Source organism: Apium graveolens, chromosome 4, assembly GCF_009905375.1.
Source record: "Apium graveolens cultivar Ventura chromosome 4, ASM990537v1, whole genome shotgun sequence".
NCBI lineage: Eukaryota > Viridiplantae > Streptophyta > Magnoliopsida > Apiales > Apiaceae > Apium > Apium graveolens.
Genome location: NC_133650.1, coordinates 124,083,042 through 124,155,130, shown reverse-complemented (window position 1 = coordinate 124,155,130; position 72,089 = coordinate 124,083,042). Strand labels below are relative to the sequence as shown.

General features: G+C 38.4%; 2 protein-coding genes and 1 non-coding gene across 3 annotated transcripts; 1 reads left to right on the top strand and 2 right to left on the bottom strand.

The window, feature by feature from the left end:
• Positions 1 to 26,214: 26,214 nt before the first annotated feature.
• Positions 26,215 to 27,608, bottom strand: LOC141718948 (uncharacterized). The gene is made up of 5 exons (XM_074521321.1): positions 27,525 to 27,608; positions 27,114 to 27,317; positions 26,926 to 27,018; positions 26,663 to 26,779; positions 26,215 to 26,580 (listed from the first exon to the last, which is right to left on the bottom strand). Exons 1-5 carry the CDS (start codon positions 27,606 to 27,608, stop codon positions 26,215 to 26,217), a joined length of 864 nt encoding a protein of 287 aa, XP_074377422.1.
• A 2,402-nt stretch (positions 27,609 to 30,010) lies between these two features.
• Positions 30,011 to 31,738, top strand: LOC141718947 (uncharacterized). The gene has a single exon (XM_074521319.1). The coding sequence runs from the start codon at positions 30,011 to 30,013 to the stop codon at positions 31,736 to 31,738; it is 1,728 nt and encodes a 575-aa protein (XP_074377420.1).
• Positions 31,739 to 48,250: 16,512 nt separating this feature from the next.
• LOC141722312 (small nucleolar RNA R71) lies at positions 48,251 to 48,357 on the bottom strand. Its single transcript, XR_012575330.1, has one exon. It is a non-coding gene; the product is annotated as a small nucleolar RNA R71 (small nucleolar RNA).
• Between the last annotated feature and the right edge of the window lie 23,732 nt (positions 48,358 to 72,089).

Sequence of the window (72,089 nt, the reverse complement as noted above, 5' to 3'; positions counted from 1 at the left end):
GATTCGCTTTACTAAAACATTTTTATAAAATCGAAAAATTAATATTTTCTTAAAATTCTTTTTGAAAAGTCTTCCTTTCTGCATTATTTAATTATCATGATTTTTTCCAAATTTTCGAAATCCTTTTTAGCCTTTCAAAATTATCAAGCAAATGGCCTATGCGCAGTTGGCTTTTCGTATGAACGCTCTACACTAAAACGGTCATAACTTTTAAACCGTAAATCCCCTCGTGATGATCCACACATTTACAGAAACTAAAAATCAAGATCTACCCATTCAAGGCCAGTGACTCACAAATTTCAAATATTTACATGGTCGAATTCACTGCAGAAGGCAGACCAAGTGTAATAGGCTCCATATTCCATTTCTACTACTTGTTCTTGACACCATCACTACTTATGACCAACACAACACTTCTTACTTCTCAAGATCCACCCACATACACCTTATATATTTTATCTATCATCACATACAAGTATCACAACTCAAAAACTCAAGTACTTAGCAAGATTATGAGTAAAACAACCTTACACATACACAAACTCTTGTATCTTGACACTACATCATAAATAACTCTTAAACTCACCCTTAAAACTTTAAAGAGTTGGAAGTTATACCTTCTTGAGCACTAGGAGGATTAGTACTAAGGTGATTAGGGCTTTTTTTGCTTGAAAAATACTTAGAAGGGCTAGATCCTTAAGAAATAAAACTAAGAAACAAGTTAGAATTTTGGAGTTACTTTTCAGCACCTCATTCAAACATTTTTATAAAATTGAAAAAAACTAATTTGAGGCTGAAATTTGGAACGAAGCTTACCCATGATATATAGAATCTATGGTAAAAATTTCATGATATTTGAATCCGTACATTTTGAGTTATGAATTTTTCTTTCTCCCTTGTTCAGAAAATCCGAAGTGCTGGAATGCAAAATGGGGGAGCTTTAAGTGAGGGAAAAGGGGGTTGTTTTCTTTTGTGGCTAAAGTGTGGGAGTGTATAATGAATATATGGGAAGTATTCAGCATATTTGACAATAATTTGGCAAAGGTATAGGTTGGTTTGATTGTGTGATGAAGTGAGAAAAGGGAGAAGTATGGCTTGTGTACTTGTTTGTCTCCCATCACTATTCAACACTATTCCACTAACTATTCTAGTTAACTTCTAATCATCTAGTTACACTCCTAACTACTAGTTAGGACTTGGTTATGCATGGCCAACTTGCATGGGATTTAATTTCTCATTCGTTTATTTATCGTAAACGCAATCGTCGTTCCATTCCGATAGTTTTCACGTATAACGACTTGTTTCATAGCGATTTCTTTTATCGCTTATAATACTATAACCAATTCCATTCCTTCTCTTGATCATAGAAACACCTTGATATATTATTTATTTCACGTAGTATTCCCGGTTCTACGCCATTCTTTACGAATACGAAAACACGTAGTATAATCGTGAATCTTCGAATTCCGTCGGCTTTTACATTCACTTATTTTCCTCGATAAACAAGAATATGATCTCGGATTCTCAAAATTTTACTATTCATTTTATGATGATCCCCATACATATTACTTAATCAGCTCAAGTTACTATTCACAGAAGTTTTGAAATATTACAAAAATCAGGGTTCTTACAGTCCTCAAAGCACCCAAGGGACGAATCCCCAAGAAGTGCAGGAAAGGATCAGGGCTCATGAGGCTGAGATTCAAAGGCTGAGGCGCGACTTGGAGGCACACCAAACCACCAGACCCCAAGTACCTCCTAGGGGGAGAAATCCTCCTCCTGTCATAGACCTGGATGGTCCAGTGCAGAGAAGGGCTGTTGTCCCAAGGGCTGATCCAAGCAATCTTCTTCCCCTTGGAGATCCTGATGATCCTACTCCACCCTTCACTGAAGGAATAATGAATACCCATATCTCAAGGAAGTTCAAGATGCCAACTATCAAAGCTTATATTGGCACGGGATATGCCGCTAATCATGTTAGAACATTCTCTAATGCACTGTTGTTGCAGCCCGTAAATGAGGCTATTAAGTGTCAGGCCTTTCCTCAAACCCTGTCGGGTATGACTCAAAGGTGGTATAGTCGCTTGCCCCCAAATTCTATTGGGTCGTTCAGAGAATTAAGCCAGGCTTTTATTAAGCAATTCATCAACGGGAGAGTTCATGAGAAAAGTTCTGCATCTCTTATGAGCATTGTGCAGGGAACAAAGGAATCCTTGAGAGACTATCTGAATCGTTTCACAAAGGAAGCTTTAAAAGTCCCAGACCTTGATGATAAGGTAGCCATGATAGCACTGCAATAAAAAACTAGGGATGAGTTTTTTAAGATGTCCTTGGCCGAACGTCCCCTTGAAAGCATGTTGCAGCTCCAGGATAGGGCAGGGAAGTATATCAAAGTCGAAGAAAGCATGAGGAAGACCGTATTGAGTAATGAGCCCACTGGAGGCAAGAAGCGGAAAACTGATCTGGAGTATATCGCTAAGGATAAGTATCCTAGAACCGAGCAAAACCCTGATTCAACCCCCAAGAAGGGAGGACCTGGGAAAAAGTTCACCGAGTACGCTAAGCTGAATGCTCCTAGAAGCCAGATCTTGATGGAAATCGAGAAAGATCGAGATATTCGTTGGCCTAAGCCCCTGAAGGCTGATCCTGCCAAGTTAGACAAGAGCAAGTATTGCAGATTTCACAAAGATGTTGGTCATGACATCGATGAGTGTAGGCAGATGAAAGATGAAATTGAGTTCCTCATTCGAAAAGGAAGATTGAACAAATACACTGGAGAAGGAGGGGATATGAATAACAATGGAAGGAAGAACTTTGAAGATCGTAGGAGGAACCAAAATGATTAGGGGCGGAATCCCCAGCCTAGAGGACCGGTTTAAAACATAATTTATGGAGGTCCACGACATCGAGGGCCTGTGATAAACACAATCTTTGGAGGACCAACTGCTGCTGGATTGTCCAGGAACTCCAGAAAAGCATATACTAGAGAGGTTATGCATATTGTTGGAGAAGCCCCGAAGAGGGCCATGATAAAAGTAACATTGGCTTTTGATGATTCTGACCTAGAGGGTGTGAAATTTTCTCATGACGACCCGCTGGTCATAACACCGATAATAGGAAATAGCCCGGTTAAGAGGGTCCTTGTGGATAATGGTGCTTCAGTGGATATCTTACTCCATGACGCCTTTCTAAGGATGGGGTATAACGACTCCCAATTGACCCCAACCGACATGCCAATATATGGATTTGCGGGGGTGGAATGTCCTGTGGAAGGGATAATCAAGTTGCCAACAACCATAGGTCAGGAACCAAGGCAAGCAACACAGATGTTGGACTTTATGGTGGTAAAGGCTAGTTCAACTTTTAATGCTATCATGGGAAGAACAGGGATACATGCCTTAAAGGCAGTCCCTTCTTCCTACCATTCAGTTATGAAGTTTCCCACCTGGAACGGGATTGGAGAAGAGAGAGGAGATCAAAAAATGGCTAGAAGCTGTTATGTAGCCTCTTTGAGGGCAGATGGAGTTGGGGGGCAGGTTCTTCCTATTGAAGATATGGATGTCCGAGAAAATGATGAGAAGAGAGGAAAGCCAGCAGAAGACCTGGTGTCGTTTCCTTTAGACCCCGAGAATCCTGAGAGGATGACGTTCATTGGAGCCACATTAGAGGAGCCCCTTGGAGGGAAGTTGGTGAGATTTTTGCAAAAAAATAGTTATGTGTTTGCATGGTCAGCAGCTGATATGCCAGGCATAGACCCAGAGCTGATTACTCACAAGCTAAACGTGGACCCAAACCGGAAGACAGTAAAACAAAAGAAAAGAAACTTTGCCCCGGAAAGACAAAAGGCTATAAAACAGGAAGTAGAGAAGCTCTTAGAGGCTGGTTTTATTGAGGAGATTCAATTTCCGGAATGGTTAGCAAGCCCTGTAATGGTGAAGAAGGCCAATGGAAAGTGGAGGATGTGTATAGACTTCACTGATCTGAATGATGCATGCCCTAAAGACTGTTTTCCGTTGCCTAGAATTGATACTTTGATTGATGCCACTGCTGGGCATGAGATACTGAGCTTCATGGATGGATTTAGCGGATACAATCAGATTAAGATGCACAAGGATGACATTCCAAAGGTATGATTCATCACTGACTTTGGTGTTATTGTTATCTTGTTATGGCATTTGGTCTTAAGAATGCAGGAGCCACCTATCAAAATTTGGTAAATAAAATTTTTAAGGATCTTATTGGTAAGACTATGGAAGTCTATGTTGATGACATGTTAGTCAAGAGTCTATTAAAGACTGATCATATAACCCATTTGAGGGAAACTTTTGAGGTCCTGAGGTACCACAAGATGATGTTAAATCCTACAAAGTGTGCTTTCGGGTATGATCTGGAATTTTTTTAGGATTGATAGTCTTCAAGAGAGGGATAGAGGCTAACCCCGATAAAATAAAGGCAATCCTGGACATGGAACCACCAAAAACTGTCAAGGATGTTCAGAAGCTCACATGAAGGGTTGCTGCGCTGGGACGATTCATCTCCAAGTCAGGAGACAAGTGCTTATCATTCTTCAAGTCACTAAAGAACATTAAGGACTTTGTATGGAATGAGGAAAACCAGAAGGCATTCGAAGAATTAAAGAAGTATATGGCCCATGCCCCGTTGTTGGCCAAGTCAACTTTGAATGAAGTTTTATTCTTGTACTTAGCCATTTCAGAAAGTGCCTTGAGCGTTGTATTGGTTAAGGAGGAACTGAAAATCCAGAAACCCGTATACTATGTCAGCAAAATTCTGCATGGTGCTGAGTTGAATTATTCAACTATTGAGAAATTTGCTCTAGCCTTGGTGATGGCTTCAAGAAAGTTACGTCCCTACTTTCAGGCTCATCAGATTGAGGTGCTGACAAATCAGCCCCTGAGAAATATCATTCATAGTCCCAAGGCTAGTGGGAGGTTGATCAAGTGGGCAATAGAGTTGGGAGAGTTCGACATTAAGTACAAGCCACGGACGGCATTAAAAGCCCAGGCATTAGCTGACTTCGTGGTGGAATGTACCATAGCCAACCAAGAAGTCGGGGGGCAGGAAGATACCATACCCCAAGACAAGGAAGTTGATAATGGGGACAAAAAGAAGGGTGATAAGGAGAAAGAATATTGGGTTCTCTATTTTGATGGAGCATAAGAAACAAACTCAAGTGGAGCAGGATTGGTTTTACAAAGACCTGATGGGTTCTTGATTGAGTATGCCATGAAATTAGACTTCCCAACCACAAACAATGAGGCAGAATATGAAGCCCTGATAGCTGGCCTCGGCCTAGCAGGGACACTTAGAGTCAAAAACTTAAAAGTCCATGGAGACTCGAAGCTGGTCATATCCCAAGTAAAGGGAGAATTTGAGGCGAGGGATGATACGATGGCAAAGTATGTCCGCCTAGTAAGGGCTGTGATGACCCAATTCAATGAATGCCATGTTGAGCACATTCCAAGGGAGGGAAATGCTAAGGCAGATGCATTATCAAAGTTTGCTTCATCTGAGATAGAAGAAAGTTTATGAAGTGTGTACTTCCGCGTTTTGAAGACACGGAGCATAGATTTTAAGCTTGTAGCTCCTATGGGCTTGGGGACGTCATGGATAGACCCCATTAATGCCCACATACAAACCGGTTGGTTGCCAAATGATGCTACTGAGGCACGGAAGTTAACTGTTCGGGCACTAAGGTACTCTTTGATAGTTGGGATTCTATACAAAAGATCCTTCGTGGTTCCTTACTTAACGTGTCTCAGGCCCGATGAGGCGCGCTTGGCTCTTGAGGAAGTACATGAAGGTATTTGTGGGCAACACTTGGGGGGCATGGCCTTGGCTCATAAGATAACCCGTTTAGGCTTCTATTGGACAGAAATGATGGCCGATGCCAAAGAATATGTGAAGAAATGCGACCGCTGTCAGAAACATGCACCAGTTGTTAGACAACCCCCCGAGATGCTGATCCCTATCAACTCGCCCATCCTGTTTGCCATGTAGAGAATGGATATTCTGGGGCCTTTCCCCATGGCCATGACACAAAGGAAGTTTCTGATTGTAGCCATTGATTATTTCACCAAGTGGATTGAAGCCAAACCCTTGGCCAAGATCACAACTAAGCAGGTTGCACAATTCCTGTGGGAAAATATTATGTGCCGGTATGGAATTCCCCGTATCCTAGTCACCGACAACGGAACACAATTCAACAACGAGGAATTCAAGAAGTACTGTGAAGAAAATGAAATTGAGTTACGGTTCACCTCTATGGCTCACCCGCAAGCCAATGGGCAAGCGGAGGTAGCAAATTAAATAATCCTGGATGAACTAAAGAAGAGGCTCGAGAAATCAAGAAATAATTGGGTGGATGAGATACTTCCAATATTATGGGCCTATCGGACTACCTGTAGAGTCACGACTGGAGCAACTCCCTTCATGTTGGCATATGGGGCAGAAGCAGTTGTTCCCGTGGAGATATCACATTCCTCTCCCAGGATTCAAGCTTTTAATGCTAAGGAAAATGAGGAAGGACAAAGGTTGGCTCTGGACTTAATGGATGAAGTGCGAGATGAGGCACATGCAAAGATAGTAGAATATCAGAACATGCTTCATTCTACTACAACCTAAGGGTTAAAGAAAAGTTTTTCAAACAAGGTGACCTAGTCTTGAGGAAGATAGAAGCTTCTGGTGTAGGACAGAAAGGGAAGCTTGCCCCGAATTGGGAAGGGCCATACAAAGTCAAAAGTGTTCAAGGTAGAGGAACCTACAACCTGGAGACTATGGATGGTTTTGAAGTTCCGAGAACTTGGCATGCACAAAACCTGAAGGTTTACTATGTGTAGAACAATTGAATACGATTCTCACTTGCCAAGATGATAAGTAGGTTGAAAAGCACCTTGAAGCTTTACTTGCTTAGGATTTATATGTTCTAGTTTTATTTTTGAAGTTTATTAAAGACTCATGTAAGGGATGAATTTTAAATAATTTATGGAAATTCATGAAGTTTTCAAAATATGTTTGAATGCAAGGCAAGGAAAACCAAATGCGTGAAATGCAAGCGTAAAATCTGATAAATAAAGTAGATCAGATAAATATTACAAGAGTTTGATAAATAAAGTCTCAGAAATAAGGTAAAGTAAACAAGCCACACAGGGCTGAAAAAGTTCTAAGGAGCTGAGGTGCCCTCGGCATCCATACCATCATCCCCTCCGCTCTCGCTAGATGTCTCTGTCGTCTCGGAGGAGGAGGAAGAGCTGTCACCCTCAGCAGGTCTGGAAGAAGACTCGGGAGGAGGAAGAAGCGGGTCCTGAGGGACGTGATCCGAGATAACTACTCGAGTACGAAACCTTTGTAGCAAATCCTCGTCATCAGGGTAGACATAGTCCGCCGGGTTAATATCAGGACAAGCCTCGTTCACGGTCCCAAGGGCCGTGTCCCAACCAGTCCTAAAAAACCCGGGGAAGACTGAGTCATCCCTAATCCTCATAGACTGGGCAAACTCCTCCGAGTCCAGGTAGTTATCTATAGCTTTATCCTTCTCTGCCCGAAGTACCACCAGCTCGGCGTTAGATTCTCCGAGTTCTTCCTCCTTGCGCTTGAGCTTCTTCTCTAGAGCAGCATACTTCTTCTGCTGCTTCTTGAGGGCATTATCAGCCTTGTCAGAAGCCCGCTTCCATGACTCGGCTTGCCTCACAACGCCTTAAAAATAGGCGTTGGACTGAAATAAAACAATAAATAAAATGTAAGATAAGTAAATGTTACAAGTAAGAAAGATAAGTCCAAAAAAAAGGGAGAGGGAGGCATACCGAAATCTTTGGTCAGGGGTGGCAACCACGTCAATGAAATCTTTGGGAGTCACGCCATGATAGGACCAATCCCAAACATGTTTGGTGGATCCCACCACGGAGTCCCCTCGGTGGAATCCCCAGAGAGGCTGGAAGGCGCCTGTAGCAGCAGCAGCAGGAGCAGCAGCAGTAATAGAAGCACTGTGGCCCTCAGATCCCTCAGTTGAAGCCTCCCCCATGGGCTCCTTGTGCTTCCTCAAAAAGATAGGCTTCGTGGCCTTTCCTCGAGTGTCCAGGCCTGCAAGGCGAGCTTTTTTCATCCTAGCAGTCTCTTCAACGGGAGGTACATTGTCCTCGTTGATATCCTTAGCAGCTGCAAAACAAGACAAAAAACAAAATAAGTGGTGTTAATAATGCATGAAATGAAATAAAATTGAGAAGGGAAGAAAAATACCATGTTGAGAAACAAAGGATAGTCCCACATAAATGAGGGAGAACTCCTCTAAGAGAGTCCAGCTGGTAGTAGTGCCATCATCCCGAGTAAGCTCATTATAAATAATAGTTTCCTTAGGAGTTAAGTGAATGGATTTGAGGCTACCATTACTAACCTTCCCGAAGGAAGATCTGAAGAGTGTGCCCCAGTCGCCATTCTCCCAACGTAACCCGACAAAACTATTCCTCCAATTTTGGCGCTGTTAAAGATGTGCTTGCATTTTGGCCTTTGCTTAACATAGACCCAACCACAAATACTGGAAGAGCTGTTATAACACTGAAAGACCTTCCTAAAAATAGATACAGAAAGGGGAAAACCTTCCCTAAGGCAGCAGACCATAAAACATAAAATGTTCCTCCAAGCGTTTGGAGAAAGCTGACATAGATTGATTTGAAAATCAGCTAGAAGATGAGAAATGAAGGGATATAAAGGAAACCTAATCCTAGCATTAAGGGCATCTGTATAAATAAAAAGAGTGTCGGGTTTCCAGTGGCAAGTACGGTAACTAATCTAAGAGGAGGAAGGACATTATAACGTGCATTTAGTTTATCGAAATCAATGTTGTGCCAAGTGTTAGAATGATTAAAAGAATCGAGATGTGCAGTAGAGGGATATTCATCCCCCCTAGTGTTAATCATATCGATTAAATGAGATATACGAAGAATGAATCTCGATATCCTTACCTCATTTTGAAGCCGAGGCTATCTTGGCCGCCCTCTCGGAATTCTTGTCAGCCATTAGTAAAGCTGGGAAAAACCTGGAAACCTTGAAAGTAAAAAAGGGCTGGAAAACTAAGGAAGAAGGGTGTAGAGAGGATATAAGAGAAATGTAAAGTGGAGAGTGGTGAGTGTCAATAAAAACACACGCTCCTCCCACTCTTATATAGGAAGAGAAAAGGGGAAAATGGGCCTAGAAAAGCCATTTGGGCCCAAATTCAGGAACATTCTGGAATGCTCTACAGAATGTTGGAAGAATTTTGAAAATTTTCTAGAAAAATCCAGAAAGTTTTGGAAAAATTCCATAAAAATGTCAAAATACCAGAAGATTCTGGATATTTGGCTTAGAAAATAAAAGCCCAGCTCAGAAAAACCAAGGCCCAGTACCAAGGCCCAAAAACAAAAAGCCCTACTTGAGGCCCACTTGGATTTTAAGAAAAAAAGGGTGGAAAAAAAGCCCAGCTAAAAACAATGGGCCTGAGTTTGAACCCAAAATGTTAGCCCAAATTGAAAGCCCAGAACTAGGGGCCCAAATGAAAGGCCTGTGAAAAATAGGCCCAATAAGAAAATAAACCCAGTTGAAATGGGCCCAAGTTATAACCCATTAAAAAGTTGGCCCAGACGAATCCAATTCATGAGCCCAAATTCAGGAAGAAAGAAATTTAGCCCAGATTTAAGGGCCCAAATCCAAGTATATGCAAAATATATATATATATATATATATATATATATATATATATATATATATATATATATATATATATATATATTCCTGACCCATTCGACCAAGAAACACGAAGAAATTCTGATCGAAATCATTGAGGTCGAATAATTGTCGATCAAGGCTGAAAAACAGGCTTAATTCGACCAGAATTGAAACTCATTTGATCAGGAAACACGAAGGAATCATGATCGAAATCATTGAGGTCAAAATTTTGTCGACTTGGGCATCTGAAAGAAGGCTAATTCGGTCAAAAACATGGAATCTGTTAGTCCCTTAACAATATAGCAAGAATTACAGAAGGGGGGTTGAATGGAATTCTTGAACCTTTTTCTTGAAATAAAAATTTTCAACTCGATTATAGATATATTTGTTTTGATTAGCACAATGCGGAATGTAAACTTGAATGAATCAAAACATAAGTAATTAAAAACAAGAGTGTTTAAAAAACTTTCTGGTGGATTTAAACAATTCCACCAGAGATATATATAAATATATATATATATATAATATCGAGAGGACTCTGTGTGCAGAAATGCTCACAGCTGCTTACAAAATGGAACTACTGAGAATACAGGAAATGCTAAAGATTATGCTTACAAAGATTTCTCTGTTTTTGTGTTTCTCAGCTATCTCAGTCATTTTTCTATTTGCTACTCTCTTGGTTTATATATTACCAAGATTACAAAGTCAAAAAGACTGAACAAATATAAAATCTAACAGTCTTGATCTTTGCTGCTTTTCGTCCTCTATTACCCAGTTAATGGGCTTCCACAGTGTGTTTGTATCCAACTCGACGGCTGTGTGTCAGCTTTTACTGTTCAACTGATGTTTGAATTCTTGATATGATCATCCGTCGACTTTCAGATCATCCGTCGATGCCATGATTGATCATCCGTCGACTGCTATGTTAAACATCCGTTGATAGTCATTTGATCATCCGTCGAAGGCTTTGTTAATCATCCGTCGGTAGCTATTTTGGCACTTGACTTCATTTCACTTATACAGAATTACAAGACATTGCTTATGTACAATTAATCAACATATTCTGCATATCTAGTTAAAGTCAACATAACTTATATGCTACTACAGATTCTATACAAAGGTGCATACATCACTGTGCTACAAACTTATTATTACATAAGCTACTCACTCGATGGATAATAAGTTAATCATCTGTCGGGACTATAATTCTTATCCGTCGAGAGCTACATAATTTCACTAAGTAAAATCTACTTAGACATTTTTTTTAAGTGATCATCAAGTACACAACATATTCACAACAATCTCTCCCAATTTATGTCTACTGGAATTGTAGCCATAAATTAAGAGACACTTGATGATTACAAAACATCCTAAACATATATCTTTAAAGATAAGTAGATAAAACTAAAAGTGCTTCAATTTAAACAAAATTTACAAGGTTTGACTCACAGTCAGTTCAAGATGCTCCTCTAGCCTGAGCAGATTTTTTTCTAGTTTCTTGAAGGTCTGGATCTTCTTTCAAGCTTTTTGTTGTTTTCTTCAATTTGATTCTGGAGCTGCCTTTGGAATTCTAATTCATCAGATTCTGAGAGATCTAGCATTTCTTGCATCTCCAAGAGAGTCTCTTTGCTAGAGATACTCAGTTGGTCTTCTAGTCTGAAGAATCTTCTCACACCCTATTCATCCATGAATTCCATCAGCCAGTAGGGCCTTAGATGCACTCTTCTCCCTGTGTATGGGATGATAAGAGTCTTGGGAAGTGCATCTTTGGCTCTAACACTCCTTAGCTCTTCAATCTTCTTCAATACTAATCTTCTTGCAGTTACATTGAACCCAAAGTTTTTCTCGAAGGATGAATAGACTTTGATCAACACAGCTTGGCTTTCTTGAAGTATCCTGTGAAAAGGCCACTGAATCTCCCTTCCTCATTTGTACTTGAACACCAACCTTTCCGGTAGGTTTCCGTATGCATCAATTGCCCTTACTTCATCCAGCTCCTCCAGATAAAGGTTTAGATCTGAGAATTCTTTGATGTTACACAAGTACAAGTAGTCTCCCCTGTTGACCTTGGGTTAAGCTTTGACTACTAACTTGGATTTGAGAGGTGACAGCTTCACTTTCTTGACTGCCCTTGATTTTGTCCTTTTTGGATTAGTAAGGATTGGCAAGTTGAAATCAGGAATTGGTAATTTATCCCACTCTATTGGCTCATACTTTGGCACAATAGGCTCTCCATGTATGTTCCTGTAGGGGTCCACTACCCTTATGTCTTCAAATACCACAGAGGGCTTTGATGCTTGATTTTTAGCTTGAGTGGATTCCTTAGGAAATAGATCTTCCAATTCCTTGTCAACAACATCCAGTTTCCTTTTTGTTCTTCTAGCCAGTTCTTTCTTTCTTGGGGATTTCTTCTGTTCTTCAATCTTCTTCTTTGATTCAACAGCTTGAGATGGTTGAGAGGGAATTTGTTGAGAAGAATTCACAGCCTGTAGCTTGGCCAAGATAGCAAACTGTTTTTTCTTTTGTTTAGACTTCTTTGCATCTAGAGCAGCTTGCCTCTTTTCCTGCTTCAATCTGGCTTTTTTTTCTTTCTTTGCATGAGCAAATTGTGGATGTCCAGCTACCACACAAATTTCCTTTCCATTTCTGAATATCTTTGCAATTCTCTTTCTTGAGGCTGAATCAGCTGGATCTTTGTAGAAGACAATAGATCTTGATAGAAGCTTCTTTTCATCAGGCTTGGGTGTCTCATACACAGTATCCATAGGGTTCTTCAAAGATGACTTTGGATAGTTTGCCCTTGGTTTAAGAATTATCTCAGCCTTTGTAGTCTTGATGCAGGAAGATTTTCCTTTCTCCAGATAGTTCATGCTCATCTCATTCACACTGATTGGCTTAACATGAGAGTGATGGATGGCTGACTGAACTGGTTCCTTGACTAATTCAAACTTTTTATGTATTTCCTCATCAATCTTTTTCCAGTTGATCATAGTCAACTTTCCTTTATCAGTATCTTTCAAATTTTCTACTGCTGCATTGATAAGATCTATACTATCTGCAACTGGTGGCTTGGAGATAGTAATTGAAGGTACAATTACTTTGCTGATTTAAACTAGAAGTGTCTCCCCCTCAGTTGGTCCTTTCTCCCCCTTACTTGATTCTCTCTCCCCTTTTTTGTTATCATCAAGTGGAGGAGTTAGGACTTGTGCTTTAGCCAGTTGCATAAGAAGATTTGTCTGAGTCTGTTGATTTTGAAGAAGTAGAGCCACTGAATTCTCAATAACATGAACTCTGTTCTCCAGCTTGGCTATCTTCTTGTCAGAATCTGATTCTCTCCTTAATCTCAGTAATAGATCTTGCATGGTACCATATGGCATTACTGAATCCAGCTTCTCAGAGTTATAGGTCTTCAAGTCAGCTATATCCCTTTTTAATTCATCCACACTGAGATTATGTCTTAAGTGCTGGATATTCATTAGATGTAGAGAGTCCAGGTGAGCTTGAAGAACAGCCTTGGTACCAGCATCTGAAGTTTCCTGAAGAGCCTGTTGAATAGCTATTACTTGCTTGACCAAGGACACCTCAAATTATCCTGGTGTAGATTCCTTTGTCCATGCCCATTCAGGTAAACTTAAAGCAGAACTTGGGCCTTCAGCTCCCTCTAAGTTCATGCTTCCATCCAAGGAACTAGAGTCATCATCATCAGAATTTACTCCAAATTCTTCAGATGGCTCTCCAGCTTGAGAAGGCATCCTGTTAACAGCAGCTTTATCTCTTTGAAGAGATTCTGTGGTGTGCACTAAATTCAAAGTCTGCTCTGCCTCCACATTGCCCTGAGCAGCCAACAATTGATAGGCTGAAATAGGGTGAGTAAAAGTGTCAGCATCCAAGGAAATGTTATCAATTATAGCTTTGTAATGTTGCTGAAATTGTCTTTCCTTTTCAACATCATCCACAATCATTGACTCAGTAGCAATGGCTGGTTCCATCCTTATTTCTCCTGTACCTGCCTTTCTCTCATATTCTCTCTTTTGTTGCATCAGGATCTCACCCTGGCTCCCCACCCTCACACCCTCACCTTCACCTACTAAGGTGGGACTCCTCTCACTCACTTTTGCCAATCCTGAATGTATGGATTGCTGAGATTCACTCTTTTCCTCTCCTTTTGCCTGGGAGCAACCCAGCCTCTCACTCAATGCACTCTCCTCTCTCTGTCCTAAGGGTGATTGTATTACCACTAAGTCTTCTGCACTTGAAATTATTGAAGTTTGAAGTTGTGCAGAGGCACTCGACGGATAAGTGATATCCGTCGGTGAGTGGTAAAGCTATCCGATGGATAACTGCTGTTAAGCTTATCCGTCGGGATACAATCACTACTCGACGGATGAGCAATATCCATCGAGAGAGTAGAAGTGAATGAGGTGGGAAGAGAAACTATTGTAGACTCTGTGTTGATTGAAGTTATTTGAGGCACAGATGTCACAATAGAATCTGAAAGAATTGGCAAGTGAGCCAACAAATCATCTAAAAGATGATGCTCACTTGCGCAAGATTTTGGCTTCCCCAACGGAGTTAAAGAAGGGGAATCAGGAATTGAAGTGTTTATCATGTCCACTTCCAGTGAGTTAGTTGGTGAGTATAGTGTTTCAGTGGCTTCTATAATGAGAGATTTTGGATGTGACTCCATATTTATTGGAGCCACATCAAACTGAATTTGAGATGGTGCAGGGACTGTGTTTTTAGCACCAGTTTGCACTAAGTGTGTGCCCTGTGCATCCCCAGTTGTTTTGGATTTCTTATTTCTAGTGTAAGTTTGGGGTGAGCTTGTGTCCCTAACCCTCTTGGCATGTGCTCTTGGATGAGAGCTTTGTTCAATAGCTACATCCTTTCGGGAGGATGCAGTTAGAAGAGAGCTTTTGTCCTTTTTAAGCACTTTAGTTTGTTGGGAAACTGCAGTGTGGCTAGGCTGTGATTCACTCAACTCTCCAACCTTATCCTTGGGGTTTCTTTGATGTTCACCCCAACCCTCACCTATCTTACCCTCATTCACACTCCCCTCTTTGGCTTTGGTATATTTTTCAACTGGTACCTTTTGAGAGATACCAGAGGGGGTTTTCTTTGATTTGGATTTGGAAATTGCAGTTGTTTTGGCAGCTTTGGTAGGCAACTGTTAGGTCATTGTCACAGTTGCCATAGCTATGCCTGAAGTCAAAGAAATAGAGGAGATTGGAATAGTTGAGGGTATGGATGAACTTACCTCACTTACCTGAGGTGTCAACATTACAGGAAAATTGAACATTGGCACATCCCTGTGATGGTTGGCTCTGTTCAAGTCTGCAATGATTCTTCTCTCTTGAACCCAACAAGCCAATTTGTTGTCTGGGTTCTCAAGTACAATCTCTTGACAAAGATGATTAGCCAAAAGCATAAAAAATCTTGCATAGTAAACATTCTTTCCTCTTTTGGCTGAGTCACCTAGTTTAAAACCTAACTCATACACCACAAGGTCACTGAAATTGTAAAATTTGTCTGTAACTAGCATGTTTAGCATGTTAAGCATGGAAATGTTCATAGAATCAAAATTACTGATTTTTCCAGAGAAGACTTTAGTTACAACATCACACAAATAACTCCATTCCTTCCTAAGACCTAGTCTTCTAATCTCACTTAGCTTATTAGTAGGAAGTGCATAATGCATGAAATTAAGCATATTGATCAAATCAGTGTCAGTGTGTGGTAAAGTTACATTATCATCAGGAATCTTGAAACATGCTTTTATCACATCACTATTGATACAGAATTCATTACCTTTGATGGTCAGAGTGATGGTTTTGTCAGTAGAGTTGTAGATTGCTGTTGTCCACATCTCCTCAACAACTTCACAATAAATTGTGGGTGATTCCAGCATGGCAAAACTTAACTTACAGTTCTTCACGAAGTCCATCATCTTGTGATAGTCCTCTGATTGCTGAATACCCTTATTGACCAAATCAGTGAAGTTGTTCTTCTCATAGATGAACCCAGTATGTGACATGATCTTTACTACGGGTGCCATTGTTAGAGAAGAAACGCTTGAAGAGAAAGAGGATTTTTGCTTGAGAGAGAATGAAATAAACACAGTTGAATTTGAGAATGATAAAAGAAAAATAATTAGAATGAAATAAGCTTTTATACTTTGCACAAAAACAACGGATAAAAATAATAAAGAGAAGTAAATTATCCAATAGAAATTGCCTAAATTAGCCGTTTTAAAATAAACTATAAAAATTCCACCCATTATCCGTCGTGTAATGCTTACAAACTGTAAGTATACTCGATGGATAATGTTCAGGGAATTAACGGTTAAGATTTAGACACTTTGACGGATGAGGATAAACTGTTATCCGTCGAGTTTTAAAAGATTCCAGAAAAATAATTGATTTTATTATTTACAATTTGTATATCGACGGATGACTCAACCCAATGGATAATGGTCATCCGTCGAAATGCAAATTTTGACTTAGCCAAAATTTCATTCAAGACTAAAAATCAGCTAAATTTCTGGCTACTTTTCAACTTGCAAAATAATTCAGATAAATTCAAGAGTAATTAAGCATACCTAACTCACTTACCAACCTAGAAAAGGTGGATTCATCCAGTGGCTTGGTAAAAATATCTGCAAGTTGCTTCTCACTTGGAACAAAATGTATCTCTACAGTACCATTCATTACATGTTCCCTTATGAAATGGTACTTGATGTCTATGTGCTTTGTCCTTGAATGTTGCACTGGATTTTCAGTAATGGCAATTGTACTTGTGTTGTCACAGAAAATAGGAGTCCTTTCAACTTGCAAACCATAGTCTAGCAATTGATTTTTCATCCATAAAATCTGTGCACAGCAACTGCCAGCAGCAATATATTCAGCTTCAGCTGTAGAGTTAGAAACTGAATTTTGCTTTTTACTGAACCAGGACACAAGCTTGTCTCCTAAAAATTGACAGGTTCCTGTTGTGCTTTTTCTATCAATTCTGCAACCTGCATAATCTGCATCTGAATAACCAGTTAGATCAAAACCAGAATCTCTAGGATACCAAATGCCAAGTTTTGGTGTTCATTTGAGATATCTGAAAATTCTCTTAATAGCTATCAAGTGAGACTCTCTAGGATCAGCCTGAAATCTAGCACACAAACATGTAGCAAATATTATGTCTGGCCTACTAGCTGTTAAGTATAGAAGTGAGCCAACCATGCCTCTATAGCTTGAAATATCCACAGACTTTTCAGTAGTGTTTAGTTCAAGCTTAGTTGCAGTAGCCATGGGAGTTTTTGCAGATGTGCAATCCATTAGATCAAACTTCTTTAAAAGGTCAAAAATATATTTAGTTTGACTAATGAATATTCCATCACTGACCTGCTTAACTTGTAAACCAAGAAAGTAAGTTAGTTCTCCCATCATACTCATTTCATACTTACTTTGCATCAGTTTGGCAAACTTTTTACAAAGTTTCTCATCTGTAGATCCAAAAATAATATCATCTACATAAATTTGAACAAGTATGCTAGAGCCATTAACATTTCTGAAAAATAAAGTTTTATCTACAGTACCTCTTGTGAAGTGATTTTCCAAAAGGAACTTTGATAAAGAGTCATACCAGGCTCTAGGTGCTTGCTTCAGTCCATAAAGTGTTTTCAGTAGATAATAGACATACTCTGGAAAATTTGGATCTTCAAAGCCAGGAGGTTGACTAACATACACTTCTTCCTCCAAATCTCCATTCAGAAAGACACTTTTGACATCCATTTGATAGACCTTGAAATTGGCATGGGCTGCATAGGCTAAGAAGATTCTGATGGCTTCAAGTCTTGCAATATGAGCAAATGTTTCATCAAAATCTATTCCTTCTTGCTGGCAATAGCCTTTAGCAACCAATCTTGCTTTGTTCCTTACTACTATGCCATTTTCATCCATCTTGTTTCTGGATACCCATTTGGTGTCTATTGGATTCTTTCCTTTAGGCTTGGGTACCAGCTTCCATACTTTATTCCTTTCAAATTGGTGTAGCTCCTCCTGCATAGCTAAAATCCAATCAGGATCTAACAAGGCTTCTTCTACCTTCTTTGGTTCTTCCTTTGACAGAAATCTGCTGTATAGACATTTTTCTTGAGTTGCTCTCCTGGTTTGAACTCTGGAAGAAACATCACCAATAATCAGTTCAAAGGGGTGATCTTTTTTCCATTTCCTTGGTTGAGGTAGATTAGCCCTAGATGAAGAGACCTCAATGTTGTCTTGATGTGTGATTGAGTTTTGATTGCTAGAAACTCCCCCTGAGTTTGTGGATCTTTGATTTGAGATAGGGGTAGTTTCTATGGGTGATCTGCCTTGACTTTCTGCTCCTTTTGATAACCCGACGAATGGTGAATTTTGAGTACCGACGGATGAGGCAGGTTATCTTCCGACGGATAATACATATTGCCTTTCGATGGATGAAGCATTATGTAACTCGACGGATGTTGAGTTTTGTGCTTCATTTGTGGTAGATTTGTCTGCATTATCCTAAGACACTATTTCTTGATCACTCTCATCATCACTTTCATCACTGACCATCTCAACATTGTCGAATTTGAGGCTCTCATGGTAATCTCCATCTTTTAGTCCTTCAATCTTTTTATCATCAAACACAATATGTATATATTCAACAACAATGTTGGTTCTTAGATTGTAGACTCTATATGCTTTACCAACAGCATATCCAACAAAAATTCCTTCATCTGCTTTAGCATCAAACTTCCAATTTTGATCAGTTTGATTTCTCAGAATATAGCATTTACAACCAAAGACATGAAGAAAGTTTAGAGTTGGCTTCTTGTTCTTGAACAATTGATAAGGTGTCATGCATCTTGCTTGGTTAATCAGAGAGATGTTCTGAGTGTAGCATGCAGTGTTTACAGCTTCAGCCCAGAAATATGTTGGTAATTTTGATTCTTCAAGCATTGTCCTTGCAGCTTCAATAAGAGATCTATTCTTTCTTTCCACTACTCCATTCTGTTATGGAGTCCTTGCTGCTGAAAACTCATACAAGATCCCATTTTCCTCACAAAATGCTCTCATGACATAGTTCTTGAACTCAGTTCCATTGTCACTCCTGATTCTTCTAACTTTGAAATCAGGATGATTGTTAACTTGCCTTATGTGATTGATGATGATTTCACTAGCTTCATCTTTAGACTTTAGGAAATATGTCCAAGAGAACTTTGAGAAATCATCTACAATTACTAGGCAAAATCTTTTCTTAGAAATTGACAATACATTGACTGGTCCAAACAAATCCATGTGAAGCAGTTGCAGAGGCTCTTCAATTGCTGAATCAAGTTTCTTCCTGAATGATGCTTTAATCTGCTTCCTTTTTTGGCAGGCATCACACAATCCATCCTTTGTAAACTCCACTAGAGGAATGCCTCTAACTAGCTCTTTCCTTACCAGCTCATTCATAGTCTTGAAGTTTAAATGAGATAGCTTCTTGTGCCATAGCCAACTTTCATCTTGACTTGCTTTGCTGAGAAGACAAGTTACATATTCTGCTTTAGTTGAGTTGAAGTCAGCTAGATACACATTTCCTCTTCTCACACCAGTGATAACCACTTTGTTGTTTTGATTATTGGTCACAACACAGGCTTCTTTGTTGAAGGTTACTGAGTTGCCTTTATCACAAAGCTGGCTGATACTCAACAGATTGTGTCTGAGACCATCCACTAAGGCAACCTCTTCAATGATGACATTGTCCTTTGAAATCAAGCCATATCCCACAGTGTAACCTTTGCTGTCATCTCCAAAAGTGATACTTGGGCCAGCTCTCTCTTCAAACTCTGTGAGCAGGGTAGAATCACCAGTCATGTGTCTTGAACAACCACTATCCAAGTACCAAAGATTCTTTCTGTTTCCCTGCACACATTAAAATCAAATCAAGTTGATTTTGGTACCCAAGTTTCCTTGGGTCCTGCCTTGTTAGCTTTCTTCTTCTGTTTCTTAGGTTTTAACTCATTTGACTTAGGAATTTCATATTCTTCCTTAGTCATTTGGGTTGGGCCTTTGAAACCACTAGATGCAACAGAATTATCATGCATATTATGGCTAACAGGAAATGGCATGCTTGGTGCAAACATGTTATTCCAGTAAGGCATGCTAAATGGCATTTGAGGCATATTGTATGCAGCATAATATGGAATAGGTGCAAATGGCATATTAGCAAACTGTACATTCATATTTTGTGTAGGCATAGCATTAACAGGCATGGGAGGCATGGCATTTATGTTAGGAAATTGAGGTTGAACAGACATGGGAGATTTGCAATTAATAGACAAATGATTTACACTACCACACCTGACACATATCTTTCTAGGAGCATATTTATCAGGTATGTAGTTATTGTGTTTGTTAATCCCTACTTTACCATTCCTATTGTTTTTCTTTTTAGTCTCTGTTTTTACCTCTATTTTCTCAAGTCTGTCACTTAACTGTTTGACAGTCATGTGACCGACATTACCCTTTTTCCCTTTCTTAGCTTGACTTGATTCTCCTGAAACAAAATTCTTGGAAACAGACCCATACTTATCATTTAGCTTGGTTAATTTGGCTTTGCTGATGGGTTTGCTTATAGTCGACGGATGAGGATTTTTATCATTCGACGGATAACACTTTTTGTTATCCGACGGATAGTCCTCATCATCCGTCGAGTCTACATCTGTTAGCAACCCATCTACCAAAATAGGTTCTAGTTTCTCCTTATTCTTTTTCCAGGCTTCATCACAAAAGGACTCAATTCCTTGAACCTTGGTGATTTGAGCATGAACATCTCTGGATGTTTTCCATGCTTTAATCACCTCTTGTTCACGATCGAGCTGCTTCTTTAAAATTTCTTCCTTTTTCAAGGACTCAGTTAATTCCTCCTTGGCAATCCTACACTCAATTTTTAGTTTCTTAAACTCAACAAACTGAGACTCAAGCACATAATTCCTCTCACTCAAAAACAAGTTGTTTTCTTTGATTTTACCATTTTCTTTAGTGAGGGACTTAAGTGTAACACGCAAATGATACAATTCTGTAGACATGTCATTTATGGTATCATTACACTCAGCTTTAGATAAATGTGCAAGGTTTGTAGTGATTACCTGATTGCTTGAGGAACTTGTCTCTGTTTCATCAGACTTGGCCATTAGGGCTAGATTGACATAGCTGACATCTTCATCTTCATCCAAGCCATCAGCTGCCCAGTCATTCTCTTGTGTAATAAAAGCCCTTTCCTTTTGTTTGAGTAGATCAAAGTATTTTTGCTTGTAATCTACAGACTCAAATCTTTTCTTACTGGAATCTGACTTTCTACACTCATTTGCAAAATGCCCTGCCAAGCCACATTTGAAACACTTGAATTTTGATTTATCCACCATGTTTCTATTTGGCTTGGCAGCTCCAAAGTTCTTCTTGAACTTGAGCTTGGCAAATCTTCTTGAAAGGAATGCTAGGTGCTCATCAATGTCCTCCATATCATCTTGGCTCAATGAATCTTCATTTTCTGCAGCTAGCCCCTTACCCTTGCTTTCACAGACCTTTGAAGTTCATTCCACAGCTTCCATCTTCACTTCCTTCTCCTTTTCCAGATCAGCAACTAGTGCAATGGATCCTCCTATCTTCTTTCCTCTCTCCATTCTTTCATCCTACTCTATCTCAAGCTCATAGGTCTTCAGAATGCCATACAGTCTTTCCAAAGTAAACTCCCTATAATCTTGTGAGTTTCTCAATGAGACTATCATTGGTTTCCATTCCTTTGGAAGAGATCTGAGAAATTTCAGATTGGAGTCTTTAATCTGATAGACTTTTCCATGCAACTTAAGAGCATTTAGTAGTTTTTGGAATCTACTAAAAATGTTAGTGAGTGATTCACTTTCCTCATTGTGAAAATGCTCATATTGCTGAATCAGGAGCTGCATTTTATTTTATCTTACTTGCTCAGTACCATCACAGATTATCTGTATTGTGTCCCAAACTTCCTTGGCAGTCTTGCAGTTGATGATGTTATCAAACATGTCTGCATCCACACCAGTGAACATAATGTTCATGGCCTTTTTATCTTTCCTGACTTGTTCAATGTCAGGATCAGACCATTCATACCTTGGCTTTGGAACAGATGGCTCATTTCCTGTTGCAGCTCTCATTGGAACATGAGGGCCTCTTTCTATGCAGTCCACATAGGCCTCATCTTGAGAAAGCATATGAAGATGCATCTTTACCTTCCAATGATGGTAATTATCTTTATCAAGAAAAGGAATCTTGACTCCAACATCTTTCTGTTCATCTTGCTGAATTGTTTTGATCTTTAAACTCTTTGTAGATTAAGAGCTTGCTCTGATACCAATTGTTAGTCCCTTAACAATATAGCAAGAATTACAGAAGGGGGGTTGAATGGAATTCTTGAACCTTTTTCTTGAAATAAAAATGTTCAACTCGATTATAGATATATTTGTTTTGATTAGCACAATGCGGAATGTAAACTTGAATGAATCAAAACACAAGTAATTAAAAACAAGAGTCTTTAAAAAACTTTCTGGTGGATTTAAACAATTCCACCAGATATATATATATATATATATATATAATATATCGAGAGGACTCTGTGTGCAGAAATGCTCACAGCTGCTTACAAAATGGAACTACTGAGAATACAGGAAATGCTAAAGATTATGCTTACAAAGATTTCACTATTTTTGTGTTTCTCAGCTATCTCGGTCATTTTTCTATTTGCTACTCTCTTGGTTTATATATTACCAAGATTACAAAGTCAAAAAGACTGAACAAATATAAAATCTAACAGTCTTGATCTTTGCTGCTTTTCGTCCTCTATTACCCAGTTAATGGGCTTTCACAGTGTGTTTGTATCCAACTCGACGGCTGTGTGTGAGCTTTTACTGTTCAACTGATGTTTGAATTCTTGATATGATCATCCGTCGACTTTCAGATCATCCGTCGATGACAGGATTGATCATCCGTCGACTGCTATGTTAAACATCCGTTGATAGTCATTTGATCATCCGTCGAAGGCTTTGTTAATCATCCGTCGGTAGCTATTTTGGCACCTGACTTCATTTCACTTATACAGAATTACAAGATATTGCTTATGTACAATTAATCAACCTATTCTGCATATCTAGTTAAAGTCAACATGACTTATATGCTACTACAGATTCTATACAAAGGTGCATACATCACTGTGCTACAAACTTATTATTACATAAGCTACTCACTCGATGGATAATAAGTTAATCATCCGTCAGGACTATAATTCTTATCCGTCGAGAGCTACATAATTTCACTAAGTAAAATCTACTTAGACATTTTGTTTAAGTGATCATCAAGTACACAACATATTCACAACAGAATCCTGACCGAAATGGAATCGTGGTCGAAAAATCCTGCTCGAAGTATACAAAAAATATAGGAAAAATCCTGGCCGAAATTCGACCAGGATTCTTGCTCGAACCCATCCTCCTTGAAATGCCTTCGACTAGGGCTGAATGAAGGATAATTCGACCAGGATCGTGGTCGAAATCTGTATAAAAAAAGAAAGGAAAAGAAAAGAGGAAAAAGGTGGAAGAAAAAGAGGAATATTTCTGGAAAATTACAGAAAATAAAGGAAATTCCTTAAAGTATTTTATGAAAATGTTAATATTTTCAAAAATAAGGAATAAATCCAGAAAAATAAGGAATAAATCCAGAAAACTAAGGAATAAATCCAGAAAATTAAGGATAAATCCCAGAAATTAAGGAAAAAATTCAGAAAATTAAGGATAAATCCCAGAAATTAAGGGAAAAATCCAGAAAAATAAAGGAAAAATCCCAGAATTAAGGGAAGAATTCCTGGAAATTAAGGAAAAATCCCAGAATTAAGGGAAAAATTCCTGAAAATTAAGATAATTCCTGAATAAAAGGAATAAAAGTAAATCGTTGTAAATGTGTAGGTCGCTCCACACTTTACGCAAAAATGATACCCTGTAAGGGAACAGATGAACTTAACTTCTGTGAAACCTAGTCTCTGTTTCCCAAAAGTTGGGGGGCAAATGATAGGGATAAATAAATCCCGATTGTGTAATTAAATATTACATTGATTATACAAGGTGTGGGCTGCTAGGCCCAATAAGAAGATGTATGATATTCAGACCAGGAAGGTTAACATGTTGATCAGGCCTGATGGACCAGATCAGGCCTGATGGAACAAAGACGGCCCAAAACCCTGATTATTTATTAATTTCATAATTAATTAATAAGGGAGAAAAAAAGCTATTAAGATAAGTCCTAGTGGGGATATAAATCCTTGTAGATTGACCTCCAAGGAACCTCATAGGATAAGGAATCAGCTTCCTACTTCCTAGGACTCCTAAGTTCATCCTACTTCGGAGACTTAACCACCAAGTCTCCTATACCAAGTCCAATTCAAGGACTCCCATATCTATATAAGGGGCCTCACCCCACAGATCAGAACTACGTTTTTTGGCTTGATTCTCTAATTCACAAAGATACGTAGGCATCTCGTAAAGGCAGAGTTAAGCTACGAAACACGAGAGCAGCCATTAAAGGCCTTGAGCTCACGTTCCTTAGTAATAAATATAGCAATTATATATATATTAGTTTTTAATCCATAACAGGGGGGAAAAGATAGAGTAGTAGGTTTTTGGCCGCAAGGTATTAGGGGTGGACACGCCCTAGATGGAGGACGCACCTGGGTTTAGTGAAACGCGTGATATGGGCCGTTTGAAAGTAAGATTGTGATGCAGGTGGAAGTGGGTGTACCCCGTAGAGTGAGGACGCACCCTGAGGAAGGATGAAGTTCTCATTAGATGAAATGCAGGGTATGAGCTATTTATATGTTTAAATCATAATGCAAGGGAGAATGTGTGCATTGCACGAGGGGAGGAAGCATCCTGGCCTTAGAAGATGCATGATTTTGGATTCCCTGGGATGGTTGGGTTTGTCCTCACTTCAGGATGAGAAAAGCATGGAAGGAACAATGGAGGATTATTTTTACTAACGTATTTGTTGTAGGTACTTTTTGAAGAGTTCCCTCCTTGAGTCGGTCAAGGAGGGGGATATCCGTGAAAAGTTTGAAGGCCTCCAGGGGTATGCCTCATGATTGAAGGCCTCCTCCTTTATTCAACGGTGTCCTCGTTAGGATTGCGGGGTTTAATATTGGTGTGAGCTCTGGGAGCACTGTTCTTACATTCAACAGGTGTTCTCGTTGGAGAACTTTGGAGTCATCCTGCACTTTGCTCCCAAAATCTTGGGATCACCTGTCCTGCTATCTGGTGGCCACTACAAGAAATTTGGCTTTTATCTACCAATTCTAAATGTAGGTAAAAGTATAATATTAGTAAGTAAAGATATTTACTTACCAATATAGTATTGGTTGTGATTGGTAGGTAAAGGTTAGTGGAGAAAGTCTATTTACCTACACATATATTAATTGGTAGCTAATAATTTATGGACCCCACATGAATAACTAATAATCTGCTTACTTGTCATGAGCTTACATGGCCTTAATAATACACGTGTCACCTACATGGCATGCCAATGTGGCGCCTATGAATCTGTCATTTGGTGTATCATAATTGTGCCACCACTACGCCATAAATGCTCATATGTAACATTTTTTTATTGTTGCTACAGGCTATTATGGTGTTTTATTAGTCCAACTTTTCAAAAAGGCAACGTAAAAGGGGTGTTACATCTGCGGGCGTTGCCTTTGACATATAAGGCAACACTTTGGACCATTTAATGCAACACCAGAAAGTATTGCCTTTTAGGCATAATGCAACAATATTAGCAAGTAAAGGCAACACCAAAAGTGTTGCATTTGAGTAAAAGGACACACTAGCAGTGGGACCCACCAGGGCCACGTCAGTGTGCGACCCCCCGGGTGCCACGTCAGCACTTGGTCCCACATGCCATGTAAGCAGGGGTCCCGCATGCCACATCAGCACTAGGTCCCACGTGCCATGTCAGAATTTGCCATGTCAGTTGTGGGTCCCATTTCCCACGTCGGTTGTGGGGCCTACTTGCCACGTCAGCTGTGGGGCCTACTTTGTAATGCAACACCGTGCGGTCTGTTTAAGGCAACACTATATTCAAGAATGCAACACCATTATAGTTTATAATGCAATACATTTATTTTAAAATACAACACTCTAAAAGACAAATGCAACGCTTTAAATAAAAAAATTTGCTGTAATTGTCTGGTACAGATATATAACCCTTGAAAATTAGTTATCCAAACCAAATTCTCCTACAACCCATTTAAAATAACCAGACCAGCAAATAAAGTTCAACAACCAACAACATCCAACATTCAACCATCGTAAGCAGCACTACGAATACTAAAGTGCCAATTCCCAGCACTTACGGTAAATCTAACATTCGAAAGTACAAAATAAAGAAGTTTAGATATTAAGGACAGTTTCATAATGATAATGCTAAGTAGTTAAACATCGGTGCCACCTGTAGTCATTGGAGTACCGTTGTCATCTTGATCACTTGATAAGGTTGCGCAAAAGTCTCCAACATCAAGTTTAAGACCTGGATTAGCTTCCCCAAGCTTTTGCATTAACCATGACATGTTCTCCTTCACTTTTAAGTTGACCTTGGCTTCCAAATCAGCCTCAAGTTCCTGCCTGATTTTTAAGGTCATCTCTTGCACATAATTGTCTTTTCCAGCAAGGGTGGAAGTTTCTACAGACTTTTGACCTTGCCTTCCCACAAGCCAGGTCCTCCCATGCTTCTTTCCACCAGAGACCATTGCATTTGCCTCGACAATATTTCCTGAATCTACCAGTGCCTTTATCTTCATCTAGAAGAAACGATAACATTAAGTTTTAAAAATATAAATATATTCAGGTTGCTTCGATATTTATCTAATAAAAATTCCTTACATATTTGGTTTTATGTTCCTCCACATCTGTTTTGTACTTTCGGCCCGGTTTCCGCTTATAGGTTTCCAGATAAATTTCAGCATCAACTGGCTCGACAATATTTGGGTCCAGTTTTTTCTGTCACATATTAGAATTATGAAAAACAGAACAATGGACGATAGAATAAAATAAACTTAAAAATTTTGTAAAAAAATTTAAACAAATTTATTTTGCAACCTTAATAATTCACCAATCTACTTAATACATATTCGGAAAATACATACTAGTTTTTCTTTAGCTTGTGCATGAGTTCTAGGACCCATGGTATGTGTCTCAGTTATTGTATTTCGATGCGCCACATTATCGTCGGCTAGGGACTGCCAAAATAGGAAACAAGGTCAAAAAGAAAGCAATTTAATTCTATAATTTTTGTTTACTTATAAAGTGGCATTTAATTAATTAGTATCAGTACCTGAACCGCCTCATCACCCCAATACCTCAAAAGCATTTTAAAATCCTCAAGCGGAACTGTTTCAGGTCTTCTCTCAAGTCTTTCCTCATCAGTTTCATACTTTTTATAATACTTTGTTTTCACATGGCACTTGAACTGCTTCCAAGACTCATTTATCGTATGCATGACCCACTTGTACCCCTCATCCGGAATAACATACTTAGCCTACATTTCATGAAACATATAATTAAATAGATAAATTGAACTACTGAAAACATACACTACGCCATAAATGCTCATATGCAATGTTTTTTTTGAGTGTTGTAAGAAAAGCGTTGCAATAACTATAAGATTTTGGCTTATCTGCAACCATAAGAAAATAGTGTTGCATTACATTTCAGTTGGCGTTGCGTATAAATAATGATGTTGCACAGCTTGCAACACTAGAGATCGTGGTATTGCATTAGCCATCTGCCACAGTAATTTGTCGCCATGTGGGTCCCACATTGCTGACATGGCAGCTTACGTGCCAGGAGGGGGTTCCACATAAGGGCCCGCACTATTGACGTGGCAGCTGACGTGGCAGAATTTGGGCCCACACGTGGTCCCCGTTGCTGACATGGCAGCTAACGTGGCTGGGGACCCACATGACGTGTCTGCTGACGTGGCCCAAAAGGCGTTGCATTTGACTGATTTCTGTTGCAATTGATCTTGTCGGGTTGCATTTGATTTAATTTTATTATTATATTTTTTACGATCTACTAACTTTTGAGATTTTAATTATTAATGGTTTTAACGTAAATTTACTAGTTACTATGTACTAATAGTTCAAATTTTGATTTTAATTTTATTATTATATTTTTTAATAGTCCAAAATTGTAATTTAAATTAACATAAATTTCAATATTCAAAATATATGTAAATGTCATTTAAATATTATTTATTTTCATTTTAAATTTTGATATATAACATATTTAAAGTTTCAATATTTTTTATATTTTAAATATATTTATAATATCTTAATATTTGAAAATCATAAATTAATTATAAATTAAAAAAAGAAATTTTCAATAAATTAAAATAAAATTTGAGAGATGCAAATTATAAGTCAGTAGGTGAAAGTTTGGGCGGCTATTCTTCCCCTCTAAACGAAAATACAGTCCCAGACATTCCCTCTCAAAATTCACTCTCGGACATTCACTCTCACTCTCAGACATTCACTCTCATCTTCGATTATACTCTCAAAAAGCTGCATTAAACTCTCATCTTCAATTTCGTTTGGCTAATCTTCGATTCAGTTTGGAGCATCTTCGTTTCAGTTTGGAGCATCTTCGATTCAGTTTGGAGCATCTTCGATTCAGTATGGGGTTTGAGTTTGGGGCATCTTCGATCCAAACGAACACATCTTCGATTTAGGTAATTATTTAGGGTTTTATTTAGGGTTTTATTTGGGAGTTTTATTTGTTTGATTTTGGGTTTTGTTGGGGGTTTGTATTTGTTATATGAAGTTTATTTTGGGTTTTATTTCAATTCGAACATATTTTATTTAGGGTTTTATTTGGAAGTTTTATTTGTTTGATTTTGGGTTTTGTTGGGGGGTTTTATTTGTTATATGAAGTTGATTTTGGGTTTTATTTCAATTCGAACATGTTTTTTTAGGATTTTATTTGGAAGTTTTATTTGTTTGATTTTGGGTTTTTTAGGGTTTTATGTTGGGTAATTATTTTGGGTTTTATTTGTTATGTGAAGTTGATTTAGGGTTTTATTTACCCCTTTGTTTTCTTGGATTGAATTTGTTAGCAGAGAATAATAAAGCTTTTACATGTTTGATTTGAAAGAGTGTAATTCGGTTGTAATTGCTCGATAATGTTGATCTGATAGGTAGATTGTGTTATTTTGATAATGCTTTTACATGATTGAACTACTGCAAGTTGGTCATAGTTGGTCAGCCTCTGTCTATATCTTAATTGGTGCTTGATTGCTTGGTATGTTAGGAATTTATTCTGTAAATTAGGACCAGAGATAATGAGTCTAGATGAATGACAAAGGGGTACTTTTTTAATTAACAGGCAAGGACTTGACATACGGGTTGGCTGCGGGGTTGAAGGTTGCTCTTGAGAAAGGCTCATTCGGTTTTGACATTAATCGTTACGCATTTACAGGTAAACATGCTTCTTCTTTCCTAAAGTAAATGCTTTGCATGTAATCTTTAGCCATTTTCCTTGCTTAAGCATGTTTGTGTAGTTAAATCGTGATGCTCTATTACGAATGTTTGTCTCTGCTATGTGATGTCTGTTTTATGCACCATATTGCTTCGCTCTGTTTTTTGTATTTAGTTTATTTCTATGTGCTAAGGTGAAATTCTTAGTTGGATATATTGTATTTATATAAGGTCAACAAATTCATGGTTGCACCTTATATATTTGTTTAAATACATGTGGTTTTATGTAAGTGTACTTGTTATAGTAGTGTTGAATCTAGTAGCGTACTGTTTAATGTATGCACTAGCTAAATGTATGCCTCTGTTATATGGTTTTGATGTATAAAATTCTTCGTATAGTTGACAACTAATTAAACTATATAATCCCATAATGACTAATTTTGTATAGTTTAAGCCTATAACTATGACTAATTAATTATAATGACAACTGAAGATTTATAATGACATATGATTTGTGATGATAACCTGTATAAGCTATAATTACTATATTTGATATATTTAAAATGTTAAAACCTTACAGGATATGGTTTGTTTAGTAGTCGTTCCGATATTAGTCTTACTAGGCTGCGGATAGATTGTGGAAATGGATGGCGATTATTACATTTGGATTAGCCTTCCAAGATCCAGTTCAGAGTACGTAAAAGGGATAAAGAATTTCCTAATCAATGCATTTCTTATTTATAAAAGAGGCGAAGAAATGAAGTGCCCTTGTAGAAAATGCGCAGAACGTTACTGGCATCGTCAAAAGACCATATATGATCATCTTATTTTCTCTGGTCCTTCTGAGTTGCATGAAGAATGGATTTATGAGGTCTCAAAGATGAAATTAGAAGTTACCGATGACTTTATGGATTGTGAAACGGGAATGGAATTTCAAGATAATTTAGGTGCAATGTTCGATTGTACGGGTAAGAAGTTTCAAAATCTAGGAGACGGAGAAGAAAAACCTAATGTAGAAGCTAAAAAATTCTACCAGCATGTTAAAGAAGGAAAACAGCCGTTATATCCTGGATGCACTAAATATTCTCGATTAAGTTTCATGATCAAACTTTACCATTTAAAGCGTATTCATGGAATTAGCGAATCTGCATTTGGGGAATTACTAAGCCTGATGAAAGATGCTTTTCCTAATGCCCACCTGCCTTTATCCTTTAATGCTGCAAAAAGTGTTATAAGGGATTTAGGTCTCGATTACCAGAAAATACATGCATGTCCAAACAGTTGCATGCTATATTGGGCAGAAAATAAAGATAAAGATGTTTGCGACACTTGCGGTGTTTCGAGGTGGATTATACAAGAGAAGAAAGGCATTCCTGATAACAATGATCCCCCAAAATTGATTCGTAAGGTGCCAGCAAATGTATTGAGGTACTTTCCACTACGACCAAGGTTACAAAGGTTGTTTATGTGCAAGGAATTCTCTGAAATTATGAGATGGCATGCAGTGGGAAGAAAAGAAGATGGAAAACTAAGACATCCGGCTGATGCTAAGGCATGGAAGTCAATGGATGCATGTTATCCTGATTTTTCATCAGAAATTCGGAATGTTAGGTTAGGTGTCGCAGCGGATGGATTTAACCCATTTCGGTCTATGAATTTAAGTCATAGTACATGGCCAATAGTGTTGGTAAACTACAACCTTCCACCCTGGTTATGTATGAAACAAGAAAATCTTATTCTTTCAACATTAATATCTGGTCCAGAATCTCCCAAGAACAATATCGACGTATATATGCAGCCCTTAATCGTGGAATTGAAATCATTATGGAATATCGGCGTTGAAGTCTACTATGCCTTGACTGATGAGAATTTTCAATTACGTGCAAGTGTGTTATGGACAATCAGCGACTTTCCAGGATATGCTATGTTTTCAGGTTGGAGCACAAAGGGGAAACTAGCATGTCCTGTATGTAACTATGAGACTTCATCAAATTACTTGAAACATAGCAAAAAAATGTGTTATATGAACCATCGAAAGTTTCTTGATTCTACGCACAAGTGGAGGCTAGATAAAAGGATATTTAACGGAGAAGTTGAAATAGGGACCAATCCACAAATATTATCGGGCACAGATATTGATGAATTATTGTCGGGGTTTGAAAACCAGTTTGGGGTTAAGAGAAAGAAAAAGGGTAAAAGTGATTCCTCTTTTAAAAAGAAGTCATTATTTTTTGACTTGCCATATTGGTGTCATAATCCGCTTCATCATAATCTGGATCCTATGCATATAGAGAAGAACATATGCGACAATATATTAGGTACTTTACTTAATATTGGGGGAAAAACAAAGGATCACGTAAATGCTCGAAAGGATTTGCAAGAGTTGGGAATCAGAAAACCCCTTCATCCTGTTGACTGTGGCGATGGGAAGCATCTTCAAATAAGAGCAGCAATATTTGACATGACAAATAAGGAGAAAGAATAATTTTGCTTAGTATTGAAGAATGCCAGACTTCCCTACGGCTGTGCCTCGAATGTTAGTCGGTACGTGCACTTGAAAGAAAGAAAGGTTGTGGGGTATAAGAGCCATGATGCTCATTTCATACTTCACTATTTGTTACAATTTTCGGTGCAGAAAACACTAAAACCTCAGGTTGCTTTACCAATGATCAAATTTGGCACATTCCTTAGAGGTTTGTGGAGCAAGGTTATTGATTTAGATGACCTAAAGAGGTTGCAAACAGAAATTGTTGAGGTACTTTATGAATTTGAAATGATTTTTCCACAGGCTTTCTTCGATATAATGGTACACCTGCCTGTTCATTTATGCGGAGAAGTCGAATATGGTGGTCATGTACACCTCAGATGCATGTTTCCAATTGAGCGCTATCTAGGAAAGTTGAAATCTTATGTTCGAAATAGAAGTAAACCGGAGGGTTCCATTGCAAAAGGTTATTTGGCTGAAGAGTGTGTGACGTTTTGTTCAAGGTTTTTAAGCGTTGATGATGGAACAAAAAATCTAATAACTGACTTTGGAAGATATCCAGCTAATGAGGAATATCATATTTGGACAAAAAAGAATAAAGATGGAAAGATATTCAAATTAAAAGATATAGTTTGGAAGGCAGTACATCGCTACTTATTGTTCAATTCCAGCAATCAAGAAATAGAGACTTTAATGGAGTAAGTTCTGAAGACCTAATTTTATTCTAATGAGTAATATAAAATTGAATAACTACAACTAAATTTCTAAGATTATTTACCCTTGGTATATTTTAGGGAGCATCGAGCTTTTGTGGATGGTCTTGTAAATCCAAGAAGATACAAAAGGGAATGAGAACACATCGAAGAGTTTTGGAAATGGTTAAAAGAAGTGCTTCTGAAAAGGGACAATATTTCAAGAGAATTAGAGGTTTTTGCATTGGGTCCTAATCGAGCAGCCAGGACATTTAATGGATATGCAATAAATGGATTCGGATTCCATACTAAATTTAGAGATTCTCGATGTACCACGTAAAATAGCGGAGTATTTTTGACCGCTGAAACCACGAGCTTTGCAAGTTCAAAAGACCAGAACCCAATAGTCGGGAATGTTAATTACTACGGATTAATCGAAGAAATTTTTGAACTTGATTACTGGGGAGCTTTTAGAGTGGTCCTTTTTAAGTGTTGCTGGTACCAAGAAGAAAAGGATTTGTATGGTCTAACTCGCGTAAATTTCAATAAATTATGCCATAAATCAGATCCATATGTCCTTGCTTCCCAAGTGCAACAAGTTTTCTATGTGGAAGATCCATTTGAAAAGAATTTCCATTACGTTATTAAAAAATATCCAAGGGATTGGTGTGATACTGAAAATAAGACTGCCACTGAAGAAGACACGACTCATTTACAAGATATTTGTAATGGAAATGTAACAATTCCAGAATTTGATGATGGGGTTGGATTAGGGATGATGTCCCACTAAAAGAAATTCCTATCCCATCTCCTTAGGTCAAAGAAAGCGGCTCTGGTTGCAATGCACCAGAGATGTATTTAATTTGTAGTGTAACGAGATGACTTTACTCGATTCTTGCTTATAAACTAATATATTTAATGTCCAGAAAAATTGCATGTGTTAGTATCTCCATCACATATAAAATGTCAGCCAATTAAGTAAACTAGTTCTCTTTGCTACAATTAATGATTTAAAACAATATAAATAGATCCCGTAGTTAGCACTTGCACAATTTAATGATTAATCTATTATCATGGAAAATGATCTGATTATGCAATTAATTTTTATTAATTTTCCACTGATTTTTCAAGAAATATATCCTATATAATTTGGCCAAATGTTTTTTTTAATTTCTTTGTAGTTTTATGTTTTTGATTGAATTTGGCAAGTCTGATTTAAAAGAAGGGTTTATAAATGATGTATACCTTTTTTGATGTCTTATGCATATGAACTAACATATTTATCATCTGTATTTTTTACAGGATGGAGAAAAGGCTAAATATTAGATTGCACTATACTGGACAGTTTCATCGAAAAAGTTATGTGGGTGGAATATCTTTACTTGTACCAAATGTAGATTATGATGAATTCTCATTTTCTGTGCTCATGGAGTCTGTGAAAGATAACCTCCATTACTCTGAAATCGGTGAAGTCTACATTAGGGAAGGAAAGAGGGGTGGCTGGAAGATGTTGTTGGATGACAAAGATACTGATGAATATGTACTGGGCTGCAATGATGGAGAAGAAATTAACTTCTTCATTGATACCATTGTTGACGTCGAAATTGAGCCTTTAAGACAAATGCAACCACATGTTATTATAAGGCCAAGGAAAAACATAATTCTCGGTAAGCATGCCTGTTTTAAACATCCAGTTCAATTAGCTGGTAGAGTCTGTGATATTTACATGCATGCGTGTGAGAGTGTAAACGGATTGCGATTCTTCTAATATATATTTATATTGTTACTGTTACAAATTCTGCTAAGAAACCAGTGAAGCGAAAGTATATTACCATGCAACAACTCCAGAAGCAACAAAAAATACTGAAACAAAGGAAATTTCACCCGAGCCGAATCCGATTAGCGTAGACAGGATGTCACTGTGCAGGAGAAAGGAGCAGCGAGGAGGAAACTAAATTTGGACAGTGAACCAGATGAAGATGCGAGGATGAAACTAAATTTGGAAAGTGAAACAGATGACGATGCTGGAGGGAACGAAGTTGATGCCGAGGTACTTCTGACATTTTTATTAATAGATGATAAATATGCTAATTGTTGAATAACATAAGATCATCTTAGGCATTACTCTGATGTTTTAACATTTAAATATACAATGAGGGTATTTATGAAAAATATATCTAACACAGTTCGATAAATAAATTAGCGATACAATACTTGGTTTAAATATATAATGAGGGTATTTATGAAAAATTTAAGGGTCATTTTTTTGCAGTTTTATCCTTCTTATCTGCATCTTGATATACTTGTGCTCATAGTATTTTGTTGATTTTTACGCGTAATATCTGTGATTAACTAATAGCTGATTGCTACAGAATGTCATTTTTTAGATCTGATTTTTTAATAAATGATTTGTATTGACTCTTTTGCTCCCGTGTTTCAAACAAACACAATTAGAATACAATTTGATTTATTGTATAATTGTTTGCAGTTGCCACCACCACCACCACCCTTGTCAACGTTGACGCAGTATGAATTGGAAAGACTCGAGCGTATACAAGAGAATGATGCAGTTTGTAAGTCTTACGGGTTGCCATCTTTAGTTAATAGTTTGGAACAGGGTGCGTTGGACAACAGGAAAAAAAGGCTAAAGTTTATGATCCCGAGGGATGTGATGAATATCTTCCAGAAATCGAGGGTGCAGATGAAAGTACTGATTCCGATGAGGTACATAAAAATTACTTGTGTATCACTTATTTTTTCCGCTTCATACATATAAAATAATTTAAACAATAACCCGACCTTTTTACTAATTTATAGATGGTCAAAAGTGCTACGTCAAAGAAACCTCTATCTGGACCGAGAACTCGTTCGCGAGCCACTGCAGCAACTGCAAAAGAGAAGGGTCTAACACATAGTGCCACTGCCACCACCGAGAAACAACCGAAAAAAACTGGCACTAATAGGGAAGCGACAAGTGCAATTTTTCCACCAGTTGTAAAACCAACTTGTACCAAGATATTTAAACAAGCACCCAACTGTGAAGCTGGTACTGTAATATTCGGGATATATCATGTAATTATTTTTGTTATTAAATAATTATTATATGTTTGTTCAATATTTATTCTGTGAATTAATTGTTAAGTGTTATCTGTGTTTGGATATTCAAAAATAATATTAATTGAGTATTTTAATTTTTATATATCCAAAATAAAATATAGATAATTGTCATATCTTCCTAATTATTTTTATGTTGATTTATGAATTTAAAAGAATAATATGAAATTTATAAAATCTTTTTTCCGGGTATTTAAAATCTATTTTATAAAAACGGGAACCAACCGACGTCATCCAACGGGATACTAATATTTCGTAATTATAAATAGCCTTTTACCGTATTTTATTTCATATCAGAATTATTCGCAGACAGATAATTATATAATTTTCAGAGAAAAACCCTAAATTCATAAACTGTTCTAAAATCAAACAAGCTTTTGGAGGTGTTATTGAATTCAGTTTGGAAAGCTCGAGTAACCAATTTGAATGTCTTGAAGAGATCTACTAGAATCTGTAATCCATACACCTGCAGAAATCAAGGTTATTTTTCAATAATTTTATTTATTTTCGAATTAATTTTAGTAAAAATATGAATTTTTGTTCGGATGATTGTTTGTATGATTTGATGATTGCATGTTGTAGAGCTTGTTTTCCTGATGATTTTGATATATTATACGACTGATTTGGAGTTCAATAACATGTTCAAATTTGAGTTTGATTTTCGAATTTTAAAATTAGGGTTTATAACCCGTATGAATGTTCTTAATTGAAATTTGGGAGTTTATTATTTTGGAATAGATAGATGTTGTGGTATAGTGGTTGTGTTTTCTGTGAAATTTGCAATCGAGTCGTACAAGTTTCATGAATCAACGAGGTCTGTAGAGAAGGGAGTTGTGTTTTGAAGTTTACGTCGAGCTCGTCGGAAACCGGCGAACTTTTTGGCCAAATTCCGGTCAACTCAGGGATTGTTAGGTCGATTTGATGGTATGGTTAGATTCCTGGTGAATTGTAGATTAAATCTGGAATTTTTGGTGGTGGAAGGATGCCGGAGTTGAGTTCTCCGGCGAACCCAACTGTTTTCCGGCGAAGGGCTGGAAAATTGCAGTTTAGTACCCCAACTTTTGAAAACGATGAAGTTCAGTCCCTGAACTTTTCAGAGTTTGCAAAAGTTGGATTCCTGTTTTAAAAATGTTTAAAAACCATATTTCCTATTTATTTTTATTATAAAAATTCATTTTAATTTCTGAAAATTCCAAAAAAATTATTATTTTAATTCTGAAAATTATTTTTAATTCAAAAATAAATCTAAATTAATTAGTTAATTAATTTTAGTTAATTTTTAATTGATTAATTGATCAATTAATTCGAAAATTAATTGATTAATTGATTTAATTAATTATTAATTGATTTTAATTAATTATTTAATTAGATTTAATTATTTAAAAATGATTTAAAAATTCCGAAAAATAGTTTTGAGCTTGAAAATATTATTCTAAATTATTTCCAAGGCTCGATAATTATTATAAAATTGTTTAGAAGCCAGAATTGGCCAACCGAACCCTGTTTGTTACTTCAAAATTGATCCAACGACCCGTGTTAATTCCGAAAAATATTTTAAAAATCACTTTAAATACCAGAAAGCCTATTTATGACCCCAAAACTTCTTTATAAATGATATATCAATGATTATGTGACGTATTATGTGTTATATGTGACTTGTTGGTTGACTGTCGGTCTGTATATTCGATGTTTACTTGTTCATTGCGTAACTTTCAATCCGTTAACCGGATTTGGGTGAAACGAAGGGTAGATAGAAGTATGTGTTGAATAGAATCATATGAGTTGAATATTGATAGATGCTTATGATATGTGAGCAGAAGAGGCAAGACGTAGGAAAGGTAAACAGGTAGTTGAGGAGTAAGACCATTATGATTGGAAGCGAGTGCAGTGTAGTAAGCTAATACCAGGCAAGTGTTCTGAACTTTCTTGAGATATTATAGTACTTGGTAGTCTTGTTGATATTGCAAGTGCTTTGAAGCACTAAACCCTAACCACGATTCCAGTTTTGAACCACAAATATACGGTACTACTCCACAAACACATACAAACTAAATACCAAACACTGAATCGAATTATCCACATACTCAAACCATTGTATCTTATGCTTTGAAAGACCAAATCCTTGAAACCCTGAAATGTTGATTCCTTTGTTATCCAATTCTTTTATTACCTAACAGCTAAGCTTTGGAAATGCCCTATTGATCCTCATGAAGATTAAAACTATTTCATTATTGAACATCCAGTGTTGTTATTGATTCTGTTTATGGTTTAATATTGCTTATTCTGTTATTATGCTAGAATTGGATTATTTTTATAAAATTGTGGACCATATTCGTGGTCAGACCATATAATGGTCAAGTTAGGCCAATGTGTGCCTTGGATCCAGTAGTTAGAGCAATACTGTGTGCTTTGCTCGGGGTTAGTGCGTGACTGATCAGCAGCCTAACCTTGGTTTTTAAAATGAAAATATAATATCCAATTCTAAATCATAATCCAATATTCACTTGATACCATAACCATATTTACCTGATGATCATTATTCTCAGTTTTGTCATTGTGACTTGCTGAGCTAGTTAGCTCATTTGTGCAATGTTGTTTATATTCTTTCCAGTTAAAAAGGAACCAGTTGGTAGCGAGGATTCCCAGTCCAGCGCGAGAGCTAGGGGTTCAGTTTGAGGAAGCTGAGCTAGTAGGCTTCTTTTGGGATAATTTATGTTTGTAAAAGTTTGTAATAATGTTTAATACTCAGCCTCGAGTTTGAATAGATGAGATTTGATCGGTATGTAATATATTAGTATGTTTGGCTTGTGTGCATACTTTCACCTGTTGCGGTCCGTGGTAATTGGTAAGTAGGGTCACTGTATATTATTATTATCTTTATTATTGTTATAAGCAGGTTATAAATAAGGTGTGTGTGTGGACCCCAAACTTCTGACCCGGGTTTGGAGGGCGCCACAGGTTTGGTATCAGAGCTACAGGTTATAAGTGACTGACACAAACCTAGGTTGACGGGAATGGGTAGAGGGTTAGGATTAGAAGTAAGGAATAGAATGATAGAATGTCGAGAGGTTGAGTGTTACGGTATAACCGGTATTAGTATAATTCGCGTCGTGGTTCGAGATTCTTATATTGCGATATAATTTCAGATAACAGCGATGGCCGACTCTTTTATTCCCGTATCAGCTGATCACTCAGAGCCTTCAGTTGGAGCGCCATTATCGGATCCACATCCTGTTATTCCACCAGCATTGGCTATTCTACCTCCACCTGTGTTGCAGCCCGTACCACTGCAGGCTATTCCACCCCCAGGCATGAGGCCACCTATCAGAGGACCCCCACCAGCTGATTCAGATTCCACTGGGCATTCAGTTGCGTGTGCCCCATTCCAGTCTACATTGCCCCCAGTTCCTTATTACCGTTATGAGGCTCTTCTATTGGAGCGTGATTCTTTGTTAGCCCAGATCAGAGAGCTACAACATATCATCAGGACTATAGATGTTGATCGTGGTGTGAGGGAGCTTCGAGAGGAGATTCATGTGACACGGAGGGTTCTTGAGGCTAGGCTACATGGAGCTACACTACCTGGAAGAGGCCCTGATGCACTGATGGGCTGGGCTACTGAGGTGATGGAGGACTTTGAGAGGCTGGCAGGACCAGAGTTTCCTTGGAGCTGAGTCAGAGATTTAGAGATGGAGATGCTGAGCAGTGTTGTTATGGTTGTATAGTATGTACAATAGTGTGTAGTGTGTATCAGTAAGCTTTTGAGTTATATTTATAGACTAGCTATGCTGACTAGTGAGTAGGTTGTTGTACCCTTTTGCTTTTACTTCTGAAGCGTCTTTACGCTTGTACTACCTAAAACTTTTGATCTATATATATCAGTTTCTTTTCCTTTCTATTACTGTCATTTACTTTATTGCACCTGTTTTACTTTACCTTATTTATTGCACCAGCTATACCCTGTGATACCATGTACCCTGTTTTCCATAACTGCTTATATTCTGTAAAGAAGCATGCAATTTACTTAGTTACAACTGTTTTCAAAAAGAGATACTTCTATTTTACAAAACTTTTCTTTTATGCAAAATATTTGATTCAAAAGTTAAATAATTTGTTTGATTCTTTACAAAAAATGCCTCCCAGAAGAAATACCCGCACCAACACCCAGAATGAAGAAACCAACAACAACAATAATAACAACCAAGATGATCCAAACCAGAATGCAAACCCAGGACCCATAGACCCAGCGATAGCTCGGATTCTTCAAATCTTGGCCCAACAAACAGTTCACCTGGCACAACAAAAACAAAGGCAGATCAATCCCCAGGTAACTTTCAAAACTTTTCAGGCAGTAAACCCACAAGAATTCAAGGGTTCCTTAGAGTCGATTGAAGCACTTGTTTGGTTAAAGGAAATAGTAAAGGCATTTATCTTAGTAAAGGTGAAAGAGGAACAGAAAGTTGAGTTTGCAAGTTATTATCTGAAGAATGAGGCCACCTATTGGTGGGCGATGGTGAAGACATTGGAAGGTACAGATGTTATTACTTGGGAGAGGTTTAAGGAATTGTTTCTAGAAAAGTATTTTCCTCAGTTTATTCAAGATCAGATGGAGCTGAAGTTTTTAGAATTAAAGCAAGGGAATATATCGGTCACAGATTATGAGAGTAAGTTTGAGGAATTATCAAGGTATGTGCCGTCGTACGTGGATACTGACAGGAAGAAGGCTAAGAGATTCCAGCAAGGTTTGAAGCCATGGATCAGAGGGAAGGTAGCCATTTTTGAGTTGGATACCTATGCAGGAGTTGTACAGAAGGCCATGATCGCAGAGACAGAGAGTGAGATGTCACAGAAGGAGAAGGAAAGCAAGAAAAGGAGATTTGAAGGGAATGAAGGTCAGTCACAACCATGGAATTTTCCAAATTTTAAGAAGGGCAACTTTCAGTCGGGAAGAAATTTTAATCTTAAGAGACAGAATGCAGGCGAAGGAGGTCAGGGCAACCGTCCAGTTAATACGAATCAACCGAATCAGTTGAGTCTAACTTTTCCAGATTGTCAAGTATGTGGAAAGAAGCATGGATGAGTCTGTAATAAGTTAAATGTGGTATGTTTCAAATGCAACCAGAAAGGGCACTATTCGAGGGAGTGCCGAAATCAGCCAGCAAGAGAGCCAGCAAATAAGGATCAGCCTATCCGGAATCTAGTCGTAAAGGTTCCAGCCATTGGATTTACGTGCTTCAAATGTGGAAAGCCAGGACATATGGCCAGGGATTGCAAGACACTAGCCCCAGTCAGTAATGCATTGAGGATATGGGATCTACCTCAACAGTGAATGAGACTCCAATGGCTAGAGTTTTTGACATGTCTGTGAAGGATGCTATCCAGGATATGGATGTCGTGGCAGGTACGCTTAATGTGAATTCTTTATGTGCCAAAGTGTTAATAGATTCGGGAGCAACTCGATCGTTTGTTTCACAAGATTTTGTTAGTAAGTTAAATTGTCCAGTTGAGTATTTAAATGAAATAATGACTGTGGAATTAGCAAATCAAGAACGTATATCTGTTAATCAAGTTTGTGGGAATTGTGAGATTGAAATTTCTGGTAGTAAGTTTTGTATAGATTTGATACCATATAAGTTAGGAGAATTTAACGTTATATTAGGGATGGATTGGTTATGTAAGCATGATGCCCAGATAGATTGTCGAAATAAGAAGGTAATGGTGAAAACGCCAGATGAAAGGATAGTAACGTTCAAGGGCCAGAAGCAAGTAAAGAAGTTTTTAACAATGATTCAAGCTAAGAAGTTATTACGGCAAGGATGCGAGCATTTCGTAGCATATGTGATCGACAGAAGTCAGGAGCCAGCAAAACTCGAAGATATTCCAGTAGTGAATGAATTTCCAGACGTGTTTCCCGATGAATTACCAGGACTTCCTCCAGATAGAGAAATTGAATTTGCGATCGACTTAGCACCTGGAACATAACCAGTATCCAAGGCCCCGTATAGAATGGCGCCCGTTGAGATGAAAAAGTTAGCAAAGCAATTGCAAGAGTTGTTAGAAAAAGGAGTAATCAGACCCAGTGTGTCCCCGTGGGGAGCACCGGTATTATTTGTCAAAAGAAAGATGGAAGCATGAGACTGTGTATCGACTACAGGGAGCTCAACAAGCTTACAATCAAGAACAAGTATCCGTTACCTAGAATTGACGACTTGTTTGACCAATTGAAGGGAGCCAAGTATTTCTCCAAAATTGATTTAAGATCGGGATATCATCAACTGAAGATCAAGACAGAAGATATACCAAAGACAGCTTTCCGAACAAGGTATGGACATTATGAATTTTTAGTAATGTCTTTTGGATTGACCAATGCTCCGGCAGCGTTTATGGACCTGATGAACAGAATTTTCAAGGAGTATTTGGACAAGTTTGTTATTGTGTTTATAGACGATATTTTAATTTATTCAAAGACGGAAGAGGATCATGCGAAACATTTGAGAACAGCTTTGGAGATTTTAAGGAATAAGAAGTTATATGCTAAATTCTCGAAGTGTGAGTTTTGGCTATAGGAAGTTCAGTTCTTAGGACACATAGTCAGTAACGAAGGAATCAAAGTGGACCCGACAAAGATCGAAGCAATTACGAATTGGGAGAGACCGAGAACATCCACCGAGGTAAGAAGTTTCTTGGGATTGGCGGGATATTATCGACGATTCGTCCAAAATTTTTCTAGGATTGCAACACCATTGACAAAGCTTACACGAAAGAATGAAAAGTTTATATGGAACGACAAGTTCGAAGAAAGTTTTCAGGAGTTGAAGCGAAGATTAATCACGGCACCTGTTTTGTCACTTCCAGACGATCAAGGGAATTTCATAATTTATAGCGATGCTTCTCACAAAGGATTAGGATGTGTTCTAATGCAGCACGATAAGGTGATTGCGTATGCGTCAAGGTAATTGAAACCACAAGAACAGAAGTATCCTACTCATGATTTGGAGCTAGCAGCTATAGTGTTTGCTTTGAAGATTTGGAGACATTACCTTTATGGAGAGAAGTGTGAGATTTATACGGATCACAAAAGTTTAAAGTATATTTTCACCCAGAAGGAACTTAATATGAGACAAAGGAGATGGTTATAATTGATCAAAGATTATGATTGCTCGATTAATTATCATCCCGGTAAAGCGAACGTTGTAGCAGACGTATTGAGTCGGAAGGAAAGGTTAAATGAGTTATCAATACCTGAAGAGATATATAAGGAATTTCAGAAATTAGAATTGGAGATTAGAGTTCACAAGCCTGATGAAGCAAAAGTGTACAGTATGACTTTCCAGCCGGAGTTGTTGGAGAAAATAAAGAAATGTTAGGAAGATGTAATGGATCAGGATATAAGTCGTTTGGTAGGTGAAAAATTATGCACACAAAAGGATGATCAAGGTATTCAGAGGTTTTCTTCTAGAATTTGGATTCCACCAGTAACGGAGCTGAAGAATGAAATTTTACAGGAAGCGCATAGTTCAAGATATTCCATCCATCCGGGGAGTACCAAAATGTACAGGGATTTAAAGGAAAATTATTGGTGGCCAGATATGAAGAGGGAAATTGCGGAACGGGTTAGAAAATGTTATACCTGTCAGAGAGTTAAAGCAGAGCATCAGAGACCAAGCGGATTGCTATAGCCATTGGAGATTCCAGAGTGGAAGTGGGAACATATTGCCATAGATTTTATAGTTGGACTACCAAGGACAAGGGCTAATCATGATGCCATATGGGTTATAGTGGATAGACTTACCAAGTCAGCTCATTTTCTGCCTATAAATGAAAGATTTTCGCTCGACAAGTTGGTCCATATGTACCTGAAGGAAATCGTAGTTCGTCATGGAGTTCCTGTATCTATCGTATCTGATCGAGATCCAAGATTTAATTCAAGATTTTGGAAAAGTTTTCAAGAATGTTTTGGAACGAGATTGAATATGAGTACGGCTTATCACCCCCAGACAGACGGCCAAAGTGAAAGAACGATCCAGACAATCGAGGACATGTTACGTGTTTGTGCTATTGATTTTAGAGGAAGTTGGGACGAGCATTTACCTCTGGTAGAGTTTGCTTATAACAACAGCTATCATGCCAGCATTGGGATGCCACCCTATGAAGCCCTTTATGGACGCAAATGTTGATCTCCGGTATATTGGGACGAAGTAGGAGAACGCAAAATACTTGGACCTGAATTGGTACAGCAGACAAAGGAAATCGTTGAAATTATTCAGAAGAGATTAATAGCCGCACAAGATCGTCAAAGGAAATACGCAGACCAATCAAGGAAAGACATGGAATTTGAAGAAGAAAGCTTGGTATTACTGAAAGTATCACCATGGAAAGGAATAACGAGATTTAGGAAGAAAGGAAAGCTAAGTCCAAGATATGTCGTACCTTTTGAGATCCTAAAGCGCGTTTGCAAAGTAGCTTACGAATTGGCGTTACCACCGCACATGGAGCACATTCACAATGTTTTTCATGTATCAATGCTTAAGAAGTACAATCCAGACTCCAGGCATGTAATAGAATATGAGCCAATAGAGTTTCAGGCAGATTTGTCATATGTAGAGAGTCCGATAGAGATTCTAGAGGAAAGAGAGAAGGTATTGAGAAATAAAATGGTAAAGTTAGTAAGAGTATTATGGAGAAACCCAAAGGTTGAAGAGTCAACCTGGGAGTTAGAAACTGATATGAGAGAAAAGTACCCTCATTTGTTTTTTTAGGAGATTCTGAGGATAAAATCTTTTTAAGGGGGAAGGATGTAATATCCGGGATATATCGTGTACTAATTTTTGTTATAAAATAATTATTATATGTGTGTTCAGTATTTATTCTGTGAATTAATTGTTAAGTGTTATCTGTGTTTGGATATTAAAAAATAATATTAATTGAGTATTTTAATTTTTATACATCCAAAATAAAATATAGATAATTGTCATATCTTCCTAATTATTTTTATGTTGATTTATGAATTTATAATAATCATATGAAATGTATAAAATCTTTTTTTCGGGTATTTAAAATCTATTTTATAAAAACGGGAACCAACTGACGTAATTTGCAGAATAAATTCCTAACATACCAAGCAGTCAAGCACCAATTAAGATATAGACAGAGGCTGACCAACTATGACCAACTTGCAGTAGTTCAATCATGTAAAAGCATTATCAAAATAACACAATCTACCTATCAGATCAACATTATCGAGCAATTACAACCGAATTACACTCTTTCAAATCAAACATGTAAAAGCTTTATTATTCTCTGCTAACAAATTCAATCCAAGAAAACAAAGGGGAAAATAAAACCCTAAATCAACTTCACATAACAAATAAAACCAAAAATAATTACCCAATATAAAACCCTAAAAAAACCAAAAATCAAACAAATAAAACTTCCAAATAAAATCCTAAAAAACATGTTCGAATTGAAATAAAACCCAAAATCAACTTCATATAACAAATAAAACCCCCAGCAAAACCCAAAATCATACAAATAAAACTTCCAAATAAAACCCTAAATAAAATATGTTCGAATTGAAATAAAACCTAAAATCAACTTCATATAACAAATACAAACCCCCAACAAAACCCAAAATCAAACAAATAAAACTCCCAAATAAAACCCTAAATAAAACCCTAAATCGAAGATGTGTTCGTTTGGATCGAAGATGCCCCAAACTCAAACCCCCATACTGAATCGAAGATGCTCCAAACTGAATTGAAGTTGCTCCAAAATGAAACGAAGATGCTCCAAACTGAATTGAAGATTAGCCAAACGGAATCGAAGATGAGAGTTTAATGCAGCTTTTTGAGAGTATAATCGAATATGAGAGTTTAGTGCAGCTTTTTGAGAGTATAATTGAAGATGAGAGTGAATGTCTGAGAGTGAGAGTGAATGTCCGAGAGTGAATTTTGAGAGGGAATGTTTGGGACTGTATTTTCGTTTAGGGGGGAAGAATAGCCGCCCAAATTTTCACCTACAGACTTATAATTTGCATCTCTCAAATTTTATTTTAATTTATTGAAAATTTCTTTTTTTTAATTTTAATTAATTTATGATTTTCAAATATTAAGATATTATAAATATATTTAAAATATAAAAAATATTGAAACTTTAAATATGTTATATATCAAAATTTAAAATGAAAATAAATAATATTTAAATGACATTTACATATATTTTGAATATTGAAATTTATTTTAATTTAAATTACAACTTTGGACTATTAAAAAATATAATAATAAAATTAAAATCAAAATTTGAACTATTAGTACATAGTAACTAGTAAATTTACATTAAAACCATTAATAATTAAAATCTCAAAAGTTAGTAGATCGTAAAAAATATAATAATAAAATTAAAATCAAATGCAACTCGACAAGATCAAATGCAACAGAAATCAGTCAAATACAACGCCTTTGGGGCCACGTCAGCAGACACGTCATGTGGGTCCCCAGCCACGTTAGCTGCCACGTCAGCAACGGGGACCACGTGTGGGCCCAAATTCTGCCACGTCAGCTGCCACGTCAGCAGTGCGGGTTGATAAGTGGCATTTTGTACCACTTAGAACATCTTAAAATCGCTTAAATTGGTGTCTTGAAATCAAGTATTTTGTGTATTTGATGCGTTTTTCTAGTGTTTATGCATTTCAGGGTATTAGTTGCATTTCGGAGGAGGAATCATCAAGAATAAGCCTTGGCATGTGTTCACCATTGCGAGAGGAAAAGAACGGGCAGATTACGGCGAAGAAACGGAGCAAACCTGGAAATTTTCCAGTAGGGTCCTGCGCGCCCGCACAGCAATGCTGAGCGGCCGCGCAGCAGCCTTGCGCGCCCGCGCAGAAATGCTGAGCGGCCGCGAAGGGTCGGGGAAAATAATATATTGTTTTAGACTTCTACTTCTGTTTGGCTTCCAACTTCTATGTAATCTGAGTTTTATGGGACTATTATATAAGTAGATTTGAGACGTTTTTCATAGAGTATTAAGAGGGGATTATGTTTTAGATTGTGTTTTGCAAGAAGCGAAGGAGATAAGGAAGAAGACCGATTTAGCACACAGCAGCGAAGAGGAAGCATATATTCTTGTGATTCTTGTTTCGTTGTAACGTTGGATGCTAGTTTTCTTGCTTTGACTTATTTACTCTTGTGACGTACTCTGTTTTAATATAATTAGTTTAGTTGTTATTTTCTTGTGTTCGTTTATCATGATTTCATATGAACCCATGATGGCGATAAGTTCTATTATGGGCTAATCGTGATCGTGGGGTTGCAACGGATTTATTATGGAATTCTTTAGTTAATTGTTTAATACTTTAGTGTGTGATGATTGCATGATATCTAGTATTGGTTGTGCGTATTCGTCTTATGTGCGTCGCGAACATATAAGATAGGGTGTTAATCTCTTGTGAAGCGACAGTGGATCTTGAGATTTAGAACTTGCCATGCTAGCATAGGTTCATGTACGTTGTGCATGATTAGTGGGTAACTCTAACAGTTTTATTTGCCCTATGTAATCAAAAGGAATAACTTGTGCTTAAATCATTGTGTTGTCAATTTCTGTAGACATATAGGAACTCAACATAATTGATGACTATTCAACTTCTATCTTAATTGTGAATGTTTGGTAGAATGGTATTAGTACAATGAAAGTTGGCTTTTATCAGTTTTGTGTTATTCGATTAATATCATCACTGTCACATGCTAAAGGTAATAACTATGGCTATAGAAGGAAGTAATAATGAAGTTGTGATCTCATGAGTGTTTTATTATTGATAAATTGCCGTGTTAGTTAAGTGGTTAATTAAGTAGTTAATTATAGTTAATATTCAACCAACAATTTTAAGTGTTATTATCTTAACATTGAGAAGTAATCATACATTGGTGATTGAGTTAAATTAGACAATAACTTAGTCTGAGTCTCTGAGGGAACGAATTAGAAAGTATTCTATATTACTTGCAAACGCGTATACTTGCGTGAATATTAGTGCGTGATTTCGCCCTAATAAGTTTTTGGCGCCGCTGCCGGGGACTCGGCGTAGTTGTTTAGTTTATGTACTTACCATCATTGGTCATTAGGACTCAGTGATTAGGACGTAGTAGTTAATTACTCTTTTCGGTTGTGTTTCAGGTACTTTAGTGCGTTTATGCAAACTCGTTCTCGTGCTCGCAAGAGGACCTTAGATACAGCTGAGGAGAAAGACGAAGTTCTTGATACACCGGGGAAGTTAGATTTTGAGGATTCGGATTCAGGAACTGAGCAGAAAGAACCAGTAAACATGGGAGATCATATTGTTCAAGCTGATCCAGCTCTTATGGATTTTTCTCGGCCTAAAATTGATGACATTCAGTCAAGCATCCTTCATCCGGCTATTCAAGCTAACACCTTTGAAATCAAGCCGGGCACTATTCAGATGGTGCAGAATTCTGTTTCTTTTGGAGGAGCGGCAACTGAAGACCCCAACATGCACATAAGGAATTTTGTCGAGATCTGCAGCACTTTTAAGTATAATGGCGTGACTGATGAGGCTATCAAGTTGAGGCTTTTCCCATTCTCACTGAGGGATAAGGCTAAAGACTGGTTACATTCTGAACCAGCTGGGTCAATCACTACGTGGCAAGATCTTGCGCAAAAGTTTCTGGTGAAGTTTTATCCAATGGCAAAGACTGCTGCTATGAGGAGTGCTCTTACTCAGTTTGCGCAGCAACCTACAGAATCTATGTGCGAGGCTTGGGAACGCTACAAGGAAATGTTGAGAAAATGTCCACATCATGGAATGCCGGATTGGATGGTAATCACTGGTTTTTATAATGGTTTGGGGGCTCAATCTCGGCCCATGCTCGATGCAGCAGCTGGAGGCGCCTTATGGGCTAAAAGCTATACTGAGGCGTACAATCTTATTGAGACGATGGCTGCAAATGAGCATCAAAACCCAACTCATGAGATTAACTATAATTAACTACTTAATTAACCACTTAACTAACACTGCAATTTATCAATAATAAAACACTCATGAGATCACAACTTCATTATTACTTCCTTCTATAGCCATAGTTATTACCTTTAGCATGTGACAGTGATGATATTAATCGAATAACACAAAACTGATAAAAGCCAACTTTCATTGTACTAATACCATTCTACCAAACATCCACAATTAAGATAGAAGTTGAATAGTCATCAATTATGTTGAGTTCCTATATGTCTACAGAAATTGACAACACAACGATTTAAGCACAAGCTATTCCTTTTGATTACATAGGGCAAATAAAACTGTTAGAGTTACCCACTAATCATGCACAACGTACATGAACCTATGCTAGCATGGCAAGTTCTAAATCTCAAGAACCACTGTCGCTTCACAAGAGATTAACACCCTATCTTATATGTTCGCGACGCACATAAGACAAATACGCACAACCAATACTAGATATCATGCAATCATCACACACTAAAGTATTAAACAATTAACTAAAGAATTCCGTAATAAATCCGTTGCAACCCCACGATCACGATTAGCCCATAATAGAACTTATCGCCATCATGGGTTCATATGAAATCATGATAAACGAACACAAGAAAATAACAACTAAACTAATTATATTAAAACAGAGTACGTCACAAGAGTAAATAAGTCAAAGCAAGAAAACTAGCATCCAACGTTACAACGAAACAAGAATCACAAGAATATATGCTTCCTCTTCGCTGCTGTGTGCTAAATCGGTCTTCTTCCTTATCTCCTTCGCTTCTTGCAAAACACAATCTAAAACATAATCCCCTCTTAATACTCTGTGAAAAATGTCTCAAATCTACTTATATAATAGTCCCATAAAACTCAGATTACATAGAAGTTGGAAGCCAAACAGAAGTAGAAGTCTAAAACAATATATTATTTTCCCCGACCCTGCGCGGCCGCTCAGCATTTCTGCGCGGGCGCGCAAGGCTGCTGCGCGGCCGCTCAGCATTGCTGCGCGGGCGCGCAGGACCCTACTGGAAAATTTCCAGGTTTGCTCCGTTTCTTCGCCGTAATCTGCCCGTTCTTTTCCTCTCGCAATGGTGAACACATGCCAAGGCTTATTCTTGATGATTCCTCCTCCGAAATGCAACTAATACCCTGAAATGCATAAACACTAGAAAAAAGCATCAAATACACAAAATACTTGATTTCAAGACACCAATTTAAGCCATTTTAAGACGTTCTAAGTGGTATAAAATGCCACTTATCACACCCCCAAACTTAAATCAATGCTTGTCCTCAAGCGTCACAGACTCAAAAACAAATAAAAATATGCATGAATGCAATCTATATGAAAATGCAACGATCCCCCTTACTACAATTAACCAACCAAATTGTCACGTCTCAACGAATGCAGTTAGACACTAAAGATCAAGAAACTCATGCAAACGGACACACCGCTAGAAACGTGGTGTGTGCAAATGCTTAACAGATTTGCTTCGGAACTAGACCAATTACTATGACTAGACTTCCCTCAAGGCAATCCTACGATTATACAAAGAATAAAAATTCTAGGCACAAAGTGATATACAACACTACAAGAACTTTAGAGCTTACTACGGAATCGTGCTTTTTATTTACAACGCAAATGCTTATTTGACCGTGCAGTGAGTGAGATCCACAAAAGACTTATACAATGGTATCCATATAACGAGCGTTAGGTTAGCGGATCCCAGACTTTAAAAGCCTTAGGTCACTAGGCACAAAGTCCCCTAAGAACTTAATAACTCAAATACCAAAGAGCCCACTCTTGATCAATTACGCAAATTTTTTTTTTTTTTTTAACTCTGAGCAAGTGCGTTTCGCTCCATCTTGCTCAACCCTAGACTACTCGTATAACATGCGAGCCGGCTACTAGCCATTTGACGCCTAGCCACAACTAGCAACAAATTCCATTTTTACTCCATTTTTTTTTCTTTTTCATGCCTTTACCACTAAGAACCTATTATCAAATTCTAAGCATAATAAATAGATTATCCTCGAAAATAATCAGATCATAACAACAATCTAGTCCTTCAGCATTCTCTAAGAGTTAGTGACAATACAAGTGCTTCTAGCATGCATATCAACCTACACAACTTAATATCACTTTAATGCTATCACTACACTCGCATCAATATCATAATTCAGTCGATAAATCATTGCAAAAGGGATCATGGTATATGCATGAGCTATATGATATGACAACAAATAAAGCTATATAAAAAAAACTATATGGCAAAAATTATGCAACTCTATGAACTAACTATCATGAATATGCAACTATATGACACACACAAAATATTCCTTAACTACCACCCCCAAACTTAAAATCTTCACTGTCCCCAGTGAAGGTAGTAGAAAGGAACACAGGGTATACCTACTCGGAGTCATCATCATCATCACCCTCAGTGGGTGGAGTATCAGGCGGCGGGTATGCAGAGTCATCACCAAAAACTGGCCACTGGATATCAGCTCCAAGACCTCGAAAAGCAGTCCCTAACGCAAGGGTGAGCTCCTGAGCAAACCTGCTCTGCGTCTCATACATGGCATCCATCCGCCGTGAAAGCCTCCTATACTGGGCATCACCCATCCCAGCACCCTCCTGAGCTCTCGAAGAACTAGCCTCACCACGCCCTGGCCTGGCCATAGTAGCACCTCGTGTTGGACGCCCTCCTGGAAGACGATAACCCAGCCCATGCTCCTCAGGCTCACCACCGGTCCACTCCTGCATCCTATTCAGAGTGCCAGAATCTATAGGAGCTGCTGGCAACTGCAACTGCTCATGAGCCGGCCAGTTCACTCCTACTGCACGGCATAGCTTTGTAACTGTGGATGTATAAGGGATGTTCATATGCTTTACTCCCCTCAAAAACTTCAGAATTCCTTGGTAGATAAACTCACCAAGGTCCACATAGTATTCCTCATTCAGAATTCCCCACAACAACTGTGCTCTCTCAACTGTGACCTCGTGTGCATGTGAAGAAGGCAAAATATTAGCACATATAAATGCGTTCCATGCACGGGCATACCTGTTCATGGCGATCGCCGGAAAGTGACGATACTCATTATTGGCTGGACTGCGGTTCCAAACTGTGCCCGGTCGACAGAGAGTCGCACAAATCAAATCCAAGTCAAAATCCTCAGCAGTCTTTTCATTCCAGTTCTCCTCCTCGGGCTTCCTCTCTCGCTGTCCAATCACTCGGCGAATCACCGCAGGATGATAATCAACCGTCAGCCCCCGAACTACAGAAAACCCATTCTTTTCAGCCTTCGCGTTCGCGTAGAACTCGCGAACAACACTCATCGGTACTGCTTCGGGTGACTCACAAAAAGCTATCCACCCCTTCTCTGCAATCATGGGCAACAACTCACCATCCCTCCCTGATGGTAAAAACCCCCTCTCCTTCAGAATCGGCTTCCCCAACAGCCTAGTGTACTCCTCCTCCGCGGCTCTATCAGTTAACCGAGGCCTCGCAACAGTACCCCTTGATGAATCAGCAGTAGGAACTGTGCTGCTGCTGTCAATAGTGCGTGCTCTCTTGGGTGCCATTGATTTGTGAATAAAAGTGTGTAAGAACTGATTTTTGATGTTTATGAGAGGGTTTAAGTGTAGGAAGTTGTGTGAGATATGTAGGATAGGTGTATGTATATATAGGGTGTGGAGTAGGTTAAATTAGATTAGGAGTGGGGTTGAGGTATAAAATCATGGGGTAATGGGAAAAGAATTCGTGGGTTTATGGGCTGTAATGGTTTTTTGTGTTTTTGTTTTTTTTTTCTGAACTGTAAAAAAAAAAATTCTGGAACTCGACCCCTGCGCGGTCGCTCAGCATTTCTGCGCGGGCGCGCAGCAAGCTGCGCGGCCGCTCAGCATAGCTGCGTGGGCGCGCAGAGGGTCTCTGGAATTTTTTTTTTCAGCCCCTGTTTTCTGATTTTTTTGTGTTTTTGGATAGGTTATTAACTTCTAAGGGTTCCTGTAACAACAATTCATGGGTTGCCTCCCACGCAGCGCTTCTTTTTTGTCATTAGCTTGACGTTCCGTTCCTTTCTCACGTAGTCAACAAAATGGCACTAACCACCTCTCGGTTTGCCATGTCCCCATAGTAGTGCTTCAACCGCTGACCGTTAACCTTGAATGCTTGGTCCGAATCATTCTCAAAAATTTCCACCGCTCCATGTGGAAACACAGTTTTGACAATAAAAGGTCCAGACCACCTTGATTTCAACTTCCCAGGAAAAAGTCGGAGCCGAGAGTTGAATAACAGAACTTGTTGCCCTGGCACAAACAACTTAGGATGTAGCTTCCTATCGTGCCACCTTTTCACCTTTTCCTTATACATTTTGTTATTCTCGTACGCTTGAAGTCGAAATTCATCAAGTTCATTAAGCTGAAGCATTCTTTTCTTACCAGCTGCATCTAAATCCAGGTTCAATTTCTTCAATGCCCAGTAGGCCTTATGCTCAAGCTCCGCCGGTAGATGACATCCCTTACCGTACACCAACTGAAACGGTGACATCCCAAGTGGAGTTTTGTATGCTGTTCTGTAAGCCCAAACAGCTTCATCGAGCTTTAAAGACCAATCCTTCCTTGATGGACAAACAACCTTCTCTAGAATGCGCTTTATCTCTCTGTTAGACACTTCCGCTTGACCATTTGTTTGCGGATGATAGGCAGTAGCTACTCGATGATTCACATTATAACGCTGCATCATAGAAGTGAACTTACGGTTGCAAAAATGTAATCCTTCATCACTTATGATTACCCGAGGTGTTCCAAACCTTGTGAAAATTTGCTTATGAAGAAAATTTAGCACTGCCTTTGCATCATTTGTTGGTAAAGCTTTAACTTCGACCCATTTGGAGACATAGTCGACTGCCAGCAAAATGTACTGATTATTGCAAGACGAGATAAAAGGCCCCATGAAATCGATTCCCCATACATCAAAGACCTCGACTTCAAGCATCACATTTAATGGCATCTCATCCTTCCTTGACAAATTTCCCACTCTTTGGCAACGATCACACCTTAAAACAAACTGATGAGCATCCTTGAACAAGGTGGGCCAGAAAAAACCTGCTTGCAGAATACGAGCTGCCGTTTTCTCACCTCCATAGTGTACACCATAAACCGTGGCATGGCAGTCTCGTAATATCCCCTCCGTCTCACAGAACGGGATACATCTCCTGATGATCTGGTCAGCTCCTTGTCTAAACAAATATGGTTCATCCCACATATACCACTTCACCTCATGCAGAAACTTCTTCTTTTGCGCGGATGTCAAATTGGGAGGCATTATATTGCTGACAAGATAGTTTACAATATCTGCAAACCATGGTTCTTCCTCCTGAATTGCAAACAACTACTCATCCGGAAAAGATTCATTGATTAACGTCCTATCTTGTGAAGTAGAATCGGGATTCTCCAACCTAGAGAGATGGTCAGCTACTTGATTCTCGGTACCTTTTCTATCTTTGATCTCTAACTCAAATTCCTGAAGTAAAAGCACCCAACGAATGAGTCTCGGCTTCGAATCCTTCTTAGAAACCAGATAGCGAATAGCTGCATGATCAGTGAATACTGTCACTTTCGTACCAAGCAGATAAGATCGAAATTTCTCAAAGCCAAAGGCTATAGCCAAAAGCTCCTTCTCAGTAGTGGTGTAGTTCAATTGGGCCCCATTTAAAGTCTTACTCGCATAGTAGACCACATGGAAGAGATTTTTCTTGCGCTGTCCCAGAACTGCACCTACCGCATAGTCACTCGCATCACACATCATCTCAAACGGTTCTGTCCAATCTGGTGCTGTAATAACTGGTGCCGTGATCAAACTCTTCTTGAGAGTCTCGAATGCTGCCAAACATTCATCATCAAATTTGAAAGGCACATCTTTCTCAAGTAAATTGCACAACGGCTTAGATATCTTTGAAAAGTCCTTGATGAATCGCCGATAAAAACCCGCATGACCGAGAAAACTACGGATTCCTTTCACTGAATTAGGTGGGGGAAGATTTTCAATGACTCCCACCTTGGCCTTGTCCACCTCCAGACCTTTGCTAGAGACCTTATGCCCAAGGATAATGCCTTCACGCACCATAAAATGACATTTCTCCCAATTAAGCACCAAATTAGTTTCCACGCATCTTTTGAGTACGGCGCGCAGATTATTCAAGAATTCATCATATGAGTGTCCAAAGACGGAGAAGTCATCCATGAACACTTCGACGTTATTTCCAATCATGTCAGAGAATATAGCCATCATACATCTCTGAAAGGTGGCCGGGGCGCCACATAACCCAAACGAAACTCTACGAAAAGCAAATGTGCCAAATGGACAAGTGAAGGTAGTCTTTTCCTGATCCTCTGGTGCAATACAAATCTGATTATACCCGGAATACCCATCCAGAAGACAAAAATACTCATGTCCCGCCAATCTGTCCAGCATTTAATCAATGAATGGGAGAGGGAAGTGATCCTTTCTTGTGGCTTTGTTCAGTTTTCTATAATCCATGCATACTCTCCATCCTGTAACTGTTCGAGTAGGGATGAGCTCATTCTTTTCATTTGCGACCACAGTGATACCTCCCTTCTTAGGAACACATTGTACAGGGCTCACCCACGAGCTGTCAGAAATAGGATAAATGATGCCTGCATCTAGCCATTTCAGAATTTCTTTCTTCACCACCTCCTTCATGATTGGGTTCAGTCTTCGCTGCTGTTCCACAGTTGGCTTACTACCTTCCTCTAACAGAATTTTATGCATACAATATGAGGGACTTATCCCCTTAATGTCTGCTATAGTCCATCCTATAGCCGATTTGAATTCTCTCAAAATCCTTAAGAGCTTGTCTTCCTCACTACCTGAAAGGTCGGCTGAAATAATAACAGGTAACGTAGATGAATCACCTAAAAAGGCATACCTCAAGTGTTCAGGTAATGGTTTGAGCTCTAAGGTAGGCGCTTCCTCTATTGATGGTTTGAGCTTCCCTTCAGCGTTCTTGAGGTCAGAAGTACCAAGAGATTCAAATGGTATATCTAGCTTTCGCTTCCAGGGAGAAGCGTTCAGATATTGTAATTGCTCGTTGCTATCTTCATCATCACTGTCAAATTCCCCCACTAAGGCCTTTTCCAATGCATCAGACATTAGCATGTGATCGAGTTCCGAAGTAACCGCAGAATCAATCACATCCACTTTTAAGCTCTCCTCATCTTCTGTAGGGAATTTCATTGCCTTGAATACGTTGAAGGTCACATCCTGATCTTGAACCCGCATAGTAAGTTATCCTTTTTGCACATCTATCAAGGTACGGCCAGTTGCCAAGAAAGGCCTCCCTAAAATTATGGGAATCTTTTTATCTTCCTCGAAATCCAGAATAACAAAATCAGCAGGAAAGAAGAGCTTATCCACCTTGACGAGCACATCTTCAACTATGCCCCTTGGGTAAGTAATGGAACGGTCCGCCAATTGTAATCTCGACTTCTTTTGCCTTTTCAGCATCAGCTACTTTTCCAGACCTTAAGGTAATAGCCTTGACTTGCTCTTTAGCTTCCTTCCTGCCTGGTACTTCAAGATGAAGTCAAGGCTATTACCTAAAGAGCAAGTCAAGGCTACAATTGGCGGACCGTTCCATTACTTACCCAAGGGGCATAATTGAAGATGTGCTCGTCAAGGTGGATAAGCTCTTCTTTCCTGCTGATTTTGTTATTCTAGATTTTGAGGAAGATAAAAAGATTCCCATAATTTTGGGGAGGCCTTTCTTGGCAACTGGCCGTACCTTGATAGATGTGCAAATAGGAGAACTTACTATGCGGGTTCAAGATCAGGATGTGACCTTCAACGTATTCAAGGCAATGAAATTCCCTACAGAAGATGAGGAGTGCTTAAAAGTGGATGTGATTGATTCTGCGGTTACTTCGGAACTCGATCACATGCTAATGTCTGATGCATTGGAAAAGGCCTTAGTGGGGGAATTTGACAGTGATGATTAAGATAGCAACGACCAATTACAATATCTGAACGCTTATCCCTGGAAGCGAAAGCTAGATATACCATTTGAATCTCTTGGTACTTCTGACCTCAAGAACGCTGAAGGGAAGCTCAAACCATCAATAGAGGAAGCGCCTACCTTAGAGCTCAAACCATTACCTGAACACTTGAGGTATGCCTTTTTAGGTGATTCATCTACGTTACCTGTTATTATTTCAGCTGACCTTTCAGGTAGTGAGGAAGACAAGCTCTTAAGGATTTTGAGAGAATTCAAATCGGCTATAGGATGGACTATAGCAGACATCAAGGGGATAAGTCCCTCATATTGTATGCATAAAATTCTGTTAGAGGAAGGTAGTAAGCCAACTGTGGAACAGCAGCGAAGACTGAACCCAATCATGAAGGAGGTGGTGAAGAAAGAAATTCTGAAATGGCTAGATGCAGGCATCATTTATCCTATTTCTGACAGCTCGTGGGTGAGCCCTGTACAATGTGTTCCTAAGAAGGGAGGTATCACTGTGGTCGCAAATGAAAAGAATGAGCTCATCCCTACTCGAACAGTTACAGGATGGAGAGTATGCATGGATTATAGAAAACTGAACAAAGCCACAAGAAAGGATCACTTCCCTCTCCCATTCATTGATCAAATGCTGGACAGATTGGCGGGACATGAGTATTTTTTTCTTCTGGATGGGTATTTCGGGTATAATCAGATTTGTATTGCACCAGAGGATCAGGAAAAGACTACTTTCACTTGTCCATTTGGCACATTTGCTGTTCGTAGAGTTTCGTTTGGGTTATGTGGCGCCCCGGCCACCTTTCAGAGATGTATGATGGCTATATTCTCTGACATGATTGGAAATAACGTCGAAGTGTTCATGGATGACTTCTCCGTCTTTGGACACTCATATGATGAATGCTTGAATAATCTGCGCGCCGTACTCAAAAGATGCGTGGAAACTAATTTGGTGCTTAATTGGGAGAAATGTCATTTTATGGTGCGTGAAGGCATTATCCTTGGGCATAGGGTCTCTAGCAAAGGTCTGGAGGTGGACAAGGCCAAGGTGGGAGTCATTGAAAATCTTCCCCCACCTAATTCAGTGAAAGGAATCCGTAGTTTTCTCGGTCATGCGGGTTTTTATCGGCGATTCATCAAGGACTTTTCAAAGATATCTAAGCCATTGTGCAATTTACTTGAGAAGGATGTGCCTTTCAAATTTGATGATGAATGTTTGGCAGCATTCGAGACTCTCAAGAAGAGTTTGATCACGGCACCAGTTATTACAGCACCAGATTGGACAGAACCGTTTGAGATGATGTGTGATGCGAGTGACTATGCGGTAGGTGCAGTTCTGGGACAGCGCAAGAAAAATCTCTTTCATGTGGTCTACTATGCGAGTAAGACTTTAAATGGGGCCCAATTGAACTACACCACTACTGAGAAGGAGCTTTTGGCTATAGTCTTTGGCTTTGAGAAATTTCGATCTTATCTGCTTGGTACGAAAGTGACAGTATTCACTGATCATGCAGCTATTCGCTATCTAGTTTTTAAGAAGGAGTCGAAGCCGAGACTCATTCGTTGGGTGCTTTTACTTCAGGAATTTGAGTTAGAGATCAAAGATAGAAAAGGTACCGAGAATCAAGTAGCTGACCATCTCTCTAGGTTGGAGAATCCCGATTCTACTTCACAAGATAGGACGTTAATCAATGAATCTTTTCCGGATGAGCAGTTGTTTGCAATTCAGGAGGAAGAACCATGGTTTGCAGATATTGTAAACTATCTTGTCAGCAATATAATGCCTCCCAATTTGACATCCGCGCAAAAGAAGAAGTTTCTGCATGAGGTGAAGTGGTATATGTGGGATGAACCATATTTGTTTAGACAGGGAGCTGACCAGATCATCAGGAGATGTATCCCGTTCTGTGAGATGGAGGGGATATTACGAGACTGCCATGCCACGGTTTATGGTGGACACTATGGAGGTGAGAAAACGGCAGCTCGTATTCTGTAAGCAAGTTTTTTCTGGCCCACCTTGTTCAAGGATGCTCATCAGTTTGTTTTAAGGTGTGATCATTGCCAAAGAGTGGGAAATTTGCCAAGGAAGGATGAGATGCCATTAAATGTGATGCTTGAAGTCGAGGTCTTTGATGTATGGGGAATTGATTTCATGGGGCCTTTTATCTCGTCTTGCAATAATCAGTACATTTTGCTGGCAGTCGACTATGTCTCCAAATGGGTCGAAGTTAAAGCTTTACCAACAAATGATGCAAAGGCAGTGCTAAATTTTCTTTATAAGCAAATTTTCACAAGGTTTGGAACACCTTGGGTAATCATAAGTGATGAAGGATCGCATTTTTGCAACCGTAAGTTCACTTCTATGATGCAGCGTTATAATGTGAATCATCGAGTAGCTACTGCCTATCATCCGCAAACAAATGGTCAAGCAGAAGTGTCTAACAGAGAGATAAAGCGCATTCTAGAGAAGGTTGTTTGTCCATCAAGGAAGGATTGGTCTTTAAAGCTCGATGAAGCTGTTTGGGCTTACAGAACAGCATACAAAACTCCACTTGGGATGTCACCGTTTCAGTTGGTGTACGGTAAGGGATGTCATCTACCGGTGGAGCTTGAGCATAAGGCCTACTGGGCATTGAAGAAATTGAACCTGGATTTAGATGCAGCTGGTAAGAAAAGAATGCTTCAGCTTAATGAACTTGATGAATTTTGACTTCAAGCGTACGAGAATAACAAAATGTATAAGGAAAAGGTGAAAAGGTGGCACGATAGGAAGCTACATCCTAAGTTGTTTGTGCCAGGGCAACAAGTTCTGTTATTCAACTCTCGGCTCCGACTTTTTCCTGGGAAGTTGAAATCAAGGTGGTCTGGACCTTTTATTGTCAAAACTGTGTTTCCACATGGAGCGGTGGAAATTTTTGAGAATGATTCGGACCAAGCATTCAAGGTTAACGGTCAGCGGTTGAAGCACTACTATGGGGACATGGCAAACCGAGAGGTGGTTAGTGCCATTTTGTTGACTACGTGAGAAAGGAACGGAACGTCAAGCTAATGACGAAAAAGAAGCGCTGCGTGGGAGGTAACCCATGAATTGTTGTTACAGGAACCCTTAGAAGTTAATAACCTATCCAAAAACACAAAAAAATCAGAAAACAGGGGCTGAAATTTTTTTTTCCAGAGACCCTCTGCACGCCCGCGCAGCTATACTGAGCGGCCGCGCAGCTTGCTGAGCGGCCGCGCAGCTTGCTGCGCGCCCGCGCAGAAATGCTGAGCGGCCGCGCAGGGGTCGAGTTCCAGAATTTTTTTTTTACAGTTCAGAAAAAAAAAAAACAAAAACACAAAAAACCATTACAGCCCATAAACCAACGAATTCTTTTCCCATTACCCCATGATTTTATACCTCAACCCCACTCCTAATCTAATTTAACCTACTCCACACCCTATATATACATACACCTATCCTACATATCTCACACAACTTCCTACACTTAAACCCTCTCATAAACATCAAAAATCAGTTCTTACACACTTTTATTCACAAATCAATGGCACCCAAGAGAGCACGCACTATTGACAGCAGCAGCACAGTTCCTACTGCTGATTCATCAAGGGGTACTGCTGCGAGGCCTCGGTTAACTGACAGAGCCGCGGAGGAGGAGTACACTAGGCTGTTGGGGAAGCCAATTCTGAAGGAGAGGGGGTTTTTACCATCAGGGAGGGATGGTGAGTTGTTGCCCATGATTGCAGAGAAGGGGTGGATAGCTTTTTGTAAGTCACCCGAAGCAGTACCGATGAGTGTTGTTCGCGAGTTTTACGTGAACGCGAAGGCTGAAAAGAATGGGTTTTCTGTAGTTCGGGGGCTGACGGTTGATTATCATCCTGCGGTGATTCGCCGAGTGATTGGACAGCGAGAGAGGAAGCCCGAGGAGGAGAACTGGAATGAAAAGACTGCTGAGGATTTTGACTTGGATTTGATTTGTGCGACTCTCTGTCGACCGGGCACAGTTTGGAACCGCAGTCCAGCCAATAATGAGTATCGTCACTTTCCGGCGATCGCCATGAACAAGTATGCCCGTGCATGGAACACATTTATATGTGCTAATATTTTGCCTTCTTCACATGCACACGAGGTCACAGTTGAGAGAGCACAGTTGTTGTGGGGAATTCTGAATGAGGAATACTATGTGGACCTTGGTGAGTTTATCTACCAAGGAATTCTGAAGTTTTTGAGGGGAGCAAAGCATATGAACATCCCTTATGCATCCACGGTTACAAAGTTATGTCGTGCAGTAGGAGTGAACTGGCCGGCTCATGAGCAGTTGCAGTTGCCAGCAGCTCCTATAGATTCTGGCACTCTGAATGGGATGCAGGAGTGGACCGGTGGTGAGCCTGAGGAGCATGGGCTGGGTTATCGTCTTCCAGGAGGGCGTTCAACACGAGGTGCTACTATGGCCAGGCCAGGGCGTGGTGAGGCTAGTTCTTCGAGAGCTCAAGAGGGTGCTGGGATGGGTGATGCCCAGTATAGGAGGCTTTCACGGTGGATGGATGCCATGTATGAGACACAGAGCAGGTTTGCTCAGGAGCTCACCCTTGCGTTAGGACTGCTTTTCGAGGTCTTGGAGCTGATATCCAGTGGCCAGTTTTTGGTGAGGACTCTGCATACCCGCCGCCTGATACTCCACCCACTGAGGGTGATGATGATGATGACTCCGAGTAGGTATACCCTGTGTTCCTTTCTACTACCTTCACTGGGGACAGTGAAGATTTTAAGTTTGGGGGTGGTAGTTAAGGAATATTTTGTGTGTGTCATATAGTTGCATATTCATGATAGTTAGTTCATAGAGTTGCATAATTTTTGCCATATAGTTTTTTTTATATAGCTTTATTTGTTGTCATATCATATAGCTCATGCATATACCATGATCCCTTTTGCAATGATTTATCGACTGAATTATGATATTGATGCGAGTGTAGTGATAGCATTAAAGTGATATTAAGTTGTGTAGGTTGATATGCATGCTAGAAGCACTTGTATTGTCACTAAGTCTTAGAGAATGCTGAAGGACTAGATTGTTGTTATGATCTGATTATTTTTGAGGATAATCTATTTATTATGCTTAGAATTTGATAATAGGTTCTTAGTGGTAAAGGCATGAAAAAGAAAAAAAATGGAGTAAAAATGGAATTTGTTGCTAGTTGTGGCTAGGCGTCAAATGGCTAGTAGCCGGCTCGCATGTTATGCGAGTAGTCTAGGGTTGAGCAAGATGGAGCGAAACGCACTTGCTCAGAGTAAAAAAAAATATATATATATATATATATTTTTTTTTTTTGCGTAATTGATCAAGAGTGGGCTCTTTGGTATTCGAGTTATTAAGTTCTTAGGGGACTTTGTGCCTAGTGACCTAAGGCTTTTAGAGTCTGGGATCCGCTAACCTAACGCTCGTTACATGGATACCATTGTATAAGTCTTTTGTGGATCTCACTCACTGCACGGTCAAATAAGCATTTGCGTTGTAAATAAAAAGCACGATTCCGTAGTAAGCTCTAAAGTTCTTGTAGTGTTGTATATCACTTTGTGCCTAGAATTTTTATTCTTTGTATAATCGTAGGATTGCCTTGAGGGAAGTCTAGTCATAGTAATTGGTCTAGTTCCGAAGCATATCTGTTAAGCATTTGCACACACCACGTTTCTAGCGGTGTGTCCGTTTGCATGAGTTTCTTGATCTTTAGTGTCTAACTGCATTCGTTGAGACGTGACAATTTGGTTGGTTAATTGTAGTAAGGGGGATCGTTGCATTTTCATATAGATTGCATTCATGCATATTTTTATTTGTTTTTGAGTCTGTGACGCTTGAGGACAAGCATTGATTTAAGTTTGGGGGTGTGATAAGTGGCATTTTGTACCACTTAGAACGTCTTAAAATGGCTTAAATTGGTGTCTTGAAATCAAGTATTTTGTGTATTTGATGCGTTTTTCTAGTGTTTATGCATTTCAGGGTATTAGTTGCATTTCGGAGGAGGAATCATCAAGAATAAGCCTTGGCATGTGTTCACCATTACGAGAGGAAAAGAACGGGCAGATTACGGTGAAGAAACGGAGCAAATCTGGAAATTTTCCAGTAGGGTCCTGCGTGCCCGCGCAGCAATGCTGAGCGGCCGCGCAGCAGCCTTGCGCGCCCGCGCAGAAATGCTGAGCGGCCGCGCAGGGTCGGGGAAAATAATATATTGTTTTAGACTTCTACTTCTGTTTGGCTTCCAACTTCTATGTAATCTGAGTTTTATGGGACTATTATATAAGTAGATTTGAGACGTTTTTCACAGAGTATTAAGAGGGGATTATGTTTTAGATTGTGTTTTGCAAGAAGCGAAGGAGATAAGGAAGAAGACCGATTTAGCACACAGCAGCGAAGAGGAAGCATATATTCTTGTGATTCTTGTTTCGTTGTAACGTTGGATGCTAGTTTTCTTGCTTTGACTTATTTACTCTTGTGACGTACTCTGTTTTAATATAATTAGTTTAGTTGTTATTTTCTTGTGTTCGTTTATCATGATTTCATATGAACCCATGATGGCGATAAGTTCTATTATGGGCTAATCGTGATCGTGGGGTTGCAACGGATTTATTATGGAATTCTTTAGTTAATTGTTTAATACTTTAGTGTGTGATGATTGCATGATATCTAGTATTGGTTGTGCGTATTCGTCTTATGTGCGTCGCGAACATATAAGATAGGGTGTTAATCTCTTGTGAAGCGACAGTGGATCTTGAGATTTAGAACTTGCCATGCTAGCATAGGTTCATGTACGTTGTGCATGATTAGTGGGTAACTCTAACAGTTTTATTTGCCCTATATAATCAAAAGGAATAACTTGTGCTTAAATCGTTGTGTTGTCAATTTCTGTAGACATATAGGAACTCAACATAATTGATGACTATTCAACTTCTATCTTAATTGTGGATGTTTGGTAGAATGGTATTAGTACAATGAAAGTTGGCTTTTATCAGTTTTGTGTTATTCGATTAATATCATCACTGTCACATGCTAAAGGTAATAACTATGGCTATAGAAGGAAGTAATAATGAAGTTGTGATCTCATGAGTGTTTTATTATTGATAAATTGCAGTGTTAGTTAAGTGGTTAATTAAGTAGTTAATTATAGTTAATATTCAACCAACAATTTTAAGTGTTATTATCTTAACATTGAGAAGTAATCATACATTGGTGAGTGAGTTAAATTAGACAATAACTTAGTCTGAGTCTCTGAGGGAACGAATTAGAAAGTATTCTATATTACTTGCGAACGCGTATACTTGCGTGAATATTAGTGCGTGATTTCGCCCTAACACGGGTCCTTATGTGGAACCCCCCCCCCTTCTGCCACGTAAGCTGCCACGTAAGATGCCATGTCAGCAATATGGGACCCACATGGTGACAAATTACTGTGGCAGATGGCTAATGCAACACCACGATCTCTAGTGTTGCAAGCTGTGCAACATCATTATTTATACGCAACGCCGGCTGAAATATAATGCAACACTATTTTCTTATGGTTGCAGATAAGCCAAAATCTTATAGTTATTGCAACACTCAAAAAAAACATTGCATATGAGCATTTATGGTGTAGTGTATGTTTTCAGTAGTTCAATTTATCTATTTAATTGTATGTTTCATGAAATGTAGGCTAAGTATGTTATTCCGGATGAGGGGTACAAGTGGGTCATGCATACGATAAATGAGTCTTGGAAGCAGTTCAAGTGCTGTGTGAAAACAAAGTATTATAAAAAGTACGAAACTGATGAGGAAAGACTTGAGAGAAGACTTGAAACAGTTCCGCTTGAGGATTTTAAAATGCTTTTGAGGTATTGGGGTGATGAGGCGGTTCAGGTACTGATACTAATTAATTAAATGCCACTTATAAGTAAACAAAAATTATAGAATTGAATTGCTTTCTTTTTAACCTTGTTTCCTATTTTGGCAGTCCCTAGCCGACGATAATGTGGCGCATCGAAATACAATAACTGAGACACATACCATGGGTCCTAGAACTCATGCACAAGCTAAAGAAAAACTTGTATGTGTTTTCCGAATATGTATTAATTAGATTGGTGAATTATTAAGGTTGCAAAATAAATTTGTTTAAATTTTTTTACAAATTTTTTAAGTTTATTTTATTCTATCGTCCATTGTTCTGTTTTTCATAATTCTAATATGTGACAGAAAAACTGGACCCAAATATTGTCGAGCCAGTTGATGCTGAAATTTATCTGGAAACCTATAAGCGGAAACCGGGCCGAAAGTACAAAACAGATGTGGAGGAACAGAAAACCAAATATGTAAGGAATTTTTATTAGATAAATATCGAAGCAACCTAAATATATGTATAATTTTAAAAACTTGATGTTGTCGTTTCTTCTAGATGAAGATAAAGGCACTAGTAGATTCAGGAAATATTGTCGAGGCAAATGCAATGGTCTCTGGTGGAAAGAAGCATGGGAGGACCTGGCTTGTGGGAAGGCAAGGTCAAAAGTCTATAGAAACTTCCACCCTTGCTGGCAAAGACAATTATGTGCAGCAGATGACCTTAAAAACCAGGAAGGAACTTGAGGCTGATTTTGAAGCCAAGGTCAACTTAAAATTGAAGGAGAACATGTCATGGTTAATGCAAAAGCTTGGGGAAGCTAATCCAGGTCTTAAACTTGATGTTGGAGACTTTTGCGCAACCTTATCAAGTGATCAAGATGACAACGGTACTCCAATGACTACAGGAGGCACCGATGTTTAACTGCTTAGCATTATCATTATAAAACTATCCTTAATATCTAAACTTCTTTATTTTGTACTTTCGAATGTTAGATTTACCGTAAGTGCTGGGAATTGGTACTTTAGTATTTGTAGTGCTGCTTACGATGGTTGAATATTGGATGTTGTTGGCTGTTGAACTTTGTTTGCCTGTCTGGTTATTTTAAATGGGTTGTAGGAGAATTTGGTTTAGATAACTGATTTTCAAGGGTTATATATCTGTACCAGACAATTACAGCAAATTTTTTTATTTAAAGGGTTGCATTTGTCTTTTAGAGTGTTGCATTTTAAAACAAATGTATTGCATTATAAACTATAATGGTGTTGCATTCTTGAATATAGTGTTGCCTTAAACAGACCGCACGGTGTTGCATTACAAAGTAGGCCCCACAGATGACGTGGCAAGTAGGCCCCACAACCGACGTGGCATGTGGGACCAAGTGCTGACGTGGCATCCGGGGGGTCGCACACTGACGTGGCCCTGGTGGGTCCCACTGCTAGTGTGTCCTTTTACTCAAATGCAACACTTTTGGTGTTGCCTTAACTTGCTAATATTGTTGAATTATGCCTAAAAGGCAATACTTTCCGGTGTTGCATTAAATGGTCCAAAGTATTGCCTTGTATGTCAAAGGCAACGCCCGCAGATGCAACACCCCTTTTACGTTGCCTTTTTGAAAAGTTGGGCTAATGCAACACCATAATAGTCTGTAGCAACAATAAAAAAACGTTACATATGAGCGTTTATGGCGTAGTGATAAATATGGGAATTCACCTGACTTATGCTTTAGGGTGATGAAATTTACCAAAGTGTACTCCCACATTTGCTTCTTTAATTGGGCAGGAACAACATGCCAGTTGATGTAAGTAAGAGACACATTGTCCTTAGCCACTGTTCCAAGAAAATTACTTAACTCTGTAATGACTTTTTGATCATCAGAAATTGGCTGACCATTTTTATTCAAAGTAATGACTACTTTGTCGTCGGGACCCCTTGCATGAACCTTGCTCATTTTTGACCGCCCTCTAGGTTTTCTTGGAGCTTGCACTTAGTACGTCAGGTTCAAACAAAATGAAGAAGGAAATTATCATAATTATGCAGTATGCATGCAAGTTTATATACAGTCACTTAAGTTTAGCATTGTATAATTAAAGAAAGACTTAATTTTTTAAACAAATACCTATTATTTTATATAAAATAATATATAAATTTTTAAGTTCTTCCTGTTCTATCTTCTTTGGTAGTTGAATGTTATAATTAAAGACTTACGTTTAGCATTGCATAATTAAAGAAAGACTTAATATTATTTTACAGCCCTCACCTTTTATTGAAAACCAAAATTATATATTTATTTTGTAAGATATAATTTTCAACCCTTAATTTTTAATATGAAATATAATATACACCCCCATTAACGATTTTTGTTAAATATGTTAATAATTTAGAGGGAAAAATTGAAATCCCGCATATCATTTAAATAGCTCGATTAAGAACAAGTGAAAAGATAACCACAAATTTAACCTGCTTCGACTTCTTCATCTTCTTCATCTGCAGTCTCTTCCACGTTCAATTCAGCAACATTTTCCACTGTTGGAGCTACAACATTCTGCTTCTGATGCTCACGCATTGCCAAAAAAGCAGCGACTGTACCAGCTTCACAGTTGGGTGCTTGTTTAAATATCTTGGTACAAGTTGGTTTTATAACTGGTGGAAAAAATGCACTTGTCGCTTCCCTATTAGTGCCAGTTTTTTTCGGTTATTTCTCGGTGGTGGCAGTGGCACTATGTCTTAGACCTTTCTCTTTTGCAGTTGCTGCAGTGGCTCGCGAACGAGTTGTCGGTCCAGATAGAGGTTTCTTTGACGTAGCAGTTTTGACCATATATAAATTAGTAAAAAGGTCGGGTTATTGTTTTAATTATTTTGTATGTATGAAGCGGAAAAAATAAGTGATACACAAGTAATTTTTATGTACCTCATCGGAATCAGTACTTTCATCTGCACCCTCGATTTCTGGAAGATATTCATCACATCCCTCGGGATCATAAACTTTAGCCTTTTTTTTCCTATTGTCCAACGCACCTTGTTTCAAACTATTAACTAAAGATGGCAACCCGTAAGACTTACAAACTGCATCATTTTCTTGTATACACTCGAGTCTTTCCAATTCATACTGCGTCAAAGTTGACAAGGGTGGTGGTGGTGGTGGCAACTGTAAATAATTATACAATAAATCAAATTGTATTCTAATTGTGTTTGTTTGAAACACGGGAGCAAAAGAGTCAATACAAATCATTTATTAAAAAATCAGATCTAAAAAATGACATTCAGTAGCAATCAGCTATTAGGGAATCACAGATATTACGCGTAAAAATCAACAAAATACTATCAGCACAAGTATATCAAGATGCAGATAAGAAGGATAAAACAACAAAAAAATGACCCTTAAATTTTTCATAAATACCCTCATTATATATTTAAACCAAGTATTGTATCACTAATTTATTTATCGAACTGTGTTAGATATATTTTTCATAAATACCCTCATTGTATATTTAAATGTTATAATGTCAGAGTAATGCCTAACATGATCTTATGTTATTTAACAATTAGCATATTTATCATCTATTTATAAAAATATCAGAAGTACCTCGGCATCAACCTCGTTCCCTCCAGCATCGTCATCGGTTTCACTTTCCAAATTTAGTTTCATCCTCGCATCTTCATCTGTTTCACTGTCCAAATTTAGTTTCCTCCTCGCTGCTCCTTTCTCCTGCACAGTGACATCCTGTCTACGCATAATCGGATTCGGCTCGGGTGAAATTTCCTTCCTTTGTTTCAGTATTTTTTGTTGCTTCTGGAGTTGTTGCGTGGTAATATACTTTCGCTTCACTGGTTTCTTAGCAGAATCTGTAACAATAACAATATAAATATATGTTAGAAGAATCGTAATCCGTTTATATTCTCACACGCATGCATGTAAATATCACAGACTCTACCAGCTAATTGAACTGGATGTTTAAAACACGCATGCTTACCGTGAATTATGTTTTTCCTTGGCCTTATAATAACATGTGGTTGTATTTGTCTTAAAGGCTCAATTTCGACGTCAACAATGGTATCAATGAAGAAGTTAATTTCTTCTCCATCATTGCAGCCCAGTACATATTCATCAGTATCTTTGTCATCCAACAACATCTTCCAGCCACCCCTCTTTCCTTCCCTAATGTAGACTCCACCCACATAACTTTTTCGCTGAAACTGTCCAGCATAGTGCAATCTAATATTTAGCCTTTTATCCATCCTGTAAAAAATACAAATGATAAATACATTAGTTCATATGCATAAGACATCAAAAAAGGTATATATCATTTATAAACCCTTCTTTTAAATCAGACTAGCCAAATTCAATCAAAAACATAAAACTACAAAGAAATTAAAAAAAACATTTGGCCAAATTCTATAGGATATATTTCTTGAAAAATCAGTGGAAAATTTATAAAAATTAATTGCATAATCAGATCATATGCCATGATAATAGATTTATCATTTAATTATGCAAGTGCTAATTGCGGGATCTATTTATATTGTTTTAAATCATTAATTGTAGCAAAGAGAACTAGTTTACTTAATTGGCTGACATCTTATATGTGATGGAGATACTAACACATGCAATTTTTCTGGACATTAAATATATTAGTTTATAAGCAAGAATCGAGTAAAGTCATCTCGTTACACTACAAATTAAATACATCTCTGGTGCATTCCAACCAGAGCCGCTTTCTTTGACCTAAGGAGATGGGATAGGAATTTCTTTTAGTGGGACACCATCCCTAATCCAACCCCCATCATCAAATTCTGGAATTGTTTCATTTCCATTACAAATATCTTGTAAATGAGTCGTGTCTTCTTCAGTGGCAGTCTGATTTTCAGTATCACACCAATCCCTTGGAAATTTTTTAATAACGTAATGGAAATTCTTTTCAAATGGATCTTCCACATAGAAAACTTGTTGCACTTGGGAAGCAAGGACATATGGATCTGATTTTTGGCATAATTAATTGAAATTTACGCGAGTTAGACCATACAAATCCTTTTCTTCTTGGTACCAGCAACACTTAAAAAGGACCACTCTAAAAGCTCCCCAGTAATCAAGTTCAAAAATTTCTTCGATTGATCAGTAGTAATTAACATTCCCGACTATTGGGTTCTGGTCTTTTAAACTTGCAAAGCTCGTGGTTTCAGCGGTCAAAAATACTCCGCTGTTTTGCGTGGTACATCGAGAATCTCTAAATTTAGTATGGAATCTGAATCCATTTATTGCATATCCATTAAATTTCCTGGCTGCTCGATTAGGACCCAATGCAAAAACCTCTAATTCTCTTGAAATATTGTCCCTCTTCAGAACCACTTCTTTTAACCATTTCCAGAACTCTTCGGTGTGTTCTCGTTCCCTTTTGTATCTTCTTGGATTTGCAAGACCGTCCACAAAAGCTCGATGCTCCCTAAAATATACCAAGGGTAAATAATCTTAGAAATTTAGTTGTAGTTGTTCAATTTTATATTACTGATTAAAATAAAATTAGGTCTTCAGAACTTACTCCATTAAAGTCTCTATTTCTTGATTGTTGGAATTAAACAATACGTAGTGATGTACTGCCTTCCAAACTATATCTTTTAATTTGAATATCTTTCCATCTTTATTCTTTTTTATCCCAATATGATATTCCTCATTAGCTGGATATCTTCCAAAGTCAGTTACTAGATTTTTTGGTCCATTATCAACGCTTAAAAACCTTGAACAAAACGTCACACACTCTTCAGCCAAATAACCTTCTGCAATGGAACCCTCCGGTTTACTTCTATTTCGAACATAAGATTTCAACTTTCCTAGATAGCGCTCAATTGGAAACATGCATCTGAGGTGTACAGGACCACCATATTCGACTTCTCCGCATAAATGAACAGGCAGGTGTACCATTATATCGAAGAAAGCCTGTGGAAAAATCATTTCAAATTCACAAAGTACCTCAACAATTTCTGTTTGTAACCTCTTTAGGTCATCTAAATCAATAACCTTGCTCCACAAACCTCTAAGGAATGCGCCAAATTTGATCATTGGTAAAGCAACCTGAGGTTTTAGTGTTTTCTGCACCGAAAATTGTAACAAATAGTGAAGTATGAAATGAGCATCTTGGCTCTTATACCCCACAACCTTTCTTTCTTTCAAGTGCACGTACCGACTAACATTCGAGGCACCGCCGTAGGGAAGTCTGGCATTCTTCAATACAGAGCAAAATTATTCTTTCTCCTTATTTGTCATGTCAAATATTGCTGCTCTTATTTGAAGATGCTTCCCATCGCCACAGTCAACAGGATGAATGGGTTTTCTGATTCCCAACTCTTGCAAATCCTTTCGAGCATTTACGTGATCCTTTGTTTTTCCACCAATATTAAGTAAAGTACCTAATATATTGTCGCATATGTTCTTCTCTATATGTATAGGATCCAGATTATGACGAACCGGATTATGACACCAATATGGCAAGTCAAAAAATATTGACTTCTTTTTAAAAGGGGAATCACTTTTACCCTTTTTCTTTCTCTTAACCCCAAACTGGTTTTCAAACCCCGACAATAATTCATCAATATCCGTGCCCGATAATATTTGTGGACTGGTCCCCATTTCAACTTCTCCGTTAAATCTCCTTTTATCTAGCCTTCACTTGTGCGTAGGATCAAGAAACTTCCGATGGTTCATATAACACATTTTTTTGCTATGTTTCAAGTAATTTGATGAAGTCTCATAGTTACATACATGACATGCTAGTTTCCCCTTTGTGCTCCAACCTGATAACATAACATATCCTGGAAAGTCACTGATTGTCCATAACACACTTACACGTAATTGAAAATTCTCATCAGTCAAGGCATCGTAGACTTCAACGCCGATATTCCATAATGATTTCAATTCCGCGATTAAGGGCTGCATATATACGTCGATATTGTTCTTGGGAGATTCTGGACCAGATATTAATGTTGAAAGAATGAGATTTTCTTGTTTCATACTTAACCAGGGTGGAAGGTTGTAGTTTACCAACACTATTGGCCATGTACTATGACTTAAATTCATAGACCGAAATGGGTTAAATCCATCCGCTGCGACACCTAACCTAACATTCCGAATTTCTGATGAAAAATCAGGATAACGAACATCCATTAACTTCCATGCCTTAGCATCAGCCGGATGTCTTAGTTTTCCATCTTCTTTTCTTCCCACTGCATGCCATCTCATAATTTCAGAGAATTCCTTGCACATAAACAACAATTGTAACCTTGGTCGTAGTGGAAAGTACCTCATTACATTTGCTCGCACCTTGTGAATCAATATTGGGGGATCATTGTTATCAGAAATGCCTTTCTTCTTTTGTATAATCCACCTCGAAACACCACAAGTGTCGCAAACATCTTTATCTTTATTTTTTGCCCAATATAGCATGCAACTGTTTGGACATGCATGTATTTTCTGGTAATCGAGACCTAAATCCCTTATAACACTTTTTGTAGCATTAAAGGATAAAGGCAGGTGGGCATTAGGAAAAGCATCTTTCATCAGGCTTAGTAATTCCCCAAATGTAGATTTGCTAATTCCAAGAACACACTTTAAATGGTAAAGTTTGATCACGAAACTTAATCGAGAATATTTAGTTCATCCAGGATA

Coding starts and splice junctions, on each gene's coding strand:
- LOC141718947 (XM_074521319.1), top strand. CDS start 30,011: ATGAAGTGCCCTTGTAGAAAATGCGCAGAACGTTACTGGCATCGTCAA.
- LOC141718948 (XM_074521321.1), bottom strand. CDS start 27,608: ATGTCAGCAATGTGGGACCCACATGGCGACAAATTACTGTGGCAGATG. Junction 26,780..26,925: donor CACAAGCTAAAGAAAAACTA/GTATGTATTTTC, acceptor AATATGTGACAG/AAAAAACTGGACCCAAATAT. Junction 26,581..26,662: donor AGGAACATAAAACCAAATAT/GTAAGGAATTTT, acceptor CGTTTCTTCTAG/ATGAAGATAAAGGCACTGGT.